This window comes from Triticum urartu, chromosome 7A (assembly GCF_056163025.1).
Source record: "Triticum urartu cultivar PI428250 chromosome 7A, HENAU_Tu73, whole genome shotgun sequence".
Lineage (NCBI taxonomy): Eukaryota > Viridiplantae > Streptophyta > Magnoliopsida > Poales > Poaceae > Triticum > Triticum urartu.
In genome coordinates, this window is record NC_141879.1 from 635,259,358 (window position 1) to 635,321,932 (window position 62,575).

At 43.9% G+C, this 62,575-nt stretch overlaps 2 long non-coding RNA genes and 2 pseudogenes across 3 annotated transcripts; 3 read left to right on the forward strand and 1 right to left on the reverse strand.

Annotated features, from left to right (window-relative positions):
- Positions 1–23,510: 23,510 nt before the first annotated feature.
- Positions 23,511–32,605, forward strand: LOC125531187 (uncharacterized; annotated as a pseudogene).
- Positions 32,606–32,888: 283 nt separating this feature from the next.
- LOC125526547 (uncharacterized) lies at positions 32,889–35,135 on the forward strand. The gene is made up of 2 exons (XR_007291767.2): positions 32,889–34,646; positions 34,744–35,135. It is a non-coding gene; the product is annotated as an uncharacterized LOC125526547 (long non-coding RNA).
- A 1,148-nt stretch (positions 35,136–36,283) lies between these two features.
- LOC125526548 (uncharacterized) lies at positions 36,284–39,040 on the reverse strand. Its single transcript, XR_007291768.2, has 2 exons — positions 37,985–39,040; positions 36,284–36,624 (listed from the first exon to the last, which is right to left on the reverse strand). It is a non-coding gene; the product is annotated as an uncharacterized LOC125526548 (long non-coding RNA).
- LOC125526549 (uncharacterized) lies at positions 37,258–40,290 on the forward strand (annotated as a pseudogene). The gene is made up of 3 exons (XR_007291769.2): positions 37,258–37,395; positions 39,047–39,878; positions 39,986–40,290. The product of XR_007291769.2 is annotated as an uncharacterized LOC125526549 (transcript).
- Positions 40,291–62,575: the final 22,285 nt, after the last annotated feature.

The following is a 62,575-nucleotide window of genomic DNA, read 5'->3' on the forward strand; positions in this document are numbered from 1 at the left end:
TATCTACCTGCCGTTTCAAGTAAATTTGTATGTGCCAAACTCTAAACCTTCAAATAAATATTCTGTTTTGTATGCTCGAATAGCTCATGTCTCAACTAGGGATGTCCGTATCTTCCATGTTAGGCGGGTTATTCTCAAGAGGACTAGACTCCGCTCCTCACTCACGAGAAAATGGTTGGTCACCGGGATGCCTAGTCCCATGCTTTATGCAAACTAAATCAAAATAATTTCAAACAAAACTCCCCCTGGGACTCTTGTTAGTTGGAGGCACTCGTTGTTTCGAGCAAGCCATGGATTGATGCTTGTTGATGGAGGGGGAGTATAAACTTTACCATTCTGTTTGGGAACCGCCTATAATGTGTGTAGCATGGAAGATATCGCCATCTCTTGGTTGTTATGTTGACAATGAAAGTATACCGCTCAAAATATTATTCACCTCTATTTCAAAACTGAGCTCTGGCACCCCTACAAATCCCTGCTTCCCTCTGCGAAGGGCCTATCTATTTACTTTTATGTTGAGTCATCATCCTCTTATTAAAAAGCACCAGTTGAAGAGCACCGCTGTCATTTGCATTCATTACTGTTAGTTTACATTGAGTATGACTTGACTGGATCTCTTTTACCATGAATTACAATGTCTAGTCAGTCCTTGATCTTTAAAGGTGCTCTGCATTTATGTTTTGCGGTCTCAGAAAGGGCTAACGAGATACCATCTTGTTATATCATATTATGATTGTTTTGAGAAAGTGTTGTCATTCGAGATTTATTATTATTGCTCGCTAGTTGATTATGCCATTGATATGATTAAACATGAGACCTATGCGTTATTGTGAATATGGTTAGTTCATAATCTTTGCTGAAAACTTGAATGTTGGCTTTACATATTTACAGCAACAAGAGCAAACAGAGTTTGTAAAAGTTTTTCTTTATCACTTTCAGTTTGTCAACTGAATTGCTTGAGGACAAGAAAAGGTTTAAGCTTGGGGGAGTTGATACTTCTCTGTCGTATCTACTTTTCTAAACACTTTTGCCCTTGTTTTGGACTCTAACTTGCATGATTTGAATGGAACTAACCCGGACTGACGCTGTTTTCAGCAGAATTACCATGGTGTTTTTTATGTGCAGAAACAAAAGTTCTCAGAATGACCTGAAACTTCACGGGACATCTTTTCAGAAATAATAAAAAATCCTTGCAAAAGATGAAGACCAGGGGGCCCACACCCTAGCCACAAGGGTGGGGGGCGCGCCTGCCCCCTAGGGTGCGCCCCCTACCTCGTGGGCCCCCTGGATCTCCTCCGACCTCGACTCCAACTCTATATATTTGCTTTCGGGGATAAAAAAAATAAAGGAGAAAGATTCATCGTGTTTTACGATACAGAGCCGCCGCCAAGCCCTAAAACCTCCTGGGAGGGCTGATCTGGAGTCCGTTCGGGGCTCCGGAGAGGGGAATCCGTCGCCATCGTCATCATCAACCATCCTCCATCACCAATTTCATGATGCTCACCGCCGTGCGTGAGTAATCCCATCGTAGGCTTGCTGGACAGTGATGGGTTTGATGAGATTTATCATGTAATCGAGTTAGTTTTGTTAGGGTTTGATCCCTAGTATCCACTATGTTCTGAGATTGATGTTGCTATGACTTTGCTATGCTTAATGCTTGTCATTAGGGCCCGAGTGCCATGATTTCAGATCTGAACCTATTATGTTTTCATCAATATATGAGAGTTCTTGATCCTATCTTGCAAGTCTATACACTACAACAGGAACCCCCCTATAGCAACGCAATTTTCCATATCTAGAAGTCCATATATGCGTTGTTAGTGTCTTTATCAACGGTTTAGGATGCGTTTCCTTATCCGGCGTTGCTAGCGCATAATGCAACGCTTATATTATCGTTGGTAAATGGACCGTTGCAAGAATACAACGCATAAAACAGACTTGTGCAACACTTCTATGCGTTGGTGATTATTATATAGGAAACAAAATCCCAGGGCTTCGCAACAGAGGATTTTGAACGCTTCAAGTATTGGTTCATATATAATGTGAACAATATTAATTTTTATACATATTGCCAGCAATTAAATAAGTGCTTCACATAATGGTGATAACTATGAATTTCCAGAAAAGAAAAACAAGAGAATATACTCGCGGGAGGAAGAATCATATATTAGATAAAATTGTTGGATTACAATAGTGGATATTACACAAGGAAAATCATCCAAATGGATATATAATCAAAATATTTTCTTGACAACGAAACTTAAATTGAAAGCATCCATCAGCATCCCTACAACTTAACTAAAACACAATCAACAAACATCGTCCAACAGGAACATCATCCCTACAACTTAATTAAAATTGAAACCATCCGTCTTCATCATCATGAACAGGAACATCATCATCATTGTAGTATACTTGCCACACACACCCATAGAATCGTCCATTTATCTTTTGAATCTACAAACAAAAAAACAAAATGAACTGTTAACACACAATGCATGTCACAAGTACTGATAGAGACACGATATTAGTCACTTACAAAGGTTGACATGCAAAAACAAATCTGCATTACCAAGAGTTGCAGTTTTTGTGATGCTGTACCCAATCTTCAGTTTTCACAAGTTTCATATCGACATGCACTACCCAGAATTCATTAGTAATTTCAGCACCATCAAGTTCAAATTTAGGATCACAACTTACAATTGTAGCAAGAGCTATGTCTCTGTTATGGTTTTTTAGGCTCATTAAAAATACTTATGTTCCTTCCTGTTAGAGAAAATCAAAGTTACCATTGGCAGAATCATGTCAAGCAAAATAATTAATAGAAACGTGATATATAACAGAAAAGGTTGAGAGGCCAAGACATGTCGTGGTTGCATCTTTTCCTCTACTATATGTTAGTCTCATGATGTGCAACGGCTCTGAAATTTTATGAAGCCTTTCACTACAAACAAAGTAGTTTTGGTGATGAACGCTTAAAATAATTAAACTTCATATGATACCTTCAGTGTAGAACACAAAGATAGACATTTTTATTTGACTAGCAGTATGGTATAATAAACTTCATAATTCTGAGGCACCTACTGGAAGATACTGAAGTAGTATGTTTACCAAATTAGTACAGTAAAACATAATAGACAATAAAAAGAAGCTTTGAAGCATAAGATCCATCATAAATGAGGTACTCCCAGTACTGACCCAATGATTTTGCATGTAGTGCAGCGAGGACAGCAGGGTGGATCAACCATTAGTTCATATTTACCAGCAACTCTAACTAGCACAACTGAGCAGATAAATCAAAGGCAGTGACACTATTTAGAAAAGGAGAAGACACGGCAGAGAAAACAAGACTATAGTATCTTCGAACAAATAATTAGGATGTCTTGTTTGTAGATTACAAATACAAATCAGATAGATATATGGTGATATATTTAATTGGAAGTTGCAGGCATCCATAAAATAATATTGAATGTGGTCGAATAATTGAAGGACACTACAGATGAACCGTGCCTATTCAAGTGATATAGAAACAATTGGCATTATTTTCCTTTTTCTTTTTGCAATCCATCAGTACATGACCTCCTGATGAATCAGAAACATGGAAGTATATATAAAGTGGCCATAGGCTACAAATCTACTTCTCTTTTCCCCATGGTGTGTATTCTTCCTTGTAAAGAAAAAGCACATCAAGAGAATAAAGGAGTGAGACTACGGATGTAGGCAAGCATAGTATAAAGAGGAAGCACGAACCACAAAAGAAGCGTCTAGAATTTGGCAAACCAGCAAACAGAACCATGTAGGTATATGTAGTTAACAATAGGAGAAGGGGACATCAATCAAATTCCAAAAGCCAAGTGAATAAATGGAAAACACCCATGGTTTTGTATTCCTGGAACACAAACTAGTTCAGTTATCTTCAAAAATACAGAAGTCAGATAAGTTGTAATAGGTGTGGAATTTTATCTAACATGTTACTTGACTAAATAAGTACTACTTGTCTCAGCGTAGTTTTACAAGATTTGTTGCAGTGAACAATTTCTGTTCATAAATCATAAGTAAATCGCAAGATCTGCTTGCATAAAAAAATGATATGACATGCAGCTCACATAAACATCTATTTAAATGGCAAGCATAGCTCGTGGTAGATGTACTCAATAATATTTTTCAGAGTTTTGTGACAAGCAACAGTGATTGATTGCCAGATTACCTTCCATTCGCTCTTGAACTCCAACTGTAGTGGGGAGAAAGCCTTAATGCAGCTGAGTGCTAATGTCAGCAGATGCTGATGGATGATAATGCGGAGAACTGTGGATCAGAAGTCCTCAGATCCAACAAGTACTCAGCTTTGCCATGCTCTGCACCGATGTCCTTCTCCCACAGCGTCGCGGTGGCCTAGTCGACCGAGCTACGTAAAGCTGTCAAGCTGCTCCTCAGTTTGTAGTAGCAGAGAGCATAGAGATACTACAACTAAGCAATATGTGGACACTCAATACCATGACAGTCATGTATGAGTCTGGTTTTAAGTCATATACCTAGTGGATGAAGAACAAAAGGCACAAATCATAAGCTTAAGTAACTTCTTGGCTCGCCTGCCAAACAAACATACAGAAGCTTACCTCCATTAGACCGTGACCATGAACTCAGGTGCAGAAACAACTGCAGAATTTTCTTAAGCTCAAACGGATCTTCTCAGCTCTCAAGAGTCAAGACCATCATGCAGGAACACCGGATACACAAATCAAACTCTTTGGCTGACACCTTCTCTGCGTACCTAGGGCTCAAACATTTGTTCCTGCCATTCATGGGCTTGTTATAAAAAGAATAATTTCTCAAACTTGGTGGGCAGGCTTGAGCAGATTCATGGCCGTACCTTGGATTCACCAATGGTCGCAGGGGAGGGTGACGAGGGGCGGCGCGCCGGGATGCAGAGTCGCAGGGGAGTGGTGCTGACGGCGCGCCGGGACGGAGGAGACGACCATAGGGGAGTGGTGACGAGGGGCGGCGCACCGGGATGCAGTGTTGCAGGGGAGTGGTGCTGGCGGCCACCGGGATGGAGGACCACAGGGGAGTGAAGAGGGGCGGCGCGCCGGGATGCAAGTTGGTCACAGCCGCGAGGGGCGGCGGCCGGCGTGGGAGCGAATAGGTGAGGCTGGGGACAAAATGACCTAGGTTATTCATGAAAGCCAATTTGGGCCGGGCTATTACAAAAACGAGGCTGGGTAGTTGGGTAGTGCGTTGGGCTTTACTTGTACTACAATAGGGGGTCACGGGGTGCAACAGAACGACGCATATTGTGCAATGCTTATATGCGTATCTATGGTGAATTTTGCAACATAGAGTTAAAACGTTGTAGAATATGTGTTGCTTTATGCAGGGTATCCTTGTAGTGATAGTCACCTATTATGTGTTATGATCTGTTAACCCCAAAGTGACAATAATCGGGATACTTACCGGTGATGACTGTAGTTTGAGGAGTTCATGTATTCACTATGTGTTAATGCATTGGTCCGGTACTCTATTAAAAGGAGGCCTTAATATCCCTTAGTTTCCGCTAGGACCCCGCTGCCATGGGAGGGTAGGACAAAAGATGTCATGCAAGTTCTTTTCCATAAGCACGCATGACTATATTCGGAATACATGCCTACATTACATTGATGAATTGGAGCTAGTTCTTTGTCACCCTAGGTTATGACTGTTACATGATGAACCGCATCCGGCATAATTCTCTATCACCGATCCATTGCCTACGAGCTTTCCATATAATGTTCTTCGCTTATTTACTTTTCCGTTGCTATTGCTATCATCACTACAAAATACCAAAAACATTACTTTTGCTAGCGTTACCTTTTGTTATCGTTACCACTACTATCATATTACTTTGCTACTAAGCACTTTGCTGCATACGCTAAGTTTTCAGGTGTGGTTGAATTGACAACTCAGTTGCTAATACTTGAGAATATTCTTTGGCTCCCCTTGTGTCGAATCAATAAATTTGGGTTGAATACTCTACCCTCGAAAGCTGTTGCGATCCCCTATACTTGTGGGTTATGAGAGGGCAATCGGAACACAAAGTTTTCTAGAGCAAGGCCATTTGGAGGGCAAGAAAAAATAAGATTCAAGAATTCACGGGTAGCATTGGGGTAGTGCACTCCGATTTTGCCACCATGGGGAAACTTACAACGGAGTATTTTTTGTGATATTTTTTTTGCAAACACATCGCTAGATGCAACCCCAATAATTGACTTGGTGCAATCCTTGGTTACGGAAGAGGACAATATTAAGCTTTGTGCTCCTTTTACCGATAAGGAAATTTCGGACGCTATGTTTCAGATTGGGCCCTTGAAGGCACCGGGACCGGATGGGTTCCCTGCTAGGTTTTTCAAGCGGGATTGGAGTACCTGGAAGGATAGCGTGATTGCAGCAGTCAAAGATTTCTTTTGTTCGGATATCATGCCAGAGGGAGTAAATTCTACTTCCATTGTTCTTATTCCAAAAATTGCTAACCCTACAAAGTTGTTTGAATACAGGCCTATTAGCCTATGCAACGTGATTTACAAGGTCATTTCAAAATGCTCGGTGAACCATATGCAGCCACTTCTTGATGATTTAATCTCGGTGGAACAGAGTGCGTTTATTCCCGGCAGGATGATAACTGATAACGCTCTGGTGGATTTTGAGTGTCTCCACTATATTAAGCAAGAGAAGGATCTTACGAAGAGTTTCTGCGCTTACAAGCTCGATCTCTCTAAAGCTTATGATAGGGTGGACTGGGTTTACTTGAAGCAGGTGATGCAAAAGTTGGGTTTCTCTCAGCGATGGGTTGACTGGATAATGATGTGTGTCACATCGGTGAGGTATTCTGTTAAACTAAATGGAACTCTCTTGGATTCATTTGCACCATCCCAAGGGCTTCGGCAGGGGGACCCACTTTCACCATATCTATTTTTGTTTGTGGCAGATGGACTATCGGCAATTCTGAAAAATAAAGTGCAGACCGGTGTCATCTCACATGTTCGAATCTGTAGAAGGGTGCCAGGTATATCCCACTTATTATTTGCTGACGACACCATGTTGTTTTTTGAGGCCTCTGGAGCCCAAAAAGTGTAAAAGATGCACTAGATATGTATGGTTCAGCTACAGGCCAAAGTCTTAATTACAATAAGTGTTCAATTTTCTTTGGTGAGACTTGTCCTGCTGCTGTACAAGAGAAAGTCAGAGACGTGTTGAATGTTACCAGCTTGGTCTTCGAGAAATAATACTTGGGCCTTCCCACACTAGAGGGTCGCATGTCTAAGGGCAAGTTTCAGAATCTTCAAACCAGCCTTACTAAATGCCTTGTTCAATGGGGTGATGGTCACTTAGCCCAACCAGGAAGAGAGGTTTTGATCAAGTCAGTAGCCCAGGCGCTACCAACGTACATTATGGCCGTGTTCAAACTGCCCTACTCGATGTGCGACGACCTCACAAGGATGGTAAGGGATTTCTATTGGGGATCGGAAAAAGGCAAAAGGAAAGTTCATTGGAAATGTTGGGATCATTTGCTGCAGCCCAAGGATAGGGGTGGCATGGGTTTTCGGGATTTTCGTCTGTTCAATCAAGCCTTACTGGCTCGCCAAGCGTGGCGATTAATATCCAGACCGGACAGCCTATGTGCACAAGTTCTCAAAGCACGGTACTACCAGCACGGCAAGTTTGATACTGTCTTCACGGGTAATGCCTCGTCCTCATGGCAAGAAATTAGCCATGGTCTGGATTTGCTAAAGAAAGGATTAATATGGCATGTTGGGAATGACAGAAGCATAAGAGTGTGGCGTGATAATTGGATACCCCCGACCTTTTTTGTTTAGGCCCATCTCACGGCAAGGCGTGTGTCGTATGCGTTTCGTTTCTGACTTGTTGAACGATAATGGTTCATGGAAGGTTGAGCTTCTTTATCAATATTTTGTTGATGCGAATGTAGAAGAGATCCTAAAGATCAGGACTTCCCCAAGATTGGATGATGATTTCCTTACATGGGCACCTGAAAAACTTGGAATCTTCACAGTTAGGAGCGCCTACCATCTGGCGTTTGATGAGCTACACCGCGGGTCTGCGGCCTCCTCCAGTACAGCGCCGACGGGAGGTAGGAGTTGCTGGAAATTCATTTGGAACTGCGGCGCACCGCCAACGATCGCAAATTTTGCATGGCGAGTGGCAACGGATAGTCTGCCGACCTGGAAAAATAAGTGTAGGTCTCGAGCTCACTAGTATATGACTAGTGTGTGGGGTTGAGTCAGAAGACAATTTCCACCCTTTTGTGCAGTGTCAATATGGCTGGGACCTTTACAGATCAATGGAAAAACAATGGAGGTTGCCCAGTATGGATTCGATCATACCTACTGGCAAAGAATGGCTGCTGCATGTCCTAGCTTACTTGAGCGATCTTGAACGGTGCATGATGTTTGATACGTCCATTTTGCATCATGCTTTTATATCAATATTTATTGTATTATGGGATGTTATTTCACATTATGTCACAATACTTATGGCTACTCTCTCTTATTTTACAAGGTTTACATAAGGAGGGAGAATGCCGGCAGCTGGAATTCTGGGCTGGAAAAGGAGCAAATATTAGAGACCTATTCTGCACAACTCCAAAAGTCCTGAAACTCCACGGAACACCCTACAATAAATAATGAAAAATACTCGCCAAAGATGAAGACCAGGGGGCCCACACCCTTCTCACGAGGGTGGGGGGCGCCCCCCCCCTAGGGCGTGCCCCCCTGCCTCGTGGGCCCCCTGGTGGCTCTCCGATGACCATCTTCTCCTATATGAAGTCTTTCGTTGAGAAAAAAATAAGAAGCAACCTTTCGGGAGGAAACTCCGCCGCCACGAGGCGGAACCTTGGCGGATCCAATCTAGAGCTCCGGCAAAGCTGTTCTGCCGGGGAAACTTCCCTCCCGGAGGGGGAAATCATCGCTATCGTCATCACCAACGCTCCTCTCATCGGGAGAGGGCAATCTCCATCAACATCTTCATCAGCACCATCTCATCTCAAAACCCTAGTTCATCTCTTGTATCCGATTCTTGTCTTCAAGTCCGGGATTGGTGCTAGTAGGTTGCTAGTAGTGTTAATTACTCCTTGTAGTTGATGCTAGTTGGTTTAATCGGTGGAAGATCATATGTTCAGATCCTTTATGCATATTAATACCCCTCTGATTATGAACATGTTTATGCTTTGTGAGTAGTTACGTTTGTTCCTAAGGACAAGGGAGAAGTCTTGCTATTAGTAGTCATGTGAATTTGGTATTCGTTCGATATTTTGATGAGATGTATGTTGTCTAGCCTCTAGTGGTGTTATGTGAACGTCGACTACATAACACTTCACCATTATTTGGGCCTAGAGGAAGGCATTGGGAAGTAATAAGTAGATGATGGGTTGCTAGAGTGACAGAAGCTTAAACCCTAGTTTATAAGTTGCTTCGTAAGGGGCTGATTTGGATCCGTATGTTTCATGCTATGGTTAGGTTTACCTTAATACTTTTCTTGTAGTTGCGGATGCTTTCAGTAGAGGTTAATCATAAGTGGGATGCTTGTTCAAGTAATAACATCACCCAAGCACCGGTCCACCCACATATCAAATTATCAAAGTACCAAACGCGAATCATATGAACGTGATGAAAACTAGCTTGACGATATTCCCATGTGTCCTCGGGAGCGCTTTTCCTTATATAAGAGTTTGTCCAGGCTTGTCCTTTGCTACAAAAAGGATTGGGCCACCTTGCTGCACTTTATTTACTTTTGTTACTTTTTGCTCGTTACATATTATCTCATTACAAAACTATCTATTACCACTTATTTCAGTACTTGTAGAGAATACCTTGTTGAAAACCGTTTATCATTTCCTTCTGCTCCTCGTTGGGTTCGACACTCTTACTTATCAAAAGGACTACGATAGATCCCCTATACTTGTGGGTCATCAAGACTCTTTTCTGGCGCCGTTGCCGGGGAGCGAAGCGCCTTTGGTAGGTGGAATTTGGTAAGGAAAAGTTATATAGTGTGCTAAAATTTACTGTCACTTGTTACTATGGAAAGTAATCCTCTGAGGGGCTTGTTCGGGGTATCTTCACCCCGACCAGTAGAGCAAAGAGTTGCTCCTCAACCTACCGAACCTATTGAAAATGAAATTCCTTATGAGTATCCTTTGAGTATAATAGAAAAACTGCTAGCTAATCCTTTTATAGGAGATGGAACAAAGCATCCTGATGAACACCTAATATATGTGGATGAAGTTTGTGGATTATTTAAGCTTGCAGGTATTTCCGATGATATTGCTAAGAAGAAGGTCTTCCCTTTATCTTTGAAGGGAGACGCATTGACATGGTATAGGCTATGTGATGATATGGGATCATGGAACTATAGAAGATTGAAATTGGAATTTCATCAAAAGTATTACCCTATGCATCTTGTTCATCGTGATCGCAATTATATATATAATTTTTGGCCTCGTGAAGGAGAAAGCATCGCTCAAGCTTGGGGGAGGCTTAAATCAATGTTATATTCATGCCCCAATCATGAGCTTCCAAGAGAAACAATTCTTCAAAACTTTTATGCTCGGCTTTCTGATAACAATCGCACCATGCTTGATACTTCTTGTGTTGGGTCTTTTATGATGAAGACTATTGAATTCAAATGGAATTTATTGGATAGAATTAAACGCAACTCTGAAGATTGGGACCTCGACAATGGTAAGGAGTCAGGTATGGCACCTAAGTTTGATTGTGTTAAATCTTTCATGGATACCGATGTTTTCCGTAAGTTTAGCACTAAATATGGACTTGATTCTGAGATAGTAGCTTCTTTCTGTGAATCTTTTGCTACTTGTGTTGATCTCCCTTAGGAGAAGTGGTTTAAATATCATCCTCCCATAGAAGTAAAAGTAGCTGCACCTATTAAAGTTGAAGAAAAGACTGTCACTTATAATGATCCTATTGTTCCTACTTCTTATGTTGAGAAACCACCTTTCCCTGCTAGGATAAAGGATCATGCTAAAGCTTCAACTGTAGTTCATAAAAGCAATATTAAAACATATACACCTCCTGAGCAAGTTAAAGTTGAACCTAATATTGCTATTGTTAAAGAGCTCTTGTCTGATAATATTGATGGGCATGTTATTTAGTTCTGCGGTGAAACTGCTAGAATTGCTAAACCTTGTGCTAAAGATAAACATAGACCTGTGGTAGGCGTGCCTGTTATTTCTGTTAAAATAGGAGATAATTGTTATCATGGCTTATGTGATAGGTGCTAGTGCTAGTGTTATACCTTATGACTTGTATAAAGAAATCAAGCATGAAATTGCACCTGCTGAGTTAGAAGATATTGATGTCACAATTAAATTTGCTAATGGAGATACTATTTCAGCAATGGGAATTGTTAGAGATGTTGAAGTCTTATGCGGGAAAACTAAATATCCTGCTGATTTTCTTGTTCTTAGTTCTCCACAAGATAGCTTTTGTCCCATTATATTTGGTAGACCCTTCTTGCATACAGTTAATGCTAGGATAGACTGCGAAAAGAATGTTGTTACTATTGGCTTGGATGATATGACTCATGAATTTAATTTCTCTAAATTTAGTAAACAACACCGTGAAGAAGAATTTCCTAGTAAGGATGAAATTATTGGTCTTGCTTCTATTGCCGTACCTCCTAATGATCCTTTAGACCAATATTTGCTAGACCATGAGAATGATATGTTTATGAATGAAAGAAGGGAAATAGATGAAGTATTCTTTAAACAAGAACCTATGCTAAAACACAATTTTCCTGTTGAAATCCTAGGGGATCCTCCTCCACCTAAGGGTGATCCCGTGTTTGAGCTTAAATCGTTGCCTGATAATCTTAAATATGCTTATCTTGATGAAAAGAAGATATATCATGTTATTATTAGTTCTAACCTTTCAGAGCATGAAGAAGAAAGATTATTGAAAACTCTGAAGAAGCACCGTACTGCTATTGGATATACTCTTGATGATCTTAAGGGCATTAGTCCCACTCTATGTCAACATAAAATAAATTTGGAAGCAGATGCCAAACCAGTTTGTGATCCTCAACGACATCTGAATCCTAAAATGAAAGAAGTGATAAGAAAAGAAATACTAAAGCTTCTTGAGGCAGGTATAACCTATCCCGTTGCTGATAGTCAGTGGGTAAGTCATGTCCATTGTGTCCCTAACAAGGGATGTATTACTGTCATTCCTAATGATAAAGATGAATTGATTCCTCAGAGAATTATTACAGGTTATAGGATGGTAATTGATTTCCGCAAAGTAAATAAGGACACTAAAAAAGATCATTACCCCATTCCTTTTATCGATCAAATGCTAGAAAGATTATGCAAACATACACATTACTGCTTTCTAGATGGTTATTCTGGTTTCTCTCAAATACCTGTGTCGGCTAAAGATCAATCAAAGACTACTTTTACATGCCCTTTTGGTACTTTTGCTTATAGACGTATGCCTTTTGGTTTATGTAATGCACCTGCTACCTTTCAAAGATGCATGATGTCTATATTCTCTGACTTTTGTGAAAAGATTTGTGAGGTTTTCATGGACGACTTTTCCGTCTATGGATCTTCTTTTGATGATTTCTTGAGCAATCTTGATCGAGTTTTGCAGAGATGTGAAGAAACTAATCTTGTCTTGAATTGGGAAAAGTGCCACTTTATGGTTAATGAAGGTATTGTCTTGGGGCATAAAGTTTCTGAAATAGGTATTGAAGTTGATAAAGCCAAGGTTGATGCTATTGAAAAGATGCCATGTCCCAAGGACATCAAAGGTATAAGAAGTTTCCTTGGTCACGCCGGATTTTATAGGAGGTTCATCAAGGACTTCTCAAAAATTTCTCGGCCTCTGACTAATTTATTACAAAAAGATATACCATTTGTCTTTGATGATGATTGTGTAGAAGCATTTGAAATACTTAAGAAAGCATTAGTCTCTGCACCTATTGTTCAGCCACCTGATTGGAATTTACCCTTTGAAAGTATGTGTGATGCTAGTGATTATGTTGTAGGTGCTGTTCTAGGGCAAAAAGTTGATAAGAAACTAAATGTTATCCATTATTCTAGTAAGACTCTAGACAATGCTCAAAGAAATTATGCTTCTACTGAAAAAGAACTTTTAGCAGTTGTATTTGCTTGTGATAAGTTCAGACCTTATATTGTTGATTCTAAAGTAACTATCCACAATGATCATGCTGCTATTAAATATCTTATGGAAAAGAAAGATGCTAAACCTAGACTTATTAGATGGTTTCTCTTGCTACAAGAATTTGATTTGCATATTGTTGATAGAAAAGGAGTCGAGAACCCCGTTGCAGACAACTTATCTAGGTTAGAGAATGTTCTTGATGACCCACTACCTATTGATGATAGCTTTCCTGATGAACAATTAAATGTCATAAGTACTTCTTGTAGTACCCCTTGGTATGTTGATTATGCTAATTACATAGTTGCTAAATTTATACCACCTAGCTTCACATACCAACAAAAGAAAAAGTTCTTCTATGATTTGAGACATTACTTTTGGGATGACCCACATCTTTATAAAGAAGGAGTAGATGGTGTTATTAGATGTTGTGTACCTGAGCATGAACAGGAACAGATCCTACGCAAGTGCCACTCCAAAACTTATGGAGGACACCATGCGGGAGATAGAACTGCACATAAGGTATTGCAATCCGATTTTTATTGGCCTACTCTCTTCAAGGATGCCCGTAAGTTTGTCCTATCTTGTGATGAATGTCAAAGAATTGGTAATATTAGTAGACGTCAAGAAATGCCTATGAACTATTCACTCGTTATTGAACCGTTTGATGTTTGGGGCTTTGATTATATGGGACCTTTTCCTGCCTCTAATGGATATACACATATTTTAGTTGCTGTTGATTACATTACTAAGTGGGTAGAAGCTATTCCAACTAGTAGTGCTGATCATAACACTTCTATTAAAATGCTTAAAGAAGTTATTTTTCCGAGGTTTGGAGTCCCTAGATATTTAATGACTGATGGTGGTTCACATTTTATTCATGGTGCTTTCCGTAAAATGCTTGCTAAATATGACGTCAATCATAGAATTGCATCTCCGTATCAACAACAGTCTAGTGGTCAAGTAGAATTGAGTAATAGAGAAATCAAATTAATTTTGCAAAAGACTGTCAATAGGTCTACAAATAATTCGTCCAAGAAACTTGATGATGCATTATGGGCCTATAGAACTGCATATAAAAATCCTATGGGTATGTCTCCGTATAAAATGGTTTATGGAAAAGCATGTCACTTACCTCTCGAACTAGAACATAAGGCATATTGGGCTATTAAAGAGATCAACTATGATTTCAAACTTGCCGGTGAAAAGAGGTTATTCGATATTAGCTCACTTGATGAATGGAGAACCCAAGCTTATGAAAATGCCAAGTTGTTTAAAGAAAAGGTTAAAAGATGACATGACAAAAGGATACAAAAGCGTGAGTTTAATGTAGATGATTATGTATTGCTATACAACTCTCGTTTAAGATTTTTTGCAGGGAAACTTCTCTCTAAATGGGAAGGCCCCTATGTTATCGAGGAGGTCTATCGTTCCAGTGCCATAAAAATCAACAACTTCGAAGGCACAAATCCGAAGGTGGTAAACGGTCAAAGGATCAAACATTATATCTTAGGTAATCCCATAAATGTTGAAACCAATATTATTGAAACCATAACCCTGGAGGAATACATAAGGGACACTTTCCAAAATGTTTCAGACTCTGAAAAGGAATAGGTATGTGGTACGGTAAGTAAACCGACTCCAAAACAATTTTAAGGCAATATTTCTCCGTTTTGGAATATTTAGAAAAATAGAAAATTAAGTAGCAGTCCGGGAAGGACACGAGGGCCACACGAGGGTGGAGGGCGCCCCCCCTAGGGCGCGCCCCCCTACCTCGTGATCTCCTCGTGTGCCTTCCGGACTCCGTTTTCTTGCACGATACGTATTTTGGTCGATAAAAATTCATTATATAATCTCCCGGGGGTTTGGACTCCCGTATCACGCAAAAATCTCCTGTTTTTGTTTCGAGCTATTTTTCTGATAGATCTAGATTATCATGACGTCCCCAAGTGCTTCCAAGGACAAGTTCTTCGAGAAGGTCATCAACCCTTACCTAGCGGAGGTGCTGCGACACCCTCAAACCATTGAGATGCGTGATGGGTTGCTGCACATCCGCGATGCTGAGGGACCCAAGGGAATCAGAAGCATGGAGACGAGGCTCGAAGCAATGGAGCAACAAGTTTTCAAGTGCCAGGGGATGGTGGAGCGTGGAATCAACGCTAGCCACATGATGCTCGCTGAGTTCACTAACAACTACAAGCCGGATGCCAAGAACACCGAGGAGGCCATCTTCAAGCTACATGAGAAGATCGAGCACCTCCAAGCCCAAATCTATGACCTGCAAAACCAAAACTGTGAGTATGAATATAGATTCAAAATAATGAGTTTGGCTGCAGATTTGAGGATTCCGGAGACTCGATCATATTTCTATGATGGTGAACCTATGCCTTGGAAGATGGGTGACAAGCACGCATCATCAACAACACCTCCACCGTCTCCTCCAACAAAGAAGAATTGAGTATCTGGGTATGGGCACTCCACTTGGCAACTGCCAAGCTTGGGGGAGTGCCCCGGTATTGTATCACCATCACTTTTATCTTTACCGTTTTCCTTAGTTTGATCTTATTAGTAGTATTTTGATCTAGTAGAATAAAGTTTGTGGCATGATCTAGTTGTGAGTTTTGCTTTATTATCCTTCTATGTAATCGAGTCCATGAGCTATATAATAAAGATTAGTGTTGAGTCAAGGGCTTGATTATTTTGCCATGATCCTAAGTGAATAAAAGAAAAGAGAAAGAAATAAAAAGAAACAAAGAGATCATATGGATTTCATGGAGAGTAATGAGCTCACATAGAAAAAATATGATGAGTAAAAGTTTTTGAGAGTTGACAAGCATAGTTTTGGTCATCGTTGCAATTAATAGGAAGTAATAAAGAAAGAGAGGTCCTCACATATAGATATACTATCTTGGGCATCTTTTATGATTGTGAGCACTCATAAAAATATGACATGCTAAAGAGTTGACATTGGACAAGGAAGACAACGTAATGGGTTATGTTTTCTTACATCTGAGATAAATTATATTGTCTTGGATCCTCCAACATGTTGAGCTTGCCTTTCCCCCTCATGCTAGCCAAATTCTCAGCACCAAGTAGAGATACTACTTGTGCTTCCAAATACCCTTAAACCAGTTTTGCCATGAGAGTTCACCATACCTACATATGGATTGAGTAAGATCCTTCAAGTAAGTTGTCATCGGTGCAAAGCAATAAAAATTGCTCTCTAAAAATGTATGATTGATTGGTGTGGGAGAAATAAGCTTTATACGATCTTGTGATGTGGAAGTAATAAAAGCGACAGACTGCATAATAAAGGTTCATATCACAAGGGGCAATATAAAGTGATGTTCTTTCGCATTAAGATTTTGTGCATCCAACCATAAAAGCGCATGGCAACCTCTGCTTCCCCCTGCGAAGGGCCTATCTTTTATCATTATCTTCTACCTTATGCAAGAGTCATGGTGATTTTCACCCTTCCTTTTTACACTTTATCTTTTGGCAAGCACAGTATGTTGGAAAGATCATGGTATATATGGCTAATTGGATGTGAGTTTTCATGAACTATTACTGTTGACATTACCCTTGAGGTAAAATGTTGGGAGGCAAGACTATAAGCCCCTATCTTTCTCTGTGTCTGATTAAGACTCCATACCCATAAGTATTGCGCGAGTGTCAGCAATTGTGAAAGATTATATGATAGTTGAGTATGTGGACTTGCTGAAAAGCTCTTATACATTGACTCTTTCCTATGTTATGATAAATTGCAATTGCTTCAATGACCGAGATTGTAGTTTGTTAGTTTTCAATGAAGTTTACGATTCATACTTGATATTGTGATTGAATTATTACTCTAGCATTAGAGATCATATGACAAAAATTATATAAGTTGCTGTTAATAGAATGATCATGATGCCCTCATGTCCGTATTTTATTTTTATCGACACCTTCATCTCTAAACATGTGGACATATTTTTCGATTTCGTCTTTTCGCTTGAGGACAAGCGAGGTCTAAGCTAGGGGGAGTTGATACATCCATTTTGCATCATGCTTTTATATCAACATTTATTGCATTATGGGCTGTTATTTCACATTATGTCACAATACTTATGGCTACTCTCTCTTATTTTACAAGGTTTACATAAGGAGGGAGAATGCCGGCAGCTGGAATTTTGGGCTGGAAAAGAAGCAAATATTAGAGACCTATTCTGCACAACTCCAAAAGTCCCGAAACTCCACGGAACACCCTACAATAAATAATGAAAAATCCTCGCCAAAGATGAAGACCAGGGGGCCCACACCCTTCTCACGAGGGTGGGGGCGCCCCCCCCTAGGGCGCGCCACCTACCTCGTGGGCCCCCTGGTGGCTCTCCGATGACCATCTTGTCCTATATGAAGTCTTTCATCGAGAAAAAAATAAGAAGCAACCTTTCGGGACGAAACTCCGCCGCCACGAGGCGGATCCAATCTAGAGCTCCGGCAGAGCTGTTCTGCCGGGGAAACTTCCCTCCCGGAGGGGGAAATCATCGCCATCGTCATCACCAACACTCCTCTCATCGGGAGAGGGCAATCTCCATCAACATCTTCATCAGCACCATCTCATCTCAAAACCCTAGTTCATCTCTTGTATCCGATTCTTGTCTTCAAGTCCGGGATTGGTGCTAGTAGGTTGCTAGTAGTGTTAATTACTCCTTGTAGTTGATGCTAGTTGGTTTAATCGGTGGAAGATCATATGTTCAGATCCTTTATGCATATTAATACCCCTCTGATTATGAACATGTTTATGCTTTATGAGTAGTTACGTTTGTTCTTGAGGACAAGGGAGAAGTCTTGCTATTAGTAGTCATGTGAATTTGGTATTCGTTCGATATTTTAATGAGATGTATGTTGTCTAGCCTCTAGTGGTCTTATGTGAACGTCGACTACATAACACTTCACCATTATTTGGGCCTAGAGGAAGGAATTGGGAAGTAATAAGTAGATGATGGGTTGCTAGAGTGATAGAAGCTTAAACCCTATTTTATGCATTGCTTCGTAAGGGGCTGATTTGGATCCATATGTTTCATGCTATGGTTAGGTTTACCTTAATACTTTTGTTGTAGTTGCGGATGCTTGCAATAGAGGTTAATCATAAGTGGGATACTTGTTCAAGTAAGGACAACACCCAAGCACCGGTCCACCCACATATCAAATTATCAAAGTACCAAACGCAAATCATATGAACATGATGATAACTAGCTTGACGATATTCCCATGTGTCCTCGGGAGCGCTTTTCCTTATATAAGAGTTTGTCCAGGCTTGTCCTTTGCTACAAAAAGGATTGGGCCACCTTGCTGCACTTTATTTACTTTTGTTACTTGTTGCTCGTTACAAATTATCTCATTACAAAACTACCTGTTACCACTTATTTCAGTACTTGCAGAGAATACCTTGCTGAAAACCGTTTATCATTTCCTTCTGCTCCTCGTTGGATTCGACACTCTTACTTATCGAAAGGACTACGATACATCCCCTATACTTGTGGGTCATCAATGTTGACGATCTTCTGGAGATGCTGGTATGCCCGGAATGAGCTAGTACACTCAAAACCTGCCCCACCAATGGAGGTATCCATCAGGTTCTTGCAAAGTTACATGGAGTCTTTGGTGGCAGTAAAATCGAACTTGCATTGTGACTCGGCAAAGGGGAAGTCTGCTATCTCTATGGACGGTGCTACTAACTATACAAGAGAAGTTGTTGTTGCATCGCCAAGATGGTCTAGGCCGGTGAACGGATGGGTGAAACTCAATACAGATGGGTCTTTTATTTCGAGTGACACAGCTGGAGCAGGGGTGATTCTGAGGGGCTCGGATGGACAGATTATATTCTCGACGTGTGATAACCCACAAGTATAGGGGATCGCAACAGCTTTCGAGGGTAGAGTATTCAACCCAAATTTATTGATTCGACACAAGGGGAGCCAAAGAATATTCTCAAGTATTAGCAACTGAGTTGTCAATTCAACCACACCTGAAAACTTAGTGTATGCAGCAAAGTGCTTAGTAGCAAAGTAATATGATAGTAGTGGTAACGATAACAAAAGGTAACGATAGCAAAAGTAATGTTTTTGGTATTTTGTAGTGATGATAGCAATAGCAACGGAAAAGTAAATAAGCGAAGAACAATATATGGAAAGCTCGTAGGCAATGGATCGGTGATAGAGAATTATGCCGGATGTGGTTCATCATGTAACAGTCATAACCTAGGGTGACAAAGAACTAGCTCCAATTCATCAATGTAATGTAGGCATGTATTCCGAATATAGTCATACATGCTTATGAAAAAGAACTTGCATGACATCTTTTGTCCTACCCTCCCGTGGCAGCGGGGTCCTAGTGGAAACTAAGGGATATTAAGGCCTCCTTAATAGAGTACCGGACCAAAGCATTAACACATAGTGAATACATGAACTCCTCAAACTACGGTCATCACCGGGAGTGGTCCCGATTATTGTCACTTCGGGGTTGCCGGATCATAACACATAGTAGGTGACTATAGACTTGCAAGATAGGATCAAGAACTCTCATATATTGATGAAAACATAATAGGTTCAGATCTGAAATCATGGCACTCGGGCCCTAGTGACAAGCATTAAGCATAGCAAAGTCATAGCAACATCAATCGTAGAAATTAGTGGATACTAGGGATCAAACCCTAACAAAACTAACTCGATTACATGATAAATCTCATCCAACCCATCACCGTCCAGCAAGCCTATGATGGAATTACTCACGCACGACGATGAGCATCATGAAATTGGTGATGGAGGATGGTTGAAGATGACGATGGCGACAGATTCCCCTCTCTGGAGCCCCGAACGGACTCCAGATCAGCCCTCCCAAGAGAGTTTAGGGCTTGGCGGTGGCTCCATATCGTAAAACGCGATGAATCCTTCTTCTTTATTTTTTTCTCCCCGAACACGAATATATGAAGTCAAGGTTGAGGTCGGTGGAGCTCCAGGGGGCCCACGAGGTAGGGGGGCACGCCCAGGGGGGCAGGCGTGCCCCCCACCCTCGTGGCTAGGGTGTGGGCCCCCTAGCCTTGATTCTTTGCCAGTATTTTTTATTATTTCCAAAAATACTCTCTGTGGAGTTTCAGGTCATTCCGAGAACATTTGTTTCTTCCCATAAATAACACCATGGCAATTCTGCTGAAAACAGCGTCAGTCCGGGTTAGTTCCATTCAAATCATGCAAGTTAGAGTCCAAAACAAGGGCAAAAGTGTTTGGAAAAGTAGATACGACAGAGACGTATCAGCGTGCAGGGGTCTGTTCTCATGCAGAGATGCTTTGGAGGTTGAACTATGCGCATGCATGGAGGGGCTCTCCTATGCTATACATCGATTAGATTTGCCTATTACAGTCGAGATGGATTCTCTTGTGGCGGTGTCTATGATCACATGTGACGGTATTGACCGTTCTGCTTATGCTTTTCTAGTAAAGGAGATTGGATATCTTCTTAGTCTTTGTCAATCTTGTATTACTCATGTCTCACGGTCGAAAAATAAGGCCAACGACAGTTTAGCTGCTTTTGATAGAGCTCAAGGTAGAACCATGACTGGATTGATTCGGCTTCTCCGGAGGTGTTGGAGCTGGCTGCGATGGATTGTATTGATTTTAATTGAGTAATACAAGTTTTGAACCCGCAAAATAAAGCATCCGACGACGCACCTAGTACCTCGCATGATCTTCCTTGAAAGATCTGCAAAGGAAAAAATAGCATGATAAGTATCACTAGTAATAACCATGAGCACAAAAAAGTAAGAGCATCTCTAGCAGATCTGGTATACCCCATCCCACACAAATCAGTTTAAAGGATACCGTAAAAATGCTTTTTTTTGCATTTTTACAGTATGACTTTTGTTTCGCCAAAAAAGTTCCTGCAAAATATTCCATTGTCCCGGCAAAATTGCACAACCCCCCCCTAAAAACATTCATTCAATTACATTTGGATCCGTATCGACCGCTCCCACCACGAGGATCTCGTCAAGGACAGGAGAAGTGCGCGTGTTGTCGGTGACGACGCCACCGTGGAGCACGAGGACCGTACGAGGGCGGACGCGAGGAGCAAGCGACAACAGCTACCTCGCGGCGGTGGCGGCGGCAACGAGCGAGAGCGGCTGCTTGCTAGCCAGCTCGCTCGCGACGCCGCGGTAGCTAGGTAGCTAGCTCGCAGGTGGCGGCGTCTGTAGCAGTAGCTAGCTAGCTAGCGTATCTCGCGGCCGTATCTTAGGGCGCCCGCGTGGGGCCGCACCTTGTGGGGCGGCGGCAGATCGGCGGAAGCTTGGGGGAGCGGCGGTTAGAGTTTGGTGGTCGCCGGCGTAGAGGCATTCCGGCAAGGTCGCGTTCTGGGAAGACCGTGGCGGGAGCCAAAAGTTCCCTCCCACCAACCTTTTTATTTTTATTTTTGAGGTCCTGCAAAAAATGTCCTCAGTCCCCTAGATATGAAGGAAATGACCTCATGGATTTGGAATCCTATTAAAAAATCAGAATGGCGGAATTTGAGGAATCTATTCGAGCTGGGTTACAGACTCCATCCCACAAACCGACGGTTATTTTGGCCAACCATGCAGAATTGTTCAAAGATGAAATAGTTTCTTTTGCTCAAACATTTTTCTCTCCAAAAGGAGGACATGCATGACATCACTGCTTACTTGTGACTAGATCGGCACGGTGAGCTCATCACAATTATTGCTCACACATCTTGCACGAGAGCTTTGGTCGGAAATGACAGAGCGCACATGGCCATGGCCACCTTTGGTGACAAACCCATGTGAATGTGATGGAGAGACGCAGAGAGAGTAAATATCACGCCGTTGCCTGCTTTTACTGCCCGCTGCTCCCCCCACCCACCCCCCCAACCCATGTGAATGTGATGGAGAGACACAGAGAGAGTAAATATCACGCCGTTACCTGCTTTTACTGCCCCCAAAGTAAGAGCATCTCTAGCAGATCTGGTATACCCCATCCCACACAAATCAGTTTAAAGGATACCGTAAAAATGCTTTTTTGCATTTTTACAGTATGACTTTTGTTTCGCCAAAAAAGTTCCTGCAAAATATTCCATTGTCCCGGCAAAATTGCACAAACCCCCCCTAAAAACGTTCGTTCAATTACATTTGGATCCGTATCGACCGCTCCCACCGCGAGGATCTCGTCAAGGACAGGAGAAGTGCGCGTGTTGTCGGTGACGACGCCACCGTGGAGCACGAGGAGGACCGTACGAGGGCGGACGCGAGGAGCAGGCGACAACAGCTACCTCGCGGCGGTGGCGGCGGCAACGAGCGAGAGCGGCTGCTTGCTAGCTAGCTCGCTCGCTCGCTCGCGACGCTGCGGTAGCTAGGTAGCTAGCTCGCAGGTGGCGGCATCTGTAGCAGTAGCTAGCTAGCTAGCGTATCTCGCGGCCGTATCTCAGGGCGCCCGCGTGGGGCCGCACCTTGTGGGGCGGCGGCAGATCGGCGGAAGCTTGGCGGAGCGGCGGTTAGGGTTCGGTGGTCGCCGGTGTCGAGGCATTCCGGCAAGGTCGCGTTCTGGGAAGACCGTGGCGGGAGCCAAAAGTTCCCTCCCACCAACCTTTTTATTTTTATTTTTGAGGTCCTGCAAAAAATGTCCTCAGTCCCCTAGATATGAAGGAAATGACCTCATGGATTTGGAATCCTATTAAAAATCAGAATGGCGGAATTTGAGGAATCTATTTGAGCTGGGTTACCGACTCCATCCCACAAACCGACGGTTATTTTGGCCAACCATGCAGAATTGTTTAAAGATGAACTAGTTTCTTTTGCTCAAACATTTTTCTCTCCAAAAGGAGGACATGCATGACATCACTGCTTACTTGTGACTAGATCGGCACGGTGAGCTCATCACAATTATTGCTCACACGTCTTGCACGAGAGCTTTGGTCGGAAATGACAGAGCGCACATGGCCATGGCCACCTTTGGTGACAAACCCATGTGAATATGATGGAGAGACACAGAGAGAGTAAATATCACGTCGTTGCCTGCTTTTACTGCCCGCTGCTCCCCCCACCCCCCAACCCATGTGAATGTGATGGGGAGACGCAGAGAGAGTAAATATCACGCCGTTGCCTGCTTTTACCGCCCCCGCCCCCGCCCCCGCCCCCCCCCCCCCCCCCCCCCCCCGCGCCCAGCACACAGCCCCCCTCCTCCGGCCGGCGCCTCCACTCCCCCACCCCCTCCAGCTCCCATCCGCCATCGTCTCCACTCCAACACCCTCTCCAGCCCCACTCCATCGCCGAGTTTTCTCATCTCCCCCGCCCCCTCCAGATCCGGCCACCAACTCTGCCACCCATCTCCACCAACAGTGTTTGACGTACAAGAACTGTCCAAGCGAAACGAAAGCCACCGTTCGAGCCATGGACCTCGCCACGGCGGCCTTGCGCTCCCTCCTCCCCAAGCTGGCCGAGCTCATCCACGGAGAATACAAGCTGCAGAAGGGCGTGAAGAAAGATGTGCAATTTCTAGAGAGGGAGATGACGAGCATAGACGCCGCCCTCCGCAAAGTGGCCATGGTGCCGCATGACAAGCTCGACGACAACTCCAAGATCTGGGCCAATCAAGTCAGGGAGCTGTCGTACGAGATGGAGGATGTCGTTGAAAGCTTCCTGGTGGGCGTCCAGGGCTTCGAGCCCGCCGCTAACCCTGACGGCTTCAAAGGGTTCGTGAAGAAGGTGGCTAACCTGTTCACGAAAGGCAAGGCGCGCCACCAGATCGCCAATGCAATCAAAAGCATCAAGGACCAGGTCCAGGAGGTGGCGGATCGACGTGACAGGTATAGGATTGATGATCTTCAGGCAAGTCTAGCTGCTACAACCATGGTTGATCCTCGTCTGATGGCTCAGTTCAAAGATCACAAAGAGCTTGTTGGCATCGAGGGGCCAAGAGATGAGCTAATCAAGAGGCTGGTAGATGAAGATGATTGTGAGTCCAAGCAGCAGCTGAAGATACTCTCGATCTTCGGATTTGGAGGAGTTGGCAAGACAACTCTTGCCAGAGCAGTTTACGACAAGATACAAGCACAATTCGTATGCAAGCCTTTTTTTTCGGTGGGTCAAAATCCCAACCTGAAGAATGTTCTCATAGGTATTCTCCTCCGACTTGACAAAGACACTTGTTCCAATCCGACAATGTTAGATGATGTGCTGCTCATTGAAAAACTCTGAGGGCTGCTTGCGAACAAGAGGTACCACTACCATCCTAATTTGCATGCTGTGAGGGATTTTCCTCATTGCAAATGCATATTTACTATATAGTTTAATTTTTAGCAGCCATAATAAAAAGTGAGGCCGAAATTGGTGCTCCACTTTCTTGCAGATTTTCACATCAGTTAGGATTCAGACTATCGGCATACACTTACGTGTTATAAGAAAATTTTCATTCCATTTATCTACACCTAATTTGAAAAATGCATGTTTACTATAGTATCCTTTAAGCGGCCGTGATAAAGAGGTGAGGCAGACATGGGTGCTTCATTTTCCTGCAGATGTTTCACATCAATTAGATTTAGATTGCATCTGCATGTTCTTACATGTTTTAAGCAAATTTTACCCGATTTACCTACGTCAAATGTTCTTGGCAATTATCTGCACCTAATAGGAATAAATGTTAATTCAGAATAAAAAAAATAGATGCTTTATATAAACTCTAATAGAATGGATTGAATCAAACCCTTGCATGTATTTTGATACGTACTATTTTCCATTCATCATTAATCATTTACTTATGTCTCAGTTGTCCCAAAGCACCTTGTCGATCGTGAATTGAATAATGCCATTTTCGATTCTTGGTTGAGATGCTTGCCATATTCTTCTATTTCTAGGACGACACTTTAGATATAGTTTTACTAATCAATGAACCTCATGCTGCCATGTCAATAGGTACCTCATCATCATTGATGATATATGGGATATGAGTTCATGGGATATAATGAAATGTGCTTTTATTGATAGCAAGTGTGAAAGCAGGGTAATCATAACTACTCGTATCTTTGAAGTGGCGAAAGAGGCAAGTGATATTTACAAGCAAGAACCTCTTTCTCCTGGTAGATCGAAGGAATTGTTCTGTATGAGATTATCTATTGGCAAAAGCAAAAGCCCTTATCATGAATCGGTTAAGATATCTGACAAGATATTGCAGAAATGTGGTGGCATACCGCTAGCTATCATTACAATAGCTAGCTTGTTGGCTAGTAAACCAGTAACAGATTGGCCTGGGGTCTATGACTCTATTGGTTTTGGGAATGAAGATAACAAAGAAGTAGATACCACAAGAAAGATATTGCTATATAGCTACTATGATCTTCCATATTATCCACGGCTTTGCCTATTGCACCTAGGTATATACCCCGAAGATTTTGAGATCAGAAAAGACAATTTAATTTGGAAGTGGGTGGCTGAAGGATATGTGCATGAGGAACCAGGAAAAGGATTATTTGAGGTTGGAGAGAGATACTTCAACTTGCTCATAGATAGAAGTATGATCCAGGCAGTAGAGAAGCCATATTACAGCATAATATATGCTTGTCATGTGCATGATTTGGTGCTTGATATGATTCATTTTCTATCAGAAGACGAAGGTTTTGTTACTGCATCGAACAGTAACAGGACATCTCCGTGCATCACTGCTCGTAGGTTAGCCATAAATAGTGAAGCCATAGAGCAGAATGGATATGTGGATAACTCGAGCATGCAGCAAGTGAGGTCATATAATGCCACCATGTGTCAATTTAGTATGTTGCCATTGCTTTCAAACTTTAAAGCTCTGCGTGTGTTGGCTTTAGAAGAGTGCACTTTCATGGGAAGTGAGCAATTCTCTATGAAGCCGGAAGATTCTCCTTATCATCTTAAGCATCTTGGTAGGCTGATTCACATAAGGTACCTTGGGATATCGGACCAGCTTGAGAGCTTAGAGGTCCCTAAAGAAATTGGGGACCTAAGGTTTTTGCAGGTACTGGACTTGGGCAGAAGTGGCATAAAAAACTGCCTCAAAGTATTGGTCGGCTAACACAATTGAAGTGCCTGCTCTTTGGCGGTTCTAGCATGGGGGTGTTGGACTGGACGAATCTAACATCTCTGGAAGCGCTACAGTTGCACCATGTCTCTCCAGGCTTTCTGAAAGATCTGGGCAAGCTGAAGGAGCTGAGAAAGCTGAACTTACACTTTGAAGAGCACACCAATATGTTGTTCAAAGATTTGATGGGATGTCTTGTCAATCTGCAAAAACTTCAAGTCAGAACGGTTGATTGTTTGGAGCAATGGTGTCCTGAGCTGTGGTCTGATTATGCTGGCTCTGTGGACCTTGGGCACCTCCGTCATCTGACAGTGCATGGCCTGCTTCCTGTGCTTCCAGTGTGGATTAACACCTCATGCCTCCCAAACCTCTGCCACTTGCATATGAAACTGATGGCTATGGAATCACAGGATATGGAGATCCTCGGGAGGTTCTCAGAGCTCATTACTCTATGCATTCGTTGCGATGATGGCGTTGTTTTTCCTGACACCATGGAGGAGGGTGCATTCCCCAAGTTGAGATACTTGAATCTGGAAAATTCTGACCAACCCAGATTTATACGGGGAGCAATGTCAAACCTTGAGTATATTGAGTTCATCGGCCTGGTACCGACCTACGGCTTGGACTTTCATAGCCTGGTGAACCTCCCTCGTCTTGAGAAAGTTGATGTTGAAATCGATGGCAAAACTGCCATGGGTATCGACATGCTGCAGGCACATGCGTCGTTGAAGCAAGCGGTTGAGATCGATCCCAACCATCCCTCACTCAATGTACGTACTGACATCATTCGAGCCATGGACCTTGCGACGGTGGCCATGGGCTCCCTCCTCCCCAAGTTATTCGAGCTCCTCCACGGAGAATACAAGCTGCAAATGGGCGTGAAGAAAGATGTAGAATTTCTCGAGAGGGAGATGAGGAGCATAGACACCGCACTCCGCAAAGTGGCTATGGTGCCGCGTGACAAGCTCGATGACAACTCCAAGATCTGGGCCGGTGATGATAGGGAGCTGGCATACGAGATGGAGGATGTCGTTGAACGCTTCATGGTGGGCGTCCACGGCTTTGAACCAGCTGCTGACCAAGACAGCTTCAAAGGGTTCGTGAAGAAGGTGTCCAACTTGTTCACGGAAGGCAAGACCCGCCACCAGATCGCTAATGCGATCAAGGCCATCAAGGATCAGGTTCAGGAGGTGACGGATCAGCGTGACTGGTACAAGATTGATGATGTTGAGGCAAGTCTAGCTGCTACAACCATTGTTGACCCTCGGCTGATGGCTCAGTTCAAAGATCAGAGAGAGCTTGTTGGCATCGAGGAGCCAAGGGACGAGCTAATCAAGAGACTGGCAGATGGAGATGACTTTGTGTCCAAGCAGCAGCTCAAGATACTCTCAATTTTTGGATCTGGAGGACTTGGCAAGACAACTCTTGCCAAAGCAGTTTATAATAAGTTGCAAACGGAATTTGAATGCAAGGCTTTTTATTTGGTGGGTCAAAATCCTAACCTGGAGAATGTTCTCATGGGTATTTTCAGCCAAGTCGACAAAGCCTCTTGTTCCAATGCAACAATCTTGGATGTGCACCTTCTTATTATTAAACTCCGAGAGCTGCTTGTGAACGAGAGGTACCACTACCCGTCATAATGTCCATGCTATGAGAAACTCACCTCATTTCAAATGCATGTTTACTATATAGTTCAAATTTTGGTGGTCATAATAAAAAAGTGAGGCAGAAATGGGCGTTTCACTTTCTTGCAGATTTTCACATCAGTTAAGATTCAGATTTGTATTGGCATACTCTTATATGTTTAAGATTTTTTTTCCATATTTGGCCTATTTTCAAATGTTCATTCCAATTAATTTCACCTACTTTGAAAATGCATATTTACTATATGGTATCCTTTAAGCGGATGTGATAAAGAGTGAGGCGGAAATGGGTGCTTCATTTTCCTGCAGATGTTTTACATCAATTAGATTTAGATTGCATCTGCATGTTCTTACATGTATGAAGCAAAAAAAGTCCAGATTTACCTACGGTCAAATGTTCTTGGCAATTATGTGCACCTAACATGAATAAATGTTACTCCTTCCGTCCCATAATATAAGATGTTTTCGTAAGCTATGATAGCTTGCGAAAACGTCCTATATTACGGGACAGAGGGAGTAGTTCAGAAAAAGAATAAAAAATAGATGTATTGTGATGTATTGTGATGTATTGTATAAACTATATTTGATTGTGGAGTTAACTTTACAAAACTCTAATAGAGTGGATTTAATCAAACCCTTGCATGTATTTTGATAGTGGCTTCCATTCATCATTAATCATTTACTTATGTCTCAGTTGTCCTAAAGCACCTTGTCGTGAATTAATAACGCCATTTTGGATTCTTTGCTGAGATGCTTGCCATATTTCTTCCTTTTCTATTTTACTAATCCATGGATCTCACGCTGTCTGTGAATAGGTACCTCATCGTCATTGATGATATATGGGATATGGGTTTATGGGATCTAATCAAATGTGCTTTCATTGATAGTAAATGCGGAAGTAGAGTAATCACAACTACTCGTATTTATGAAGTGGCACAAGCGGCATGTGACATTTACTGCTTAGAAGCCCTTTCTCCTGGTAAATCAAAGGAATTATTCAGTTTGAGATTATCTGTTGGTAAAAGCAAAAACCCTTGTGATCCACCGGTTAACATATCTGAAAAGATATTGCAGAAATGTGGTGGGATACCGCTAGCTATCATTACAATAGCTAGCTTATTGGCTAGTAAACCAGTAACAGATTGGTCAGAGGTGTATGACTCCATTGGTTTTGGGAATGAAGATAACCAAGAAGTGTATAACACAAGAAAGATATTGCTATATAGCTACTATGATCTTCCATATTATCCATGAATTTGCTTATTAAACTTAAGCATATACCCTGAATATTATGAGATAGATAAAGACATTTTAATATGGAAGTGGGTAGCCAAAGGATATGTCCCTGAGGAAGCAGGAAAAGGGCTATTTGAGGTTGGAGAGAGATACTTCAACATGCTCATAGATAGAAGTATGATCCAGGCAGTAGAGTATCCATGTCATAGCATCATATATGCTTGCCGTGTGCATGATTTGGTCCTTGATATGATCCATTTTGTGTCAAAGGAAGAAAGTGCTGTTACTTTAGTGAAGAGTAATAGGGAGATCCGATGTCCCCTATCTTGTTTAACATTGTGGCAGATATGTTAGCAATTTTGATAGGAAGGGCTAAAGAAAATGGTCAAGTAGGCGGATTGGTACCTCATCTTATTGATGGAGGTGTATCCATCCTTCAGTACGCTGATGATACAATCATCTTTATGGAGCATGACTTGGCCAAGGCGAGAAATATGAAGCTGGTGTTATGCCTATTTGAACAATTGACCGGGTTAAAGATTAACTTTCATAAGAGCGAGCTGTTTTGCTTTGGTAGGGCCAAAGATGAACAGGAGGCTTATAGGCAATTGTTTGGGTGTGAGTTGGGAGAGTTACCCTTCTCTTACCTGGGGATCCCAATCCACCATCGTAGGCTGACTAACAGAGAGTGGAAGTGCATCGAGGATCGGTTTGAGAAAAAAATGAGTTGCTGGAAGGGTAAGCTCATGTCATACGGAGGCCGATTAATCCTGATTAACTCGGTGCTCACGAGTATGCCAATGTTTCTCCTATCGTTCTTTGAGGTCCCAGTTGGTGTTAGGAAGAGACTGGACTTCTATCGATCGCGTTTCTTTTGGCAGGGGGATGAGCTCAAAAGAAAATATCAGCTTGCTAAATGGGACATCATATGTAGACCGAAAGATCAAGGGGGTTTAGGTATTGAGAATCTAGAAGTTAAGAATAAATGCCTCCTTAGCAAGTGGCTGTGGAAGCTCTCTTTCGAGACTGATGCTATGTGGGCTCAAATCCTTCGCAGTAAGTACCTTCAGACAAAAACTTTGTCCCAGGTTACCGTTAGGCCGACCGATTCACCTTTCTGGAAAGGCTTGATGAAAGTCAAACAATCGTTGTTTAATAGGATGAAGTTTGTTATTGGAAACGGCACGAATACACGTTTCTGGGAGGATACTTGGCTTGGCGAGACTCCCTTGGCCATCCAATATCCGTCTTTATACCGCATTGCTCAACGACGTGAGGTGTTCGTTGCATCGGTCTTTCAATCTATCCCCCTTAATATTCAGTTCCGACGAACGCTAGCGGGCAATCGTTGGGAAGAATGGCTCCATCTAGTTAGGAGACTGATGGACGTCCAGCTTTCACAACAACCCGATGAATTACGCTGGAAATTGACTAAGTCTGGAGTATTGACGGTTAAATCAATGTATATTGATGTTATCAATTCAAACTCCATTCCTACGTCCAAGCATGTTTGGGATGTAAAAGTTCCTTTGAAAATAAAAGTGTTTATGTGGTTTGTCCATAAAGCGTAATTGGACAGGACCTACTAGGTGTAGTTTCTGTGATCGGGATGAGACTATCAAACATCTCTTTTTTGATTGCCCGTTAGCCAAGGTACTTTGGCAGACGGTCCACATTGCTTTTAGTATTAATCCACCGAATTCTGTTTCTGCGTTATTTGGGACTTGGCTTAATGGGATTGAGCCTAACTTAGCGAGACATATTCGGGTTGGAGTTTGTGCTTTGCTGTGGACTATCTGGACTTGCAGGAATGATTTGGTTTTTAACAGAATATCATGTATACATTTTTTGCAGGTCATATTCCGAACTACGACACTGATCCGTTCATGGTCGCTACTCACCCAGATGGAGGCCAGGGAGCATTTGGTTACTGGGTCTTTCCGCTGGGAGATGGTAGCTCGGGATATCTTCAAACGGTTTGGATGGCGGTCATGTAATAGGATAGGCATTTAGATTTCCTATCTTTTTTTAGCCAGCCGGTTGTGGCGTCTTTTCTTGGCTAGTTGGTGTTTCTAGCCCCTATTGGCTTTGGGTGAGCTGTTGGTGCTTTTTTATTTATGAAGACCTTTGGAACCATGTTGACATTACTTTATTTGGTTAATAAGATGGCCGTATGCATCTCTCTGATGCAGAGGCCGGGGTATCACCCCTTTTCCAAAAAAATTAGGGAACTCACATCTTCGCATAGCACCACTCGTAGGTTAGCCATACAAAATGAGCAGGATGGATCTGTGGCTAACATGAGCATGCATCAAGTGAGGTCATATAATGCCACCATGTGTCATTTCAGCATGTTGCCATTGCTTTCAAACTTTAAAGCTCTACGTGTGTTGGCTTTAGAAGAGTGCACTTTCATGGGAAGTGAGCAATTCTCTATGAAGCCCGAAGATTCTCCTTATCATCTCAAGCATCTTGAGAGGCTGATTCACCTGAGCTACCTTGGAATATCGGACCAGCTTGAGAGCTTAGAGGTCCCTGAAGAAATTGGGGACCTAAGGTTTTTGCAGGTACTGGACTTGGGCAGAAGTGGCATAAAAAAACTGCCTCAAAGTGTTGGTCGGCTAACACAACTGAAGTGCCTGCGCTTTCCTGGTTCTAGCATGGAGGTGTTGGACTGCACGAATCTAACATCCCTGGAAGAGCTAAAATTGCACACTGTCTCTACAGACTTTCTGAAGGGGCTGGGCAAGCTGAAGGAGATGAGAGTGTTCGAAGTACTCTTTGAGGAGCATGATAATATGTTGTTGAAAGATTTGATGGGACATCTTGCCAATCTGCAAAAACTTCAAGTCATAATGGTTGATTGTTGGAGTCGAGATTGTAAGCAGTGGTCTGGTTACGCGGGCTCCGTGGCCCTTGGCCACCTCCGTCATCTGACAGTGCATGGCCTGCTTCCTGGGCTGCCAGTGTGGATTAACACCTCATGCCTCCCGAATATACCTGGCCATACCTCGGGCCGGGCCGGGCTTCGGGCTGGGCCTAGCCAAGCCCGACGAAAAAAACCCGGGCCCGAGCCGGCCCGGCCCGGCCATCGGGCCTGTTTTCTGGGCCTGAGCCTGGCCCGAACACGTAAAAGCCCGTCGGGCTTCGGGCCGGCCCGGCCCGACCTTCAGAGAAATGCAAAAACGACGGGCCCGGGCCCGGTCCGGCCCGGCCTTCGGGCTCAAAATCTAGGCCCGAGCCCGGTCCGGGGGCAGCGTCGGGCCGGGCCGGGTCGGGCTTTTTCGGACCGGGCTTCCCATGGCCAGGTATACTCCCGAACCTCTGCCACTTGAATATGAAATTGAAGGCTATGGAACCGCAGGTTATGGAGATCCTCGGGAGGTTCTCAGAGCTCATTACACTATGCATTCGTTGCAAGGATGGCGTTGTTTTTCCTGACACCATGGAGGAGGGTGCATTCCCCAAGTTGAGATACCTGGAACTGGAAAATTCTAACCAACCCAGATTTGTACGGGGAGCAATGTCCAGCCTTGAGTGTTTTGAGTTCATCGGCCTGGTAGGGACCAATGGCTTGGACTTTCATAGCCTGATGAACCTCCCTCGTCTCGAGAAAGTTGACGCTGAAATCAAAGGAAAAACTGGCATGGATACCGACGTGCAGCAGGCACGTGCGTCGTTGAAGCATGCAGTTGAGATCCATCCCAACCATCCAACACTCAATGTACGTACTACCAACATCGCAATGTAGTCTCTTTCTTATGTGCCTGTAGAAAGAGAGTTTCTTTCTCATGTTGCCTTTATTTTCTTCTGCAGATTCGCGGTAGGCAAATGGATGATTGAAGCATGCAGTTGAGATTCATCCCAACCGTCTCGCACTCAATGTATGTTTTACATGTAACATCACAAAGTAGTTTCTTTTTTCATGTACATGTAAAAAGAGTTTCTTTCTCACGTCACCTTTATTTCTTCCGCAAAGAAAAAAGAGAGCAGGAGTAGTATTGTTATTTACTTTATGTAGCTATAGCAAGGGGCATTTGGATTTCAATTTGAGAAAGAAAATGTATTACATACTACTCCCTCCGTTCCGAATTATAAGATGTTCTAACCTTTTTCTGAATTGGATGTATATAGACGTGTTCCAATCTGTATGTAGTCCATACTGGAATTTCTAAAGCACCTTATAATTCGGAACGGAGGTACTCAGGGGCGGAGCCAGAAAATTTAGCCATTGGGTTCGCTCATTCACTCTTTTATGAGAATTTGGTACAAATTTATGAAGATTAAAGTCTAATTTCAACAAAAAGTATAGCACCCATAAACAATACACAACCGTTTCATAATGTGATGCGTATAGATTTTTTAAAAAGCCAAATTTCATCAACTTTGACCAAAATTGTAGGAAAAATCAAATAGCCAAGATCACAAATAACATATTGTGTTGCATTAAAAAAAAGAAAAATGCAAGACATACCTACGTTTAATGGATGACCTTGATATGCAGGTACCATTATCTTGATATGATGGCCAAGTTCTCTTCCAATATTACCGTTCCATAGCCAAGATCGATCAAAGTCCATGGAGAAAACAAATAAAAAAACTAGGGCAAAATAAATTGTACTAGTCAAACAGGTTAGAGAGAACATATACAAGAGAGAGAAGATCTGGCAACGTAATATAATTACCACAATTTTTGGGCTATAGTTGTTGTCATTGTGAATCTGCAGCGGCCGCAGCGCCGAGCGACACGAATAGAGGAGAGTCAAGCAGGAGAGATGTGAATCTTTCCCTAATAATAAAGCAGTTAATGCTTCTGATCGTCCGTCATTAATACTTTTGCATAAAAGCTCCTGAAGTTCGTATGAATCAACCCGCAGTCCTGATGACGTCAACCCGAAGAGGGATAGAAAAAAAAAACTCCAAATCGCATCACCGTCTCCAGCGTGCCGCTACCCCCTGCCGCGAGCCGACGCCCTCAGCCCCGCCGCAGCGCGCCGCCACTGCCTACCCCGTCGGGACTCCTACCCCTACCCCAACTGCCCCCCACGCCCGCGGCGTTCTACCGTCGGCGACACTCGACGCCGCGGCCGTTGCCGGCTCCCACACCCGCGGGCCTCCGTCTCCCCTGCCGCCGCCGCCGCCCCGCTTGTCTAGCGGGCCGGCCCCGTCCATGGGGCGCAGGGGCTACCAGCGCCCTCCCACGCCCGTGCGCGCCTCCTTCTGCCCTTCCGCCACGGACGGCGCCGCGTCCTGCAGCTTCCACGGATACGTCCTCCACCCTGACCGACTTCTCTGAGCCTAATGCGATCCCGGTGGTGGCCGCGCCCTGCTCGGCCCGCCGTCCTGCCGTGGCGGGCGCCTGTCGTCGGAGCTCTGGTCGTTGGTTCCAGAGTCGGGCGGTTCCACACGGGGGGCGCCTATCCCGCTGTGCCACCGATCACTTAATTCGGCTCTCTCGACTGGTGCATAATATGCTTAATTATGTTGTGATTTTTCTGTACCAATGAATGATCCGGGTGAGTGGTTAAAATATTTGTTGGCACACGTGGCTGTGTTAGTGAGAGGTCAATCCGCATCCTTTTCCACTAATTAGCGTGATTTTGATAAGTTCAGATTCTGAGAAGGAGAAGAAAGCCTCAGGGGCCAGAGTATTCAGGAGGACACCAATCCAAATCTATGGTGTTTGAGGCAGATTGAAAGAAGGTTTGCTGCAGGGAAGAGATAGAAAGAGCGAAATAGAGAGGGCAGGGGCGTGATCTGTTGTAAGTATGAAGTGAAGTAATCCTTCCTGTCCTGCTGTTTGTTTTCGCAAGTCTGTTTTGCACAACTCTGTTTGCAGTGCGTGCAGTAACTGATCGATTGCGTTTTGAGGGTTCTAGGTGTCGAATATGACCGGGCCATTAAAATAAAAGTTGTATATCTTTTCAAGACCTTCCCAACGAATATTTATTTGCAATTTTTCGTCAGGTATTCTAGGAGATAATGCCTATCTGAAGTTACTGTCAGTTTTTGTCAGACTGCAGTTTTAGGCATGACTTCCTATTTTGCGAGGCGTTTCAAAGTAACTTCAAGGCTGAATCTGTCCATGGGGATATGGATGTATTTTCAGTATTTGGTTTGAAATTTCCATGGAGAATTTTTTCTCAAATTTTCGCTGAGTATAGTGAAAGATACAACCTTCTGAATGCTGCTGTCCATTGCGAGTTCTGTTCTGAACTTCTGACAGTTACTGTTTTCTGTATTGAGATTTGAGAGGCATTTTAAAATATCTGTCTAGAGTACAATTAACATAGATATAATTCATTGTTTGATCTTTCCACAGAGTATGTAAGTACTATTTTTTATTGCGTCTACAAGGAGTAATTTAACATTGCTATCCGTTTCAGTTAACTTTGTAAGATCTTCCTGAAACTGTATAGTTTCGGTTGTGAGTTTCAAATTGGTTTGCCATTTTGACGGTACTTAGAGGCCGAATGTGTTGTCTTGAACGAAACTGTTGCATCTTGCTTTAGATGTTTTTTGATAAGGTAACAGCTGCCTAAACTGAAGAATCATTAACTCCCTCGTCGTGTAACTTCCCTGCTGCAGGTGATTGGATCAGCGAACCTTCTCTGTAGTTTAGGATTTGATCAGTTCGAGGAACGTGGTATGTCCCTAGCAAAATTCTTTCACCTTATTAATCTTCTGCGTTCTTTAGCAGTGCGCTGGTCCATGCAGTATCATCAGAGTCATGGATCTTTGACAGAATGTAACGCATGGGCAGTATAGTATTCTCTCATGTTATGTGAACCCTCAGATACCTTTCCATGAGACTGAACCCAACTGTTCCCGAATTTCTTATGTGTTTGTGTATACGATGGTACATAAGTGAGTTTCACCATTATTGGTCTATTTCTTGATGTTTTTTCCAAGGATATTCGATTGTTGAGTTAATTGTCAGTGATGCCATCACATTGAGTTGCCATTAAACTCTAAAAGTTACAGTTTCTTTGTTTTCTATGTTATGTGGAAGAATGTAGATTTGCAATGTGAAGAGTTATTCCAGGACAATAGTGGCGGCTACCAATGCAATTATTTTAATTATTATAGAACATCTGATTGACAATGTGGTCTGTGTTGCTGGAGTGAGCTTTTTTATGGAATGGAATACATGTTAAAGCAGAACCAGTGTAAGCTGATATTCTTCATGTTGTCCTTCAAGACAATATTTCATATGTTGTAAATATTTCGTGGTCACCTGGTATTGGAGTCTAAAATTTCGCATGGTGGTGAATTACTGAATGCATGCCAAGGCAGTTCCATACAAAAACACTTTCCTAAAAATAAAAAAGAATACCTTGCTAATTTATTAATACAAATACACTACCAATAAGGTTCTCTTTTGGACAATGAGGTGTCTGCTGGACATATGTTAAGATGAACAGGACCCCCAGCTCGTAGCTCCTGCTCGTGCTGCAGGGCGAGCCTGCATCTCTAGCTCGGCAGCTCTAGCTCCTGCTTGATCAAACATCATTTGTAACATTTACCATATCACCCTGGTTAAGAGGTGAAATATTTACATGAATTAAAATACATTGTAATTGTGCTAGTTGGAAAACAAACGGAAGAGAGATGAGGCGTTCGGCTGCGTGCATTTTCTGTTTGCTTTTTTGCGTTTTCTGTTTGCTAATCATGGTTTAGGCCTGGGCATGGACTCATTGATATTTGCTCATGGGCTTTCGGGCCCTTAATTTAGCTATCCACGTGACCACAACAGTTATTTTGATGGGGTCAGCGACCACTTTTTGCTGGGTTCATGTGAATCAAATAGTAGCTACACGCTGTTGGTTTTGATCTGATGGCTTAACAGGCAGTTAGATCTATTAGTCTAACAGAAAAAAAAGAAAAAGATAATGATAATGAAAAGGCCCCACGCACCAACGTACGTGGGCTTTTTATCCCAACTAAGGCGCCCTGATTGGGGGCACCCAAACCAATTGATGGTTTAGGTTCCCTGTCGCCAACGCTAGATAAAAGGGGGTACGGGAGAGGGTTGGCAGCCTGCGCGATCACAATTCTCGTACAGTTTCACTCCCCTCCCGATATTCTCTTACCCCATCCGATCAGGGGGAGCGCTGCAGCGACGGGAAGACCTACTCCAGCCGCCGCTGCCGTCCCCGGCCAATCCCGGTGGCGTCTTGAAGGAATCAGGACGTCGATGAGAACCTCTGCTTCGACTACATCACGCCTGCACCGAGCAGGCGATCATGTCGACTCCCGTGACGTGTAAAGGATCTCTAAACCCTTTATGTTCATGTTTATTAGGTGATCTAGATGCAATCTGTTTCTGGTAATGGCATCCCATAGATGCATAATTACTCCAACAATGATATCAGTCGCCAATCTTGATTGCAATAGATCCCTACCTTATTGATCAGTAGATCAACATCATGTTTAGATCAATGACATGTTTAGGGTTTTAGGATCAAAATTGAAAGCTTTAGCCCCTGGTTATCCCAATACGCATGCTATTTTTTTATACCCTCTGTACATCATCATGTTGTTTTTCTAATTGCTACGGATTAAGCACTGTCATCTTTTGGTCAATCAATTTTAATTAATCTAAGTTAAGATCTAATGCTCACTTTCATGTTAAGTTGATTAAAATTGATCATGCTTAAGTACTGTTTCGTATGCATTAGCGAAAATATTATGCAGAGGGATACACGCAAGTCAACAGTAGCAACCCCTTATGTTTAAGAACCCTAGAATTCATCCCCAATTCATAAGAACCCTAATTCTGCAATTAGGACTGTTTTTCCCCAAATCAAGTACTAATGCACACGAATTGGAGAAGAATGAGGAGAATCCTCACCTAACGCGCCGCGTCCTCGCCTTTTCCCTTCGGGGCCCGCGCAGCGCCCACCGTTGCGCGAGGGCGAAGACGCCGCGACGCCGCCGTCCTCGGGACGACACGCGAAACGAAGTGGCGCCGCTGCCGCTCTAATGGACGTGCCCTTGTTTGGCCGACGCCGAGCAAGTCGCCATCGCTCCTCATGCCGCGGTGGCCGGCGTCCCTACCCTCCTTGATGCGCCATGTGCACGGACGCTGGGGGCACGCTCGACGGGGGAGCGCGCGGGATTCATCCTGTTGCATGCTCCTCCGGCGAGCGCAGCCGCCGCGCCGCCATGGCCGGCGCGCCTCGAGCCGCCGTCGAACGCCGTCACCGCTCACTGTATGAGCGTGAAATGCGGGGAGTCGCGGGGGAAATGGCTAGGGTTCTGGCCGGGCGGTTGTTTTGTTCCAGCCGTGATCGACGCGGACCGTCGATTTCCATCGAATGGCTGGCAGCAACGCTCAGCTCCGCTGCGGGCCTGGGAGCACTTAATGGGCCATTTTTTGCCACGGGCTTCAGCCCAGGTTGCCTTAGCACAGCGCATTTTTTTTTTCTCTTTACGGTTTTCACTGCTAGGTTGGGCCGCTGTATAACCGTGGGTGTTTTGGGCCATCGCGTTTTTCTGTGTTTTCTAGTGCACTGTAAGTTAACATCTTTTATGTTTTGCACTGTTTAAAACAGAAAATGCCTAAAAATATAATGAACACATTATTATTCTAGGTAAAATTGAACCAACGAGATATTTTGTTCAGGATTTATTATGTGTTTGCATGATGAATTTTTTAGACATCAATTTTTTTTATATTGTTCTTATGTTGATGTCTAAATTGAGAATGAAATGACTCTGGTTTTAATTCGGACCAACATTGTTTTATTATTAGGAGTCATCACTTATGATATTTTAATTTCATGTTTTTTCTGCCCAACGGTGTTTTGACATGGAGTTGAAATTAAAATACATGGCATGTCTATTTTATTTTGCCAACGTAAAATTTCATATTCATGTCAATTACTCATAAACTTTTTCATGTCCATTACAGCTTCCGCTGCGTTTACTGTCGAACCGTTGACAGGTAGTAACTTCCCTCGTTGGAAGAACTCGATGGAATTATGCCTAGCCGTCCATCAGTTTGATTATGCTTTACGGGAGGATAAACCCGTGGCTCCCACTCCTGGTGTCACGGGGTATGCTGAACTAAAGAAAACTTATGATTCCAAGATGGAGATATGAGAAAAGTCAAATCACATTGCTATGCTTGTGATGAGATCATCCATATCACCTCACATAATTGGGGCACTACCCAAGAAAGATACTCCTAAGGAATTCATGGCAGCCCTGGAGGAGCAATTCAAAGGCTCCGACAAGGTTTATGCGCAAGAACTTTTTCACAAGCTCCTTGGGAAGTATAATAATGATGGTGATGTCAGGGCTCACATTTTAAAGATGGTGAATGCTTGTAACAAATTGAAGGCATTACAATGTGAGCTCAATGACAATCTCTTTGTCATCATGATCTTGGACTCCCTCCCTGAAGAGTTTGATCAATTTAAGATTAACTATAACTCTCTTAAAGAGAAATGGACAATCGCGAAGATATCTCCAAGAATTGTCGAGGAAGAAGAGAGGATTAAGAGGCAAGGAAAGGACCAAGCCTTTTTGGTTGGTTCCTCCAAGAGAAAGCACGATGGAGCAAGCTCTTCTAAGCAACAGCCACAAAAGAAGTTCTTTAAGAAAAATTCATCAAACTCATATAAAGCAAAGGAGAAGGTGGACGATAAGCCTAAAGACAACAAGTGCAACTTCTGCAAGCATGAGGGTCATTATCAGAAAGACTGACTGTCCAAAATTTCTCAAATGGTTGATGAAGAAAGGTACTGATGAAATTACTTTCGTTGATGAAATGTTATATATTGATTACTCTATTACCTCTTGGTGGATTGATTCAGGAGCAACTTCTCATGTTGCTAATTCTATGCAGGACTCAAGTATAATCCAAACCATGGCAAAGGGGGCAAGAAGACTTAAGGTGGAAAATGGAGTCGAAGTTGATGTTGAAGCCATAGGGTCAATCACCTTAGAACTCCACACTGGCTTCCGTCTTCATTTAACTAATGTTCTTTACGTCCCTACCTTAAGTAGGAATTTGATTTCTGTCTCTTGCCTAAATGATAACATGTTTGAAAGCAAGTTTGGGAACAAACAATTTGTTTTGAATTATTGTAATAAGAACGTAGGCCTCGGCGTCAGACGTGGCCAATTATATATGTTATCATTGAATGATTCTATCCTGCATGTGAGTGATGTATGTAATATTGAGAAGAAATGAAAGGGTACGAGTACCTCTTCGAAATTGTGGCACCGTCGTTTAGGCCACATTTCGAGGGGGAGAATTGATAGACTTATTAAAAATGACGTACTCCTTCCATTAGACTTCTCTGATGCAGACAAATGCATTGACTGTATAAAAGGAAAATACGCAAAAACGATTAAGAAAGGAGCGGTAAGAGCCACGGGAGTCCTTGAACTCATACACACTGACATATATGGACCCCTTAATGTTAAGTCTATGGATGGTTTTGATTCGTTCATTACCTTCACAGACGACTTTTCTTGATACGGATATATTTATCCTATACGTGATCGATCGGAAGCTTTGGAAAAATTCACAGTGTTCAAAGCCGAAGTTGAGAACCAACTAAATGCTAAAATAAAAGTTGTACGATCAGATCGCGGGGGAGAGTATTATGGTAGGCATGCCCCTTATGGGCAAATTCCAGGACCTTTTGCTAAGTTTCTCTCTGAGAATGGAATTGTTGCCCAGTATTCTGATGGGTTTCGTAGTAATTTCAAAAAATTTCCTACGCACACGCAAGATCATGGTGATGCATAGCAATGAGAGGGGAGTATGATCTACATACCTAGTAGATCGACAACGGAAGCGTTTGGTTGATGTAGTCGTACGTCTTCACGATCCGCCGATCAAGCACCGAAACTACGGCACCTCCGAGTTCTAGCACACGTTCAGCTCGATGACGATCCCCGGACTCCGATCCAGCAAAGTGTCGGGGAAGAGTTCCGTCAGCACGACGGCGTGGTAACGATCTTGACGTGCTACTGCTGCAGGGCTTCGCCTAAGCACCGCTACAATATTATCGAGGACTATGGTGGCTGGGGGCGCCGCACACGGCTAAGGAATAGATCACGTAGATCAACTTGTTGTGTTCTAGGGTGCCTCTGCCTCAGTATATAAAGGACCAAAGGGGGGAGGCTGGCCGGCCACATAGGGCGCGCCAGGAGAGTCCTACTCCCTCTGGGAGTAGGATTCCCCCCCCCCCCCAATCCTAGTTGGAATAGGACTTGTGGAGGGGGGGAAAGAGAGAGAGGGGCCGGCCCCCTCTCCTTGTCCAATTCAGACCAAGGGAGGGGAGGGGCGCGCGGCCCATGTAGGGCTGCCTCTTCTCTTTTCCACTAAGGCCCATCATGGCCCATTTAGCTCCCGGGGGGTTCCGGTAACCTCCCGGTACTGCGGTAAAATCCCGATTTCACCCGGAACACTTCCGATATCCAAACATAGGCTTCCAATATATCAATCTTTATGTCTCGACCATTTCGAGACTCCTCGTCATGTCCGTGATCACATCCGGGACTCCAAACAACCTTCGGTACATCAAAATGCATAAACTCATAATATAACTGTCATCGTAACCTTAAGCGTGCGGACCCTACGGGTTCGAGAACAATGTAGACATGACCGAGACATGTCTCCAGTCAATAACCAATAGCGGGACCTGGATGCCCATATTGGCTCCTACATATTCTACGAAGATCTTTATCGGTCAGACCGCATAACAACATACGTCGTTCCCTTTATCATCGGTATGTTACTTGCCCGAGATTCGATCGTCGGTATTCCAATACCTAGTTCAATCTCGTTGCCGGCAAGTCTCTTTACTCATTCTGTAATACATCATCCCGCAACTAACTCATTTAGTTGCAATGCTTGCAAGGCTTAAGTGATGTGCGTCAGTCTTCTTCTTGAAGATCCATTTATTCTCAATTGCTTGCCGATCATCGGGCAAGTCAACCAAAGTCCATACTTTGTTCTCATACATGGATCCCATCTCAGATTTCATGGCTTCAAGCCACTTTGCGGAATCTGGGCTCACCATTGCTTCTTCATAGTTCGTAGGTTCATCATGATCTAGTAGCATGACTTCCAGAACGGGATTACCGTACCACTCTGGTGCGGATCTTACTCTGGTTGATCTAGGAGGTTCAGTAGTATCTTGTTCTGAAGTTTCATGATCATCATCATTAGCTTCCTCACTAACTGGTGTAGGTGTCATAGAAACAGTTTTCTATGATGTACTACTTTGCAATAAGGGAGCAGGTACAGTTACCTCGTCAAGTTCTACTTTCCTCCCACTCACTTCTTTTGAGAGAAACTCCTTCTCCAGAAAGTTTCCGAATTTAGCAACAAAAGTCTTGCCTTCGGATCTATGATAGAAGGTGTATCCTATAGTTTCCTTTGGATATCCTATGAAGACACATTTCTCCGATTTGGGTTCGAGCTTATCAGGTTGAAGCTTTTTCACATAAGCATCGCAGCCCCAAACTTTCAGAAATGACAACTTTGGTTTCTTGCCAAACCACAGTTCATAAGGCGTCGTCTCAACGGATTTTGATGGTGCCCTATTTAACGTGAATGCGGCCGTCTCTAGAGCGTATCCCCAAAACGATAGCGGTAAATCAGTAAGAGACATCATAGATCGCACCATATCCATTAAAGTACGATTACGACGTTCGGACACACCATTACGCTGAGGTGTTCCGGGTGGCGTGAGTTGCGAAACTATTCCACAATTTTTCAAATGTATACCAAACTCGTAACTCAAATATTCTCCTCCATGATCAGATCGTAGAAACTTTATTTTCTTGTTACGATGATTTTCAACTTCACTCTGAAATTCTTTGAACTTTTCAAACGTTTCAGACTTATGTTTCATTAAGTAGATATACCCATATCTGCTTAAGTCATCTGTGAAGGTGAGAAAATAACGATATCCGCCACGAGCCTCAATATTCATCGGACCACATACATCTGTATGTATGATTTCCAACAAATCTGTTGCTCTCTCCATAGTACCGGAGAACGGCGTTTTAGTCATCTTGTCCATGAGGCACGGTTCGCAAGTACCAAGTGATTCATAATCAAGTGGTTCCAAAAGTCCATCAGTATGGAGTTTCTTCATGCGGTTTACACCGATATGACCTAAACGGCAGTGCCACAAATAAGTTGCACTCTCATTATCAACTCTGCATCTTTTGGCTTCAACATTATGAATATGTGTGTTACTACTATCGAGATTCAACAAGAATAGACCACTCTTCAAGGGTGCATGACCATAAAAGATATTACTCATATAAATAGAACAACCATTATTCTCTGATTTAAATGAATAACCGTCTCGCATCAAACAAGATCCAGATATAATGTTCATGCTTAACGCTGGCACCAAATAACAATTATTTAGGTCTAATACTAATCCCGAAGGTAGATGTAGAGGTAGCGTGCCGACTGCGATCACATCGACTTTGGAACCGTTTCCCACGCGCATCGTCACCTCGTCCTTAACCAATCTTCGCTTGATCCGTAGTCCCTGTTTCGAGTTGCAAATATTAGCAACAGAACCAGTATCAAATACCCAGGTGCTACTGCGAGCATTAGTAAGGTACACATCAATAACATGTATATCACATATACCTTTGTTCACCTTGCCATCCTTCTTATCCGCCAAATACTTGGGGCAGTTTCGCTTCCAGTGACCAGTCTGCTTGCAATAGAAGCACTCAGTTTCAGGCTTAGGTCCAGGTTTGGGTTTCTTCTCTTGAGTAGCAACTTGCTTGCCGTTCTTTTTGAAGTTCCCCTTCTTCTTCCCTTTGCCCTTTTTCTTGAAACTAGTGGTCTTGTTGACCATCAACACTTGATGCTCCTTGATTTCTACCTCCGCAGCTTTCAGCATCGCGAAGAGCTCGGGAATAGTCTTATTCATCCCTTGCATATTATAGTTCATCACGAAGCTCTTGTAGCTTGGTGGCAGTGATTGGAGAATTCTGTCAATGACGCAATCATTTAGAAGATTAACTCACTAACAGAACTGTTCTCTTCCATCTTGCAGCTATAGAACTTATTGGAGACTTCATATCTCTCAATCCGGGCATTTGCTTGAAATATTAACTTCAACTCCTGGAACATCTCATATGCTCCATGACGTTCAAAACGTCGTTGGAGTCCCGATTGTAAGCCGTAAAGCATGGCACACTGAACTATTGAGTAGTCATCAGCTTTGCTCTGCCAGACGTTCATAACATCCGGCGTTGCTCCTGCAGCAGGTCTGGCACCCAGCGGTGCTTCCAGGACGTAATTCTTCTGTGCAGCAATGAGGATAATCCTCAAGTTACGGACCCAGTCCATGTAATTGCTACCATCATCTTTCAACTTTGCTTTCTCAAGGAACGCATTAAAATGCAACCGAACAACAACACGAGCCATCTATCTACAATCAGACATAAACAAGCAAGATACTAATCAGGTACTAAGTTTCATGATAAATTTAAGTTCAGTTAATTTACTCAAAGAACTCCCACTTAGATAGACATCCCTCTAATCCTCTAAGTGATTACGTGATCCAAATCAACTAAACCATGTCCGATCATCACGTGAGATGGAGTAGTTTCATTGGTGAACATCATTATGTTGATCATATCCACTATATGATTCACGCTCGACCTTTCGGTCTCCGTGTTCCGAGGCCATATCTGTATATGCTTGGCTCGTCAAGTATAACCTGAGTATTCCGCGTGTGCAACTGTTTTGCACCCGTTGTATTTGAACGTAGAACCTATCACACCCGATCATCACGTGGTGTCTCAGCACGAAGAACTTTCGCAACGGTGCATACTCAGGTAGAACACTTCTTGATAATTTAGTGAGAGATCATCTTATAATGCTACAGTCAATCAAAGCAAGATAAGATGCATAAAAGATAAACATCACATGCAATCAATATAAGTGATATGATATGGCCATCATCATCTTGTGCTTGTGATCTCCATCTCCGAAGCACCGTCGTGATCACCATCGTCATCGGCGTGACACCTTGATCTCCATCGTAGCATCGTTGTCGTCTCGCCAAGCTTGTGCTTCCACGACTATCGCTACCGTTTAGTGATAAAGTAAAGCATTACATCGCGATTGCATTGCATACAATAAAGCGACAACCATATGGCTCCTGCCGGTTGCCAATAACTCGGTTACAAAACATGATCATCTCATACAATAAAATTCAGCATCATGTCTTGACCATATCACATCACAACATGCCCTGCAAAAACAAGTTAGACGTCCTCTACTTTGTTGTTGCAAGTTTTACGTGGCTGCTACGGGCTTAAGTAAGAACCAATCTCACCTATGCATCAAAACCACAACGATAGTTTGTCAATTTGACTCTGTTTTAACCTTCGCAAGGACCGGGCGTAGCCATACTTGGTTCAACTAAAGTTGGAGAAACTGTCACCCACAAGCCACCTCTGTGCAAAGCACGTCGGGAGAACCGGTCTCGCGTAAGCGTACGCGTAATGTCGGTCTGGGCCGCTTCATCCAACAATACCGCCGAACCAAAGTATGACATGCTGGTAGGCAGTATGACTTATATCGCCCACAACTCACTTGTGTTCTACTCGTGCATATAACATCAACATATCAAACCTAGGCTCGGATGCCACTGATGGGTTTCGTAGTAATTTCAAAAAAATTCCTACGCACACGCAAGATCATGGTGATGCATAGCAACGAGAGGGGGAGTATGATCTACATACCTAGTAGATCGACAACGGAAGCATTTGGTTGATGTAGTCGTACGTCTTCACGATCCGACCGATCAAGCACCGAAACTACGGCACCTCCGAGTTCTAGCACACGTTCAGCTCGATGACGATCCCCGGACTCCGATCCAGCAAAGTGTCGGGGAAGAGTTCCGTCAGCACGACGGCGTGGTGACGATCTTGACGTGCTACTGCTGCAGGGCTTCGCCTAAGCACCGCTACAATATTATCGAGGACTATGGTGGCTGGGGGCGCCGCACATGGCTAAGGAATAGATCACGTAGATCAACTTGTTGTGTTCTAGGGTGCCTCTGCCTCAGTATATAAAGGACCAAAGGGGGGAGGCTGGCCGGCCACATAGTGCGCGCCAGGAGAGTCCTACTCCCTCTGGGAGTAGGATTCCCCCCCCCCCCCCAATCCTAGTTGGAATAGGACTTGTGGAGGGGGGAAAAGAGAGAGAGGGACCGGCCCCCTCTCCTTGTCCAATTCGGACCAAGGGAGGGGAGGGGCGCGCGGCCCATGTAGGGCTGCCTCTTCTCTTTTCCACTAAGGCCCATCATGGCCCATTTAGCTCCCGGGGGGTTCCGGTAACCTCCCGGTACTGCGGTAAAATCCCGATTTCACCCGGAACACTTCCGATATCCAAACATAGGCTTCCAATATATCAATCTTTATGTCTCGACCATTTCGAGACTCCTCGTCATGTCCGTGATCACATCCGGGACTCCAAACAACCTTCGGTACATCAAAATGCATAAACTCATAATATAACTGTCATCGTAACCTTAAGCGTGCGGACCCTACGGGTTCGAGAACAATGTAGACATGACCGAGACATGTCTCCAGTCAATAACCAATAGCGGGACCTGGATGCCCATATTGGCTCCTACATATTCTACGAAGATCTTTATCGGTCAGACCGCATAACAACATACGTCGTTCTCTTTGTCATCGGTATGTTACTTGCCCGAGATTCGATCGTCGGTATTCCAATACCTAGTTCAATCTCTGTAACGCCCCGGTAGTTAAGCTACAGTAACCCTCCAGAAATGATGCCGCATCACCTCGGTTAGTGTTGATAATCTCACGTTAGTTCAAAACCGGTTCGAATTCAAATTCAAAATCAAGCAAATAATAAAAGTTTTTAAATATTAAAACTAAAAATGTTCGGAGTGAGCCAAATAATGCATAGGTAATTATGGTAAAGAAACCACACTTTTATAAAATGTTTAGATGCTTAAATGTGAATGGAACAGCAACATAACCAATATAATAAATGCCTTTAATTATTTATAAAATGTTAAAGTATTTTATTTAGGGGTTTAAACTTTTGTAACAAAGGTATAATTAGTAATACTGATTTTGGTACAACTTTTATGTTTTTTTTATAAAACTTAAATAAGATGAGACTAAAAGTAAAACAGTAAAAGGAAAAATAAATAAATAAATAAAGACAAACAAAAAAAACAAGAAAAGGGGAGCCTCCCCCACTGGGCCAACCGGCCCAGCTAGTCAGCCGGCCGGCCAGCCCACTACGCCCTGGCCTATATCCCCGCTAGCCCCCCCGAAACCCTAACTCCCCACCCCTACGATCCCCACTCCCTCTGTTTCCCCCTCGATCTAGATTGGGGCAACGGCGCCCCGACTCCATCAACCCACCGACCGCGTCGCCCATCGTCCCTGGAACCCCGTCGCCGGAACCACGTCCCCGACCATCGCCAACTCGCCGGACCGCCTCCCCGTCTCAGTCGCTCGTCCCCGTCCTCCTTCCCGCCGGACTACCTCAAGCCTTGCTGCCCGATCCCCTGCTCCGAACGTGAGCACCTTCTCTTCAACCTCTCTCTTTCCCGTCGCCGGATCAGCCACGCTCGCGCTCTCCCACTCACGCGCGGCCCTCCCCCTCGCCTTGCGGTCCCCGCACCACCACGCCCGCTCGTCACCGGCCCCGCAGTTGACCCGTCGTGCCATGCTGCTTCCGCCCGAGTGCTGCTCCCCCTGCTGCGGCCCCGTGCGCCTTCGCCGCGCCGGAGCCCCGACCGTGGCACTGGCCACGCGCGGGCCATGACCTCGCCGGCTCTGCCTTCGCTCCCCTGGTAGCCCCGCCACCACCGGAGCCCCGCACCTCCGCCCACTTCTGCTGCTGCAACCCCCCCCCCCCCCGCATCGCTCCATCAGGCCACCGTCGCCTGCTACTGCTGCTGCTGTTGCCGTAGCTGCTGCCATTGCCTGGCGCCGCGTGCCCGCACGAGCCCAGCCGGTCCACTGTTGGATTAGTGGGGATAACCCCCAGATTAGATTAAGTGCTAATGCCCCTTGTGAGTATGACTAGTGGGGCCCGCCCCCTGTTAGAAAGAAAAAAAAGAATTTCAAAATAACTAAATATACTTAATAATTAATTAATTAATTTAATAGTTAATTAACTTAATTAATATTGCTTAGTTAACTAATTAACTACCTCACTAGTTCAATGAGTCAATGACAAGGAGGCCCCACCCTCTTGTTGACCAGTCAAAGTTTGACTGGTCAACTGGGTCCACTGGCCCACATGTCAGCCTTTGTGTACATTCTGTGTACACAGGGTTGGGTACCCATAGCATTTTGTCTATTAATTTTGAAATACAAATAATTTGGGAAATTGATTAAATCTTTGAAAATTAATATTAAATAATCCGTAACTCGGATGAAAATACTTTGTACATGAAAGTTGCTCAGAACGACGAGACGAATCCGGATACGCAGCCCGTTCTTCCACCACACATCCCTAGCATATCAAACACGCAACTTTCCCCCTCCGGTTAATCTGTCCGAAAACGCGAAACACCGGGAATACTTTCCCGGATGTTTCCCCCCTTCGCCGGTACCACCTATCCCTACGTTAGGTCACCTCTAGCACAACGTATTGCCGCTTCTTGCTTTTTGTTACATTTGATTGCTTTGTTATTTATTGTGTTCCCCCTCCGTTACTTCTTTCCGGTAGACCCTGAGACCGATGCCGGTACCCCTGTGATCGACTACATCGACGACCCCTCCTTGTCTGAGCAACCAGGCAAGCCCCCCCTTTGATCACCAGATATCGCCTACTCTTCTCTATACTGCTTGCATTAGAATAGTGTAGCATGTTACTGCTTTCCCGTTATTCCTATCCTGATGCATAGCCTATCCTTGCTACTACTGTTGTTACCATTACCTGCTATCCTACTGCTTAGTATAGGATGCTAGTGTTCCATCAGTGGCCCTACACTCTTGTCCGTCTGCCATGCTATACTACTGGGCCGTGATCACTTCGGGAGGTGACCATGGGCATATACAATATACTTTACACAGTTACCTTACCTGTGATACTGTTCGGAGATGGAGGCTGAAGGGGCAGGTGGCTCCATCCCGGTAGAGGTGGGCCTGGGTTCCCGATAGCCCCCGACTGTTACTTTGAGGCGGAGCGACAGGGCAGGTTGAGACCACCTAGGAGAGAGGTGGGCCTGGCCCTGGTCGGCGTTCGCAGATACTTAACACGTTTAACGAGATCTTGGTATTTGATCTGAGTCTGGCTACTGGCCTATACGCACTAACCATCTACGCGGGGACAGTTATGGGCACTCGACGTCGTGGTATCAGTCGAAGCCTTCGTGACGTCAGCAACGGAGCGGCGCGCGCTGGATTGGACTGGAACGCCACTAGGCTAGGTCTGCTTCCGGCCGCCCACGCAACGTGCAGGGGTGCTAAGGGCGATGGGCCCAGACCCCTGGGCGCTTAGGTTTAGACCGGCGTGCTGACCTCTCTGTTGGTCTAGGTGGGGCTGCGACGTGTTGATCTTCCGAGGCCGGGCATGACCCAGGAAAGTGTGTCCGGCCAAATGGGATCGAGCGTGTTGGGTTATGTGGTACACCCCTGCAGGGAAGTTAATCTATTCGAATAGCCGTGATCTTCGGTAACAGGACGACTTGGAGTTGTACCTTGACCTTATGACAACTAGAACCGAATACTTAATAAAACACACCCTTCCAAGTGCCAGATACAACCGGTGATCGCTCTCACAGGGCGACGAGGGGAGGATCATCGGTTAGGGTTATGCTATGCGATGATACTTGGAGGACTTCAGTCTACTCTCTTCTACATGCTGCAAGACGGAGGCTGCCAGAAGCGTAGTCTTCGAAAGGACTAGCTATCCCCCTCTTATTCCGGCATTCTGCAGTTCACTCCACATATGATAGCCTTATTCCAATTGATACCAATGCATACATATGTAGTGTAGCTCCTTGCTTGCGAGTACTTTGGATGAGTACTCACGGTTGCTTTCTTCCTCTTTTCCCCCTATCCCTTCTACCTGGTTGTCGCAACCAGATGTTGGAGCCCAGGAGCCAGACGCCACCTTCGACGACGACTCCTACTACACCGGAGGTGCCTACTACTACGTGCTGCCCGCTGACGACGACCAGGAGTAGTTAGGAGGATCCCAGGCAGGAGGCCTGCGCCTCTTTCGATCTGTATCCCAGTTTGTGCTAGCCTTCTTAAGGCAAACTTGTTTAACTTATGTCTGTACTCAGATATTGTTGCTTCCGCTGACTCGTCTATGATCGAGCTCTTGTATTCGAGCCCTCGAGGCCCCTGGCTTGTAATATGATGCTTGTATGACTTATTTTATTTGTAGAGTTGTGTTGTGATATCTTCCCGTGAGTCCTTGATCTTGATCGTACACATTTGCGTGCATGATTAGTGTACGGTCAAATTGGGGGCATCACAAGTTGGTATTAGAGCCGACTGCCTGTAGGAATCCCCCTTCCACACTCCTTGGCCGAAGTCGAGTCTAGTCGATGAAAACTGCTTTACTAACATGACCGTGCGGCCCATGGGCCCACGTCGCCATTGGGTGGTATTAGGATCTTTTACTTCTCGATCTTTACTCTGGGATTCTGAACTCTCTTCTATTCGGGTTAAACGATTTTTACTAAAATCTAACTTTAGGTTCTCGAAAATAATTTCTCCCGGAGAGCCCCTTCATTACAGATGATCGACTGCTTCACCAGAAGATTCCAAAGATAATCTCCGTTGTTCTCTTGAGACACTTGTGCCCATCGCCTTTGCAAATTCCCTACCACTGTTATATTATTATGGATAACTACATACACTTGTCCTTTCAATCCCATTGATCTTGTTATTACAAGATACCTCGAAAATTCTCTCTATTGCTCTGAGAATACTTTGTGCCTACTGCCTTGCAATTCATTACCCACATGAATACCTCTACGGATAAATCCTCGCACTTATCGAGTATCCGCTCATTCCCAGTTGTTCATGTGTTCCGCAAAGGACTTTGAAATACCTTTCGATCTTCCAAAAATCCTCAGGAGCCTATTGCTCTTGAAATTCTTGCTTGCTTACATTTTGGTTAATCCAATAAGTCTAGTAATCCTATTGGCATCCTTTGTCACTATCATTTTAAGTCCGTTGATTCTATATGTGTGTGAATGCACGGAATCATCAGTTGATCATTATAAATTACCTTCCGGCTCAGACGTCTTTCGAACATGAGCTGGTTCTTGGCCAATCAGATTGCCATCGATCTTACCCCTAAGTCTAGTTGACTTATCCATCCTTGATCAGAGCTTTTGCTCCTGAGCCCTTGAATTGAAAATCATAATTACTATGCTAATTAGATGTTGAATTATTCAAATGTTCTATAAATCGATGCATTTGCATTCTTTCTTCCTTTGATTGGGTATTGATACTCACATCAGCTCCATTGTGGATCGCCATATCCACTGTTGGATTATGTTTTGCTCGTGGAAGAGGCTTAGTCAACGGGTCTGCAATATTCAGATCCGTATGTATCTTGCAAATCTCTATGTCTCCCACCTGGACTAGATCCCGGATGGAATTGAAGCGTCTCTTGATGTGCTTGGTTCTCTTGTGAAATCTGGATTCCTTTGCCAAGGCAATTGCACCAGTATTGTCACAAAAGATTTTCATTGGACCCAATGCACTATGTATGACACCCAGATCGGATATGAACTCCTTCATCCAGACTCCTTCATTTGCTGCTTCCGAAGCAGCTATGTACTCCGCTTCACATGTAGATCCCGCTACAACGCTTTGTTTAGAACTGCACCAACTGGCAGCTCCACCATTTAATGTAAACACGTATCCGGTTTGCGATTTAGAATCGTCCGGATCAGTGTCAAAGCTTGCATCAACGTAACCTTTTACGATGAGCTCTTTGTCACCTCCATATATGAGAAACATATCCTTAGTCCTTTTCAGGTATTTCAGGATGTTCATGACCGCTGTCCAGTGATCCACTCCTGGATTACTTTGGTACCTCCCTGCTAGACTTATAGCAAGGCACACATCAGGTCTGGTACACAGCATTGCATACATGATAAATCCTATGGCTGATGCATAGGGAACATATTTCATATTCTCTCTATCTTCTGCAGTGGTCGGGCATTGAGTCTTACTCAACTTCACTCCTTGTAACACAGGCAAGAACCCTTTCTTTGCTTGATCCATTTTGAACTTCTTCAAAATTTTGTCAAGGTATGTGGTTTGTGAAAGTCCAATTAGGCGTTTTGATCTATCTCTATAGATCTTAATGCCTAATATGTAAGCAGCTTCACCGAGGTCTTTCATTGAAAAACTCTTATTCAAGTATCCCTTTATGCTATCCAGAAATTCTATATCATTTCCAATTAGTAATATGTCATCTACATATAATATCAGAAATGCTACACAGCTCCCACTCACTTTCTTGTAAATACAGGCTTCTCCAAAAGTCTGTATAAAACCAAATGCTTTGATCACACTATCAAAGCGTTTATTCCAACTCCGAGAGGCTTGCACCAGTCCATAAATGGATCGCTGGAGCTTGCACACTTTGTTAGCTCCCTTTGGATCGACAAAACCTTCTGGTTGCATCATATACAACTCTTCTTGCAGAAATCCATTCAGGAATGCAGTTTTGACATCCATCTGCCAAATTTTATAATCATAAAATGCGGCAATTGCTAACATGATTCGGACAGACTTAAGAATCGCTACGGGTGAGAAGGTCTCATCGTAGTCAATCCCTTGAACTTGCCGAAAACCTTTTCCGACAAGTCGAGCTTTGTAGACAGTAATATTACCATCAGCGTCAGTCTTCTTCTTGAAGATCCATTTATTCTCAATTGCTTGCCGATCATCGGGCAAGTCAACCAAAGTCCATACTTTGTTCTCATACATGGATCCCATCTCAGATTTCATGGCTTCAAGCCACTTTGCGGAATCTGGGCTCACCATTGCTTCTTCATAGTTCGTAGGTTCATCATGATCTAGTAGCATGACTTCCAGAACGGGATTACCGTACCACTCTGGTGCGGATCTTACTCTGGTTGATCTAGGAGGTTCAGTAGTATCTTGTTCTGAAGTTTCATGATCATCATCATTAGCTTCCTCACTAACTGGTGTAGGTGTCATAGAAACAGTTTTCTATGATGTACTACTTTGCAATAAGGGAGCAGGTACAGTTACCTCGTCAAGTTCTACTTTCCTCCCACTCACTTCTTTTGAGAGAAACTCCTTCTCCAGAAAGTTTCCGAATTTAGCAACAAAAGTCTTGCCTTCGGATCTATGATAGAAGGTGTATCCTATAGTTTCCTTTGGATATCCTATGAAGACACATTTCTCCGATTTGGGTTCGAGCTTATCAGGTTGAAGCTTTTTCACATAAGCATCGCAGCCCCAAACTTTCAGAAATGACAACTTTGGTTTCTTGCCAAACCACAGTTCATAAGGCGTCGTCTCAACGGATTTTGATGGTGCCCTATTTAACGTGAATGCGGCCGTCTCTAGAGCGTATCCCCAAAACGATAGCGGTAAATCAGTAAGAGACATCATAGATCGCACCATATCCATTAAAGTACGATTACGACGTTCGGACACACCATTACGCTGAGGTGTTCCGGGTGGCGTGAGTTGCGAAACTATTCCACAATTTTTCAAATGTATACCAAACTCGTAACTCAAATATTCTCCTCCATGGTCAGATCGTAGAAACTTTATTTTCTTGTTACGATGATTTTCAACTTCACTCTGAAATTCTTTGAACTTTTCAAACGTTTCAGACTTATGTTTCATTAAGTAGATATACCCATATCTGCTTAAGTCATCTGTGAAGGTGAGAAAATAACGATATCCGCCACGAGCCTCAATATTCATCGGACCACATACATCTGTATGTATGATTTCCAACAAATCTGTTGCTCTCTCCATAGTACCGGAGAACGGCGTTTTAGTCATCTTGTCCATGAGGCACGGTTCGCAAGTACCAAGTGATTCATAATCAAGTGGTTCCAAAAGTCCATCAGTATGGAGTTTCTTCATGCGGTTTACACCGATATGACCTAAACGGCAGTGCCACAAATAAGTTGCACTCTCATTATCAACTCTGCATCTTTTGGCTTCAACATTATGAATATGTGTGTTACTACTATCGAGATTCAACAAGAATAGACCACTCTTCAAGGGTGCATGACCATAAAAGATATTACTCATATAAATAGAACAACCATTATTCTCTGATTTAAATGAATAACCGTCTCGCATCAAACAAGATCCAGATATAATGTTCATGCTTAACGCTGGCACCAAATAACAATTATTTAGGTCTAATACTAATCCCGAAGGTAGATGTAGAGGTAGCGTGCCGACTGCGATCACATCGACTTTGGAACCGTTTCCCACGCGCATCGTCACCTCGTCCTTAACCAATCTTCGCTTGATCCGTAGTCCCTGTTTCGAGTTGCAAATATTAGCAACAGAACCAGTATCAAATACCCAGGTGCTACTGCGAGCATTAGTAAGGTACACATCAATAACATGTATATCACATATACCTTTGTTCACCTTGCCATCCTTCTTATCCGCCAAATACTTGGGGCAGTTTCGCTTCCAGTGACCAGTCTGCTTGCAATAGAAGCACTCAGTTTCAGGCTTAGGTCCAGGTTTGGGTTTCTTCTCTTGAGTAGCAACTTGCTTGCCGTTCTTTTTGAAGTTCCCCTTCTTCTTCCCTTTGCCCTTTTTCTTGAAACTAGTGGTCTTGTTGACCATCAACACTTGATGCTCCTTGATTTCTACCTCCGCAGCTTTCAGCATCGCGAAGAGCTCGGGAATAGTCTTATTCATCCCTTGCATATTATAGTTCATCACGAAGCTCTTGTAGCTTGGTGGCAGTGATTGGAGAATTCTGTCAATGACGCAATCATTTAGAAGATTAACTCACTAACAGAACTGTTCTCTTCCATCTTGCAGCTATAGAACTTATTGGAGACTTCATATCTCTCAATCCGGGCATTTGCTTGAAATATTAACTTCAACTCCTGGAACATCTCATATGCTCCATGACGTTCAAAACGTCGTTGAAGTCCCGATTGTAAGCCGTAAAGCATGGCACACTGAACTATTGAGTAGTCATCAGCTTTGCTCTGCCAGACGTTCATAACATCCGGCGTTGCTCCTGCAGCAGGTCTGGCACCCAGCGGTGCTTCCAGGACGTAATTCTTCTGTGCAGCAATGAGGATAATCCTCAAGTTACGGACCCAGTCCATGTAATTGCTACCATCATCTTTCAACTTTGCTTTCTCAAGGAACGCATTAAAATGCAACCGAACAACAACACGAGCCATCTATCTACAATCAGACATAAACAAGCAAGATACTAATCAGGTACTAAGTTTCATGATAAATTTAAGTTCAGTTAATTTACTCAAAGAACTCCCACTTAGATAGACATCCCTCTAATCCTCTAAGTGATTACGTGATCCAAATCAACTAAACCATGTCCGATCATCACGTGAGATGGAGTAGTTTCATTGGTGAACATCATTATGTTGATCATATCCACTATATGATTCACGCTCGACCTTTCGGTCTCCGTGTTCCGAGGCCATATCTGTATATGCTTGGCTCGTCAAGTATAACCTGAGTATTCCGCGTGTGCAACTGTTTTGCACCCGTTGTATTTGAACGTAGAACCTATCACACCCGATCATCACGTGGTGTCTCAGCACGAAGAACTTTCGCAACGGTGCATACTCAGGTAGAACACTTCTTGATAATTTAGTGAGAGATCATCTTATAATGCTACAGTCAATCAAAGCAAGATAAGATGCATAAAAGATAAACATCACATGCAATCAATATAAGTGATATGATATGGCCATCATCATCTTGTGCTTGTGATCTCCATCTCCGAAGCACCGTCGTGATCACCATCGTCATCGGCGTGACACCTTGATCTCCATCGTAGCATCGTTGTCGTCTCGCCAAGCTTGTGCTTCCACGACTATCGCTACCGTTTAGTGATAAAGTAAAGCATTACATCGCGATTGCATTGCATACAATAAAGCGACAACCATATGGCTCCTGCCGGTTGCCAATAACTCGGTTACAAAACATGATCATCTCATACAATAAAATTCAGCATCATGTCTTGACCATATCACATCACAACATGCCCTGCAAAAACAAGTTAGACGTCCTCTACTTTGTTGTTGCAAGTTTTACGTGGCTGCTACGGGCTTAAGTAAGAACCAATCTCACCTATGCATCAAAACCACAACGATAGTTTGTCAATTTGACTCTGTTTTAACCTTCGCAAGGACCGGGCGTAGCCATACTTGGTTCAACTAAAGTTGGAGAAACTGTCACCCACAAGCCACCTCTGTGCAAAGCACGTCGGGAGAACCGGTCTCGCGTAAGCGTACGCGTAATGTCGGTCTGGGCCGCTTCATCCAACAATACCGCCGAACCAAAGTATGACATGCTGGTAGGCAGTATGACTTATATCGCCCACAACTCACTTGTGTTCTACTCGTGCATATAACATCAACATATCAAACCTAGGCTCGGATGCCACTGATGGGTTTCGTAGTAATTTCAAAAAATTTCCTACGCACACGCAAGATCATGGTGATGCATAGCAACGAGAGGGGGAGTATGATCTACATACCTAGTAGATCGACAACGGAAGCATTTGGTTGATGTAGTCGTACGTCTTCACGATCCGACCGATCAAGCACCGAAACTACGGCACCTCCGAGTTCTAGCACACGTTCAGCTCGATGACGATCCCCGGACTCCGATCCAGCAAAGTGTCGGGGAAGAGTTCCGTCAGCACGACGGCGTGGTGACGATCTTGACGTGCTACTGCTGCAGGGCTTCGCCTAAGCACCGCTACAATATTATCGAGGACTATGGTGGCTGGGGGCGCCGCACATGGCTAAGGAATAGATCACGTAGATCAACTTGTTGTGTTCTAGGGTGCCTCTGCCTCAGTATATAAAGGACCAAAGGGGGGAGGCTGGCCGGCCACATAGTGCGCGCCAGGAGAGTCCTACTCCCTCTGGGAGTAGGATTCCCCCCCCCAATCCTAGTTGGAATAGCACTTGTGGAGGGGGGAAAAGAGAGAGAGGGACCGGCCCCCTCTCCTTGTCCAATTCGGACCAAGGGAGGGGAGGGGCGCGCGGCCCATGTAGGGCTGCCTCTTCTCTTTTCCACTAAGGCCCATCATGGCCCATTTAGCTCCCGGGGGGTTCCGGTAACCTCCCGGTACTGCGGTAAAATCCCGATTTCACCCGGAACACTTCCGATATCCAAACATAGGCTTCCAATATATCAATCTTTATGTCTCGACCATTTCGAGACTCCTCGTCATGTCCGTGATCACATCCGGGACTCCAAACAACCTTCGGTACATCAAAATGCATAAACTCATAATATAACTGTCATCGTAACCTTAAGCGTGCGGACCCTACGGGTTCGAGAACAATGTAGACATGACCGAGACATGTCTCCAGTCAATAACCAATAGCGGGACCTGGATGCCCATATTGGCTCCTACATATTCTACGAAGATCTTTATCGGTCAGACCGCATAACAACATACGTCGTTCCCTTTATCATCGGTATGTTACTTGCCCGAGATTCGATCGTCGGTATTCCAATACCTAGTTCAATCTCGTTGCCGGCAAGTCTCTTTACTCATTCTGTAATACATCATCCCGCAACTAACTCATTTAGTTGCAATGCTTGCAAGGCTTAAGTGATGTGCATTACTGAGAGGGCCCAGAGATACCTCTCCGACAATCGGAGTGACAAAACCTAATCTCGAAATACGCCAACCCAACATGTACCTTTGGAGACACCTGTAGTACTCCTTTATAATCACCCAGTTACATTGTGACGTTTGGTAGTACCCAAAGTGTTCCTCCGGTAAACGGGAGTTGCATAATCTCATAGTTATAGGAACATGTATAAGTCATGAAGAAAGCAATAGCAACATACTAAACGATCGGGTGCTAAGCTAATGGAATGGGTCATGTCAATTAGATCATTCTCTCAATGATGTGATCCTGTTAATCAAATAACAACTCATTGTTCATGGTTAGGAAACATAACCATCTTTGATTAACGAGCCAGTCAAGTAGAGGCATACTGGTGACACTTTGTTTGTCTATGTATTCACACATGTATCATGTTTCCGGTTAATACAATTCTAGCATGAATAATAAACATTTATCATGATTATAAGGAAATAAATAATAACTTTATTATTGCCTCTAGGGCATATTTCCTTCATATTCAATGCCTGGTGAACCTCAACAAAATGGCGTGGCTGAACGCCGAAACCGCACACTTATGGACTATCCAAAATAAGGGAGATCAATCTTGAGGAGAAACGCGTGTGTGTTCCATCCCCGACTATCCAAGAGATTGTTTTGCCACTAAAAGTGTAGTGACGTCTCATGCTAATCCTCAATCGAGCACTTCATGTCCTAAGGCTGATGGTGATCCTGAAACTAATGACAATCCAGAAGGTGAAGAGGATCACTAGTCGGGTAATGAAAATGACCCTCAGAACAATGATGCTCCTCCACCGCCTCCTCCTGTGGGTAGGCCACGTCGTGAGAGAAAGAAAGCCATATTAGATGATTATATCACATACATGATTGAGGATATGAATGATCTGGGAAAGGTGGAGGATCAACCTCTTTTAAGGAAGCCATTAAAAGCGAAAATTCGTCCAAGTGGTTGGTTGCCATGGAAGACGAGTTAAATTCTATGGGCTCAAACGACGTTTGGGACTTAGAATAAGTTTCCGATGGAGCTAAGAAAGTAGGCTGCAAGTGGGTCTACAAAACCAAGTATGATTCCAAAGGGAATGTCGAACGGTTCAAGGCAAGGCTAGTGGCAAAAGGGTATACACAGAGAGAAGGAATTGACTATAAGCAAACCTTTTCTCCTGTGTCAACCAAGGATTCTTTAAGAATCATTATGGCATTAGTAGCTCATTACGACCTAGAACTACACCAAATGGATGTTAAAACGGCATTTCTAAATGGTGACCTGAAAGAAAACGTTTACATGGCTCAGCCGAAAGGTTTTGTTGTGGAAGGGAAGGAACATTTAGCATGTCATCTAAAAAATCAATTTATGGCTTGATGCAAGCTTCAAGAGAGTGGTACCTCAAGTTTGATAAAATTATCAAAACTTTTGGTTTCATCGAAAACGTTGTGGACAACTGCATATACGTTAAGTTTAAAGGCAGTAGGTTCACATTTTTAGTCCTATACGTTGATGGCATATTGTTGGCATGTAGCGATAAGGATACGCTGCATGAGACCAAGAATCTTCTATCATCCAGTTTTGATATGAAAGATCTTGGTGAAGCCTCGTATGTCCTCGGCATCGAGATTCACCGAGATAGGTCCAGAGAAACGTTAGGACTATCTCAAAACGCATACTTTGAGAGAGTACTGAAAAAATTCAATATGCATAACTGCTCACCCTCACCTGCTCCTATAGTTAAGGGCGATAAGTTTGGGACATTTCACTGTCCGAGGAACCAGTGTGAAGCTGATCAGATGAAGTCGGTTCCTTATGCTTCAGCTGTCGGAAGTATCATGTATGCTCAAGTGTGTACGCGCCCAGATTTATGTTTTATAATAGGGATGCTTGGCAGATACCAATCAAATCCAGGACCGGACCACTGGAAGGCCGCAAAGAAAGTCTTGCGTTATATGCAAGGGACTAAGGATTTCATGCTTACATATAAAAAACTGATAACCTAGAAATTGTTGGTTATTCAGACTCTGATTTTGCCGGGTGTGTGGATAGTAAGAGATCCACGTCAGGTTATATATTCACACTCGCGGGAGGAGCTATATCGTGGAAAAGCTCCAAACAAACGTTAACTGCTGGATCTACGATGCAAGCAAAATTTGTAGCATGTTATGAGGCCACCGGCAGGCTGTATGGCTGAAGAATTTTATTCCCGGACTTAAAGTGGTTGACAACATATCTAAACCAATTTTATTGTACTGTGATAATGAACCCGCAGTTTGCTATACGAGTAACAACAGGTCAAGTAGTGCTGCCAGACACATTGACATAAAGTATCGTGTTGTGAAAGATAGAATCCAGGATCAAACAATTGATGTTAAACATATAAGAACGAAGCATATGCTTGCGGATCCGCTAACAAAAGGCTTATCACCCAGTATTTTTCGTGAGCATGTTGCCGGCATGGGATTACTGGAAGCCTTGTGATTCTGGAATAAGAGGACCATTTATATAAACCACTCCCCAATTACCAAAATGTTTTCCATTTTGAAATAGGCGGGTGTGCTATAAGTGTTGATGTTCTATGGCGTTTTGAGTTGTTGTAACACCTCACTTTGGTACATCATTCCTATGTAGAATGGGCAAATAAAGTTAAGCCTAACGATCAAGGGGGAGAATGTTGGTTTTGATCTGACGGCTTAACAGGCCAGTTAGATCTATTAGTCTAACAGAAAAAGGGAAAAGATAATGATAATGAAAAGGCCCCACGCACCAACGTACATGGGCTTTTTATCCCAACTAAGGCGCCCTGATCGGGGGCACCCAAACCAACTGATGGTTTAGGTCCCCTGTCGCCAGCGCTAGATAAAAGGGGGTACGGGAGAGGGTTGGCAGCCTGCGCAATCACAATTCTCGTACGGTTTCACTCCCCTCCCGATATTCTCTCACCCCATCCGATCAGGGGGAGCGCTGCAGCAACGGGAAGACCTACTCCAGCCGCCACTGCCGTCCCCGGCCAGTCCCGGTGGCGTCCTGAAGGAATCAGGACGTCGAGGAGAACCTCTGCTTCGACTACATCACCCCTGCATCACGCCTGCACCGAGCAGGCGATCATGTCGACTCCCGTGACGTGTAAAGGATCTCTAAACCCTCTCTATTCATGTTTATTAGGTGATCTAGATGCAATCTGTTTCTGCTAATGGCATCCCATAGATGCATAATTACTCCAACACACACACGTATGAGGCAAATTCCGTTGGGTTCACTTGAACCCAACGCTTATACGGTGGCTCTGCCGCTGGAGGTACTGGTATTTTTCTTTATTGTTTTACTGATGACAACAGGGTTCTGGACTAAGTTTCTGAAAACATTATACCCCATCTCGTTCATTCTGAAATCAGTTTTGACAGACCGTTAAAACTTTTGTTTGTATTTTGGAAATTTTAAATTTCAAATCACTGGATATTAGGAAACAATTCGACAATGTATCATTACTATTTTTCTTAGCTTGTGCACATGTTTCCACTATGGTTTTTTATTCGCAAGGATATAAATTTCACTAGTTACTGCATTCTGTAGACGTATATTACTGTACAAGTTTTAGAGTGGTTGGGCTTTTTTAGAACCGTTCGTTGATGTCGATCTAACGGCAGACAAATATGAAGTACTGGGTAGTACTCCGATGAAAGTACGCGAAAGTACTAAAACGAGTGGGGCCGATACTCGTGACAAGGTGGGGACGCGTTTTAATCTAGGGGCAGTTTAGTCCTAGGAAAATTTGCACGCGCCGCCCCTCTCATCGAATGCATAACCGCCGCCATGGTGCTACACATTCCACAATTACTCATCGGCGGCCATCTCCTCCCTCTCCTCCAAGTCCACCACAGTCATCTCCTCCTTCTTGCCGCTGCAACTTCGCTCCACTCAAGCAACCCCCCCCCCACCCATCCCACCCCCTCTTCCACGGCAGATCGGGCTGATGGCCGGCGGCGAGAACACCGACTTCGTGTAGATCGCCGGCGGCGACCAGGTCAAGTTGGCCAGGTTGAGGGAGATCCGTTCTTGGTTTGACAACACAAGGCAGATGAGCTGGACAGCAATGGCCACTCTCAAGAATTTGACGAAGAAGGATAGGGCAAAGCTTTTTCCCCCGACCGCGTAACCGATTCAGAAGATCGAGATCCTCCTCTGGGCGATGGAGTAGGCCAATTCGTCCAGCGAGTGGACCAGGCGGAGGTGGTGGGCATTCAGATCCAGGGTAGAGCATCCACTGGATCAGGAACCCACCGTGCACGAGGTGCCGTAGCAGATTGTGCAGCCTCCAACTGAGTCACCGGAGACTCCGAAGCGCAAGATGAGGAGGACAGTGGTCGCGACCTCGCTTCCCCGCCGTTCTCCACGCTTCCCTCGCCGCTCTCCTCGTCTGAACGGCGGTGGTAGCTATGTTTAGAGTAAGCTTCCCCACTCCTCATCTTCCTACTGCTCGTGCTTACATTGTGGTGATACTGATCGTAATAGCTCAGAGAGGGAATGCTAGATGGCATTTTAATCTCAATGAATTGCATGAACATTTGAGTACATGGATTTGGAG